This window comes from Chanos chanos, chromosome 1 (assembly GCF_902362185.1).
Source record: "Chanos chanos chromosome 1, fChaCha1.1, whole genome shotgun sequence".
NCBI classification, from domain to species: Eukaryota; Metazoa; Chordata; class Actinopteri; order Gonorynchiformes; family Chanidae; genus Chanos; species Chanos chanos.
Genome location: NC_044495.1, coordinates 42572088 through 42644176, shown reverse-complemented (window position 1 = coordinate 42644176; position 72089 = coordinate 42572088). Strand labels below are relative to the sequence as shown.

The 72089-nt window shown below is 42.0% G+C and overlaps 2 protein-coding genes across 2 annotated transcripts; one reads left to right on the top strand and one right to left on the bottom strand.

The window, feature by feature from the left end:
* The first annotated feature begins 44064 nt into the window (after positions 1–44064).
* shisal1a (shisa like 1a) lies at positions 44065–53218 on the top strand. Its single transcript, XM_030789536.1, has 3 exons — positions 44065–44131; positions 49774–49987; positions 52885–53218. The coding sequence occupies exons 1-3, from the start codon at positions 44065–44067 to the stop codon at positions 53216–53218; spliced, it is 615 nt and encodes a 204-aa protein (XP_030645396.1).
* Positions 53219–66580: 13362 nt separating this feature from the next.
* LOC115830100 (zinc finger protein 2 homolog) lies at positions 66581–70874 on the bottom strand. Its single transcript, XM_030794148.1, has 6 exons — positions 70831–70874; positions 70446–70551; positions 69781–69904; positions 68860–69583; positions 68667–68725; positions 66581–68338 (listed from the first exon to the last, which is right to left on the bottom strand). Exons 1-6 carry the CDS (start codon positions 70857–70859, stop codon positions 67188–67190), a joined length of 2193 nt encoding a protein of 730 aa, XP_030650008.1. The 5' UTR covers positions 70860–70874; the 3' UTR covers positions 66581–67187.
* Positions 70875–72089: the final 1215 nt, after the last annotated feature.

Here is a 72089-nt window from a genome sequence, read left to right as displayed (position 1 = left end):
AGAAGAGAGGTGCTCAAGCAGCTGAAGGACGAGACAGCAGGGGACATGTCAGGGTTAGGAAACTGACCGACCCCGTGGAGGAAGTGGAGATGAGAAAACGTGAGAAAATGGAAGATTCTGAGAAATTGCAGAGATGTCTGTGATGCAGAGGTAAAGACAAAGAGATGAGGGAAATGGGAAAAATAAAAATATTTGAGTTGTACTTTTGGTAAATGCTGGAACTATTTAAGAAAGAGAGAGAAGGCCATAAAGACAGAGAGGAACCTCTCCCATTGTACCAGTGGACACAAGGAGAGAAAGGTGGAGGTGGCGCTGGAAAAAAGAAGAAGGAAGAGAAAAGAGAGATTATCCTTTATTCTATCCTCGCCCAGCAATTTTCCTGTTTTACATTGTATTTGTTATGTATTCCATATTAATTTATGGAGTCATGTTGCGTATCTGTTCTCCAGAGGACCTTGGGCAAAAAATACAGTTGGCTGTAAGACACCCTTGGGAGGTGATAGAACCAATCACAGTGTTAATGTGTTAAAAAAATCCAGAAGGGGAAAAAGAAAATTAGTAATAAAAAAAAATGCAAATAAGTGATTTTTCAGCTCCCTTAAGTTTGAACAGAAGGAGAGGCAATTTCGGTGCCTTATGAAAGATTAAACACACTATATTAATCTGTGGTGTGGTATACTTGGGCCTAATTAAGATCTTTCTACCAGGTGCTTTTTGATATTTTGATTTTATTTATTAAAAAAAATCACCAGAAAGATCACTCAAGTTTCTTCCAGGCAAAAGTTTTGCCTGGCAGATAAATGGCAATAGCATGACTGTGTAGTTCTGTGACCATTCAAACACAACTTTAATTTGTAAAAACAAATCTGTCTGAGAAACTTTAAATGGAAAAAAAAAATCCATTATGCCATTTCTGAGGTAGACACCCATAATGGGTACTCAAGACACTAAAGTGGTCAAGTCCAGATGACCCCTCTCTCCCTGGCTTTGGTTTTGCACCTTGAACCTGATTACTGTTGTTGAAATTAAATGTGGAAATAATGGAAACTTCATTTTGACAAGGGCTGTTGCAATGATTCAAACCAGAATAGCTCTGGAAACAAAAATTTCTGGAAAACTTCACATGAGCAACATAGGATAAACTTTCAATGAGACACAAGCTCAGACAGACAAGCAAAGACTGAAAACTCAAATCACAGATCTGAGGGGGTTAGAGTGTCCTCTTTATGTTAAAACCGTGTTACACAGATATGACCCCTCAGTCATCTTCAAGGCAAAAGTCCTTTGATCTTATATTCAGATAAGATCAACACATAAACTGAAACTAAACCAAATATCATTAATTACCCTTGAAAAGTAATCTAAACTGTCTGTAGTGCTGTTAGCTGAGGCAGCTGTGTTCTGGTTAACGGCCTTGTCAAAAGAAATGACAACACAACAATGAGTTAGTTATGTAATTAGTACAATTAGTTAGGTTGCGTAATTAATCTGTGACATTGCATACTGGGAAACTTTCTATTCCTTTCAGCAGTGGATACTGGTCACTCCCATTGTCAGTTTTTTTAGGTTTAGTTCTGACTGTTGAGCAGGCTTTTAAAGTTTTAGATAACATCCACTCTGAGTCACTTCTCTGGGCGTTATTTTATACAGCTCTCAACATCGTTCGGATATCCTCAGTGACAGCCCACTTAGACCCTGCAGATGTAGGATCTTTTGACCGAAAACCACTAACATTCTGCCCACATTGAACTGTATAATCATTTGTGAGTTCATCTCCTAGGTTACGCTCCCTGCCTACAGCTTCACTGAACAGAACACCCTTCTTTCACCCAGTGCCGTGTCTGCTCCCACACCTCCCTGCAGATGATTTGTAGAAAGGGAACCTTTGACAGACCCCATAGCAACCCCGCTCCGACCCTTCCCCCGACAGGGAGATCACCCTGTTCCTTGACTTATGACCTGACACAAAATGCAGCGATATGACCACATCAGCTGTGGGGTACTTTAAAAACCAATAGCACCGCGTTGCTATAACAGCATCGGAAAGTGAACACTTTTTTCTTTCTTTTTTTTTTCTTGCAGCTCTTCCACACTACAGCAATTGGTCACACATAGTCTGGGTTTATGGACAGTATCTGTTCAAAGCAGCTCTTTGACTTTCTGACAGCTTCTGCTCCAGACGACTGTACTCCAGAGGACTGAACATGGAGCAATGCTTAACAAATGAGTTTTCTGCGTAGAAACCAACTGAATAATGTAAGGGAATCTCCATATTTACAGCCCCTAACACAGGAAGCACATAACGTCTCAATAATTTACTGTCATAGGACCAATTAGGATTTAAATGCAGGCAGTCATCATTCTCTGACCTGCAAAAAGTCCCTGTTGCCTTTCCATTTGGAATGTGGAGAAAGAGATGGTTGATTGTGACATATTTAATGACAGGTATACTTAGTGCAGATTAATAGTTTCAGGTATGTGTAATTCTGTATACATACATAAGATAATAAACAAAGTCTGTGTAATCAAACTTATTCATGAAGGACACAAAAGGGCAGAAACTACAGAGTCAGCAGGCCATACCCCTCCCTGTCTGTTTAACCTTGTTAATTCAGCATATAAACATATAAACTCTATTTCACGATGTCTGGATTCATCAGTTTATCAGACTAATATGTTTTGTGCTTCTAACCATTTTTCATGCTCATTCCTTTCATTTCTTTATGATCTACTTGATAACTTAAAGAGGGTAGTTCCTGAACTTAAACCAGAGGTTGAGACTACATTTTATCAGCATTATCATTCTCTCCTGATATTTGCTACTCTCTAAAGAGTGGTTTCCTCACATCAGAGACATCATTAAAAAATCTGAGGCTCTGACATCATCAAAGACTGTTGAGCTATCAAGCTTTCTTTGAGCCAGTTTGCTAACATGTACAAACAAAGCAGTACCTTGTTGACAGTTCCTAATTTGAGCATTAAAATAGTCCATGGCTAAACATGTGTCTCTAGCCAAGAACTCCACTTAGTCCGGACAAAAAGTGAAAAGTCACTTTAATTAAATGATGATGTGCACTCTCTCTCTCCCTCCCTCTCTGTCTGTCTGTCTGTCTGTCTGTCTCTTCCTCCTGTCTCTTTCTCTTGTCTCTCTCTCTCTTTCACCCAGTTCTTTCTTTCCAATGAGAATCTCTATAATTGATGTATTAGTGAAAAGGTCAAGGGGGCTGAGCTCCAGAGCGTGTAGGGTTGGAGCTCCATAAATTGCTCACTAAAAAAGAAGAAAAACGAACGCCTCCCTGCGGATATGATAATCATCCACTGGTCGAGACAAATGGCATCGCTGAGGAAAAGGTTCGGGTTACTGACGCTCTGTCAATCATCCGGAAAATAAAATTGTTATCGCCACCCCCCCCCCCCCCCCCAATAAAAAAAAAAACAGCAGCAGGAGTGAGAACAAGAGTGCGATGCTTTAAGGGATAGTTCGAAGATCATCCAATTTTTGGCGATTTTCCACACCTGAAAAGCGCCCTGGGATACTTCTTTTAGGTGTGCGGCTGTGTTATTAATGAGCTTCCAGCCTTTTTTTCTGATTTGCCTCTCACTCACCTATTTTAGGAGCCGTTTTAAAAGGGGAAATCCACCTACTGTTGACACACATCGTTTTGACATTTGCCTTTTTCATAATGAAATGATCAACGAGATTATTCTGATGCGGTATTTTAGGTGACCAATATTTTACAACATTTTCTAATTTTCACATTTTGGCATTCAGTAAATATATAAGTGTGCGATTGAACAATTTAGGGACAGTTGGTGAAATTCGTATTTCTATGTTTAAGAACTGTGAGATTCCTTTTAATATATTTGAACATTTGGAAATTCAATATCGAAAATCCATGACTGTCAATGCAAACCAGTAGGCTACATTTTTTTCTGCATGTTATAGGCTATGGAAATTACCTGCGTTTTGTGAATAAATAAATCAGTCAATCAATTAAAATGTGTGATCAAAAACTGGGTTTCTAGCAAATGCAGAGGAAGCGTAACCATAAACCCACCAGACTAAAACATTAGAATTATTCAATCCATATCCCAGCACAGTAATACTTCCCAACACAATCTCTGGTTTCTGCAGTCAAGAGCGCTATAATACACTTAGCATTGCTGTTCACGGCCTGGAATACGTTCGCTTACAAACCCATACAAGCGAGGATAGAATTGTATTGGAATAAGTATTATTGTCTAATCATGCGTATTTGAGTTTTTTCTCTTATTCAATAGTAGGCCTAACGTATGTAGTTTCATTCATGGCCTTTTGATGAGTGAATAGCTGGTATCATGACAAATAAGGATGCTGATCACTGAAAAGCGTTTTTTTATTCCTGCCGTCTGTCTGCACTCTGTTTTCTGCTGAGGTCCCGGGTGCCTTGCAGTTAGGATGGTGCTGGCGTGAATGACAGGAATCGTAGAGGCATCCCTCGTGGTTGCGGTGCTTTTAAAGTTTTAACGGTTCTGCACAGAGCCGAGGAGGAACACGCTGTTCCTTCACCGCTGCCCCCGGCCGCCCACGTCGCCTGGGGGTGGTACAGTCCCGAACGCGGACGGCGTTCTACCGCAGTTAGTTCTTCAAAAATTAAACACGATGGTGTAACTTGACAATAACATTGCCTTGCGCGAAAACCGGCTTTGTAAATAAGCCGACGTTCTTAATGACAAACTTCATTGAATTATTGAAGGAGGCGGACAGGGAATCTAAATTTAATTTGTTTGAACTGTCGAAACTGTTGAAACTGTGTACTTCTGGCGACCGAGAGACATTCAAACAGACGAAGAAACATTCAAACATTCGAAGACGTTGGCCCTTAATTGATTAACGTTTCACGTAGAGGCAAGGCGAACAGAGTAGAGTGTTTATGGCCAGCTGACAACGTTGGCAGTGGAGAAGTTACGTTTGAAACTGTTGGCCATTCACTCCACATACTTTCATAGCTTTAGGTTTTATCACACAGGGTAACCCAATAACCCTCTCCCCTCACCACTTCCACAGCTCAGAAGGTGCATTGTTTAGACATAAACAGCACCTTAACAGAAGTGGGGTTTGGGTTTTGGAAAAGAGACTGAATATTTTGTGACTGGACCTCAAGTCATCCCCCCTGCAGAAGAAAAAGTCTGTGGTAGTCTAAGGCCTGTAGCTTCTTTATTATTTCTAACTGTGTTATGAATAGAGTTATGTAACCTGCTAGCGCGAATGTAATTAGCCGGAGGAGACATGTCAAAAGTTCTTCGGTGGGGTAGTTAGTACAGCTTTATGGTGTGGGATTACCTTGGCCTGCTCTTCTCCATCTCTGCTTGCAGCCAAACAGATTGAGATGTACTTAATGTCGATAAACACGGGAAATGTAAATGTTGAAACCCGAAAGACATTCCAGTGAGCGATTCCAAACAGTGTCCCAGAGTCCTCATTGTGGAGAGGGAAGAGAGACGGGTCTATTGTTTGTCTCGTATCTCACATTGTGTATATGGCCTTGTCACAAACATTATACTCAGCTCTGTCTTTTAGCAGTCTAAGTATATCAAGCCTGGCACTCACCCTGTGCCACTCCATATACTCATCTCTCTCTCTCTCTCTCTCTGTCTTTCTCTCTAACTTTCTTTTTCTGTCAGATCTCAGGGCAGTCTGTGTTTGTTATGTTTTTCCAGACTACTTTTTTGTGGTGTACATTTTATTTGGTATGACATGTTGTTAGTTATATATATGTGTGTGTGTGTGTGTCTTATCCTCCTCCCATGGGCTCTGTGTTCTGTTTCTCATGGACAGCCATACAACCTGCCACACGCTTCCTGTCCCCTCTCTCTCTCTCTCTCTCTCTCCCCCTTTCTCTCTTTCTCCTCCTCTCTGAGGTAGTTTTGTTCTTCTCTGGCTACTCTGTCCTTTGACTGATGATGTTGGAAAAGAGAGAGGCAGACAATCTTTGTTTGCCTTTCAAACCTTTTGGGGATTCTCCTTCCTGTCCCTGCATTTAGGCAGTCTGTTTCCATTAAAATGGTAATGCTATGATATTTGGGCTGACAGTCTCATTTTACTAGTCAATTTCCTCCTTTCAAGCTAAAAGTGCTGTTATAAATCTCATTTTTCCCCTTTGACATCACAGACCAGTTTCTCACAATACATTTCCACCAAGTTCTGAACTAAACTGAAGCTCAGGTGGAGTTTTTTTCCCCATTGAGTGTATGATTTGACTTTAATCTGCCTGTCCAAACCTTAACCACAGTGTCCAGGATACAACACACCACACAATGGCGTCTTCTTCAGTGTAAGCCTGAAGGCTGACAAGATGGAGGTGCACCACTGATGCCACTCCCCATAGCCTGAGCAACACTAATATAAAACGACAAAGCTTTGGATAGTGTTTGGATAGAACTGAAATATTTTCTAGCAGTCTGTGATAATGTGAATGCTTATAAAAATGTGTTTTTAGACTGTTTTGATTGAATTAGCAGTAGCATGTTGCGTCGAATACCCATCCATTCAGTCCACTCAGATTATTCTTATTACAAGCTAATATTGCTTACACTAATTAAAGGCCTTGATTCTGACAGAGTTAGGCAGCCCTCCTCCTCTGGACTTGCTGTGTTTGTTACAACTCACACCTGTGCCCACAGTGGAACAGACTGCACCTCTAGAGGAGAATGTTTACCTAGACCAGGATCAAAGGAACAGGCTGCTCCTCCAGAGGAGAAAGGTTTACCCAGACCAGGATCAGTGGAACCTGAAGTCTAAAAGTTTAATGTTCCTCTTCATCCAGAAGTTTGAGAAACGCTGGTGGACAACGCGACAGAAAAGACAGGACGATAAGTCCTGAAAGGTTTTCCTCTGTAGGTGCCCTGATGGAAGATTATGGGGGTTGAGCCTGAATGCAGGGAATTCAATAAAAGTGACAGACTGAGCCATGCTTTGTCACTGCTGACTGTGGCTTTTAGAGTCTCCACTCCAGCTGTCACGCAAACAGAGAAGAGAGGGACTTTGCCTTTCCTCAGGGTATCCAGGGCCCCTTTTAGTGTAAGAATCCTGTGGTACTATGCTAAAACCCATTCTTTTTACCTTTTTCTCTCTCCCTCCCTTTCATTCTGCCCCTTCTGCCCATACCTCCAATTTAGATGCACTTCATTTATAAACACACTTTGTGACAAACTCAACCAAAACCTGTTGTCTGGGAGCGTCATTCCAGCTTTCGCTTTGTCCTATTTATTTATTTTCTTATTTATTAATTTTATTGATGTATTCCTCCCTTCCTTCTGAAGTTTAGACAATGCATGGGGCACACTGGGCTGCTGGACCTGTCACAGTTCTATCACTTCCAGGCCTCTTTTTACTCATAATTGCACTGTGTTTTGAAGCCAGTCAATGCTTGTCACCGTTGAGAGCCAAATAATTTGCGGCTTTTGATGAACATCGTTTCCTGTTGAGTCTGAGATGCTGATTCACGAGTATTAGAATTGGGGGGGGGGGGTGTTGCCTCAAGGCAGGGTAAATAAATTGAAATATTATCTACAGTGAGCTCACACAGAGCATTACAAACCAAGATCTATAAAGAGAATAGTCTGTGAGGGGACAGTGAAATGATAAAGAACGGAGGACTTCACACAGCTGTGAAGCAAGCAGTCTGCGCTAAGCCACTAAAGTGGGGGGAGAACAAAAAAAAAGAAAAGAAAAGCTGTATTAATCCTTTTGATCTTTCCAAGGGGGCTTTGTGTATTTTCTTTGTTACTGAAATTAATGTAGGGCACAGGGGCTGCACACTGGGGCAGATTTCTGCTCAGAGAGATTTCTAGAATATTAACATTCATGTCAGACTCTGTGGAAGCTCTGTGGATGTCAGTTTTTTTTTTTGTTTTTTTTTGGTTCTTGAAAAGGGAAAAATTTGATTGTTTCCTCAGAGTCAAACATGTTGACACAGTATGTCCTAATCATTTAAAACTGATGCACTGCAAACAAAATGACTTCCAAAAGGAAGCTGTTGTTTTTTGGGTGGAGTTCTTTTCTTTTCTTTTTCTTTTTCATTTCTTGGTTTGTTTAGTTTTGATTTTTTTAGTTATGGATCTGCAGAAGGACTGTGAATGGATTAGGCCTGAAATAAAATTTTTAGCTTTTAAACTTTTTTGGATTAGTTGAAAGATTTGACCGTTATCATAGCATAAAGACTCTCATTCAGAGTCGCATCCAAAACTGAGTTTGCCATTTACCCTGTGTCAACTGACAGTTCAGCAGTAATGTTGTACCCACAAGTAAAGTGCACTACCCATAATTCCTTCACGGCCACTCTCAAATGAGATAACCCAGTTACGTTTTGGTCGTGTCGACTCTGAGTTTCAGTTGTGTCGGTTTAGCCTTCGTTTACATAAGACCCCAGGTTCCACACACAAAAGAATGCTTTGACTGGATTATTGGATTGTGGGGCCAAATGTGAGTCACGCTTGCTGCGTGTGGTTAACGTGATCAGTGTGTGTGGCTTGACCTTTCTCTGTCTGGAATGTATTTATGAACTCTTTGGAGATCCCGTGCAAGGGGGGGGGGGGATCTGCTTCTTTAAGCTCTTAATATCTGATTCATTATTCAAATGTCTATTGGTGATGTTCCATAAACAGAATCATACAGAGTGGCATTAAATTAAACAAAACTGTGCTGGCACAAGCCATGAACCACTACAGAAAAGGGATCTGAGGAGTGTGGAGTGTGTTTTTTAAAATGCTGAAGCCCCAGCTTTCACGTTGCATGCAAGCAGCAGTCCACGCCTGTGTATATGTGTCTGTATGTGTGTATGCTGTGTGAATATGTCTGTGTGTGTATGCTGTGTATATTCGTTCATGAGTGTCTGTGTATGTGTTCACGTGTAAAGAAGGAGCATTGCTCTTGCATCACTGAAATCACATGTGACTCTAATGAAGTAAACATATGTCTGAGCTGTTTATCACACAGTGGTGTTGACAAACAACACAAATGTATTAACAGTGTTTGCTGATTTGGATATGTGACTTGGAAAATACGTGGATCTGCTGTAATTATGGTAAAAGGGTTTTTTGTCTGTCTGGTGTTGGAAATGGTTGGTTACTCTAAATGACCTTCTTTGCTGTGTGGCTCATTTTGACATCATGTCTTGTCTCTGTTTGATGGACATATGCCCCACACTCCAACAGGAGTCCAACAGGAGTACACACCATCACCTACTAAAGGACGTTACATTCCCTCTCTCAGATTGTATTTCCCAGACAATCTGAGAGACGGAACGTTTTCCTCGGGAATTACCCCTGGGAACTCCTATATTAGAAACTCCTAATCTAAAAATTATAATACTCCTTTCTGTCCTTGCTTTTTTATCTCTTATTTTGTTATTTTAATTATTTGACATCAAATATGTTGTGCAATGGACCTTTCCGCCCCATCTTATCTCTCATTCTTTTCACAGGCTGCAACAATGCAAACATGTAATTAATAAAACTATTTTTTTCCTGACCTTGTCCTAGGAGCCGCTGTCCCAAGCTTTCCCTCTTTTGTGGCCCCTGGCATTACACACACACACAAAAAAACAGGGGGAACTAGCGTAGCCCTTCAGATTTCGACTGATGTGTATTTTCATACTACAGTTACCAATGCTTACCATATGTGCCGTGAAGAGATCTGATTGGCTCCCTGGCCAGCAGGAGTCCATTCCAAACACGTCTGCATTAACTAGACAGAGAGAGAGAGAGAGAGAGAGCGTCCGCCCATCCATGAGACGCATGCCAAAAAAGGTGAGAAGCTGCCTCTGTGATTTTGACTTCTCAGAACTGTGAAGAGGAATCACTTTACACACATCAGTGCACATTCGCATACTCACATTGCTTGTGTCCTGAATACACACGTTGCTGACATCGAACTACACATCTTTGACCACAGGTTTTCCCTACTGTAACAGGCATATGGAAGAGTACAGTACAACCTTGACAAAAAAATAAACTTAAGTTATTCTAGGCTAAATGATAAGTTGTAATCAAGCTGTCTGTGTTTATTATTTAATGTCTGTATTGGAGTGATGTTATCAAGATATAATGTGTTTTTGCGCTCATTCTTGCAATTGTAAATTCAGCAAGTTAGTATGTGTCCCTCTTTGACTCACAAATTCCTGACCTCACAGTAACAAAACAGATGAACTTTGCTTTGACCTTGTAAGATTAATTTAAAAAAAATCATTCTTGCTCTTAAATGTTTTATACATCTGTAATGTTCTGAGTGGTTTATTAAGAATAGATGTGGCATTCATTCACATTTCTCATTTACTTTAACAAACTAATCACTTTGGCTATGCAAAAGTAATGAGAGTCAGCCATCCAGTTGTCACCATGATGGTTATTATGTCTTTATTGACATAATAACCATTGTTTTATAGAGGAACATAAAACATGTCTTCCCAGCTGTGCTTTGTCATTTGCGATATGTTTTTGATAATGAATATTCATTTCTTGTTTACAAATGGCTAGTTATGCCACATTTGTCAGTGTTCATATTACAAATCCTCAGAGGCTGCAATCTTGCATGCCCAGACAGATCCATGACGAGAATAGGTATTTGAGAGAGGACCTCAGCTTTGTTGTGATTGTTGTGTAGTGTTCCTGCAGCGTTTGAGGCAATAACATAATGCATGTTTGCTCCTTACAAAACAACAACAACAAAAAACTATTCAGCACTCCCTAACAGTTTGGGTCATTTGTGCTAGCATGTTGGTTATACCAGTGCAGTCAAGTGGTTTTAGTGGTTTAGCCTGAGTTGGTTGATGGGGCAAGATTCATATGTAAAATCCCAGTACATGGTTGACTGAGTCATTCTTGGAAATGTAATATATTTGTTGTCTTTAGTGGTTGAATTCTCTATTTCACCTGTTCCCCCAGTTCTCCCATTACCCAGTGACACCCCCTGGTTCTGTGGACTTGTTAGTTCTCTGAATCAGATCTCACAGCCTTTGGACTAGTGGACGCGCTCACAGCCTTTGGACTAGTGGACGCGCTCACAGCCTTTGGACTAGTGGATGCACTCACAGCCTTTGGACTAGTGGACGCGCTCACAGCCTTTGGACTAGTGGACATGCTCACAGCCTTTGGACTGGTGGATGTGCTCACAGCCTTTGGACTGGTGGACGTGCTCACAGCCTTTGGACTAGTGGACGTGCTCACAGCCTTTTGACTAGTGGACGTGCTCACAGCCTTTGGACTAGTGGACGCGCTCACAGCCTTTGGATTAGTGGATGCGCTCACAACCTTTGGACTGGTGGACATGCTCACAGCCTTTGGACTAGTGGACGCGCTCACAGCCTTTGGATTAGTGGAAGTGCTCACAGCCTTTGGACTAGTGGACGCGCTCACAGCCTTTGGACTAGTGGACATGCTCACAGCCTTTGGACTAATGGAAGTGCTCACAGCCTTTGGACTAGTGGACGCGCTCACAGCCTTTGGACTAGTGGACATGCTCACAGCCTTTGGACTAGTGGATGTGCTCACAGCCTTTGGACTAGTGGACGCGCTCACAGCCTTTGGACTAGTGGATGTGCTCACAGCCTTTGGACTAGTGGACGCGCTCACAACCTTTGGACTAGTGGACGTGCTCACAGCCTTTGGACTAGTGGACGTGCTCACAGCCTTTGGACTAGTGGACGCGCTCACAGCCTTTGGATTAGTGGATGCGCTCACAACCTTTGGACTGGTGGACATGCTCACAGCCTTTGGACTAGTGGACGCGCTCACAGCCTTTGGACTAGTGGACGTGCTCACAGCCTTTGGACTAGTGGACGCGCTCACAGCCTTTGGACTAGTGGACGCGCTCACAGCCTTTGGATTAGTGGATGCGCTCACAACCTTTGGACTGGTGGACATGCTCACAGCCTTTGGATTAGTGGATGCGCTCACAACCTTTGGACTAGTGGACGTGCTCACAGCCTTTGGACTAGTGGATGTGCTCACAGCCTTTGGACTAGTGGACGTGCTCACAGCCTTTGGACTAGTGGACGTGCTCACAGCCTTTGGACTAGTGGACGTGCTCACAGCCTTTGGACTAGTGGATGTGCTCACAGCCTTTGGACTGGTGGACGTGCTCACAGCCTTTGGACTAGTGGACGCGCTCACAGCCTTTTGACTAGTGGACGCGCTCACAGCCTTTGGACTAGTGGACGCGCTCACAGCCTTTGGACTAGTGGACGCGCTCACAGCCTTTTGACTAGTGGACGTGCTCACAGCCTTTGGACTAGTGGACGCGCTCACAGCCTTTGGACTAGTGGACGTGCTCACAGCCTTTGGACTAGTGGACGCGCTCACAGCCTTTGGACTAGTGGACATGCTCACAGCCTTTGTGACATGCCAGCGTGTCTCTTTGTGTACCTGGGTGCTGTTTGTCCTGAGTTTGGCACCAGTCGGTTGGCAGAACCTCCTCAGAGTTGTCTGGTATATGGTGTTGCCCCCTAACTCATTACCTGCTATAGATCTGCTTCAGTGCCCAATCACTGGAACAAATTATCTGACAGACCTACATCTCAAGACACCATCAATATCCAACACTGCAAATAATCTATACATGAAGACAACGTGAATAATAATAACTGTAATCTTACATGACATTGTCATTATTTTAAATGTTTATGCTATCATTGCCAACAGAATCACTGGCATAATTATTATAATGATAACCTATCGTTGTTATAATGATGATGACTGTAGACTTATTACTACAATTATCATTGTTCTTATTGCTCTGTATCATTTTCTTATATATATAACTAAAAAGTAATCACAAAAATGACAAACACCCTTAACAGTACTCACATAGCTGGTTTGTTTTTTTGTTTTTCTGTTTGTTCATTTGAATACAGTCTTTGCCTCTGGTCAGCACAATCTTAGCTGAAGCATGTCCCTTTGATCCATTCTCATTAGCCTCAGGCAACTGTCATTGAAAAAGAACAGGAAATCGCATTAAGAAAGAAAGAAAGAAAGAAAGAAAGAAAGAAAGAAGAGAGAAAAGGATGAACCCCACAGCGTCAGGAAGAAATCAATTACAAAGATCAATTAAAAGTTAAGCTAGTTTCTTAAAATAGGAGCAATCTTTGCTCTTCATTTTCAGACACATTGCATCAGAAGGTCAAGCAATTTCTGTCTAATAACGAATTAGCATGCTAATGATTCCCTCTAGGCCTTGTCCAGAGACTCCCGCACTCAGTCACAGGTTAGAGGTGACGGGACAATGCTGTGCACGTGGAGGGGAGCTTTGGAAATAATATTATCAACTCACTAAGAGTTTTGATTGGGTTGCAGTTTTCTAAATGTTAAGGCAGTCAAGGCTGAGGCACAGTCAATAGGCCCTCTCCATAGAAAAGTCTTACAACATCTTACAGCTAGCAGAGTTTCCAGGCCAGAAGTTAATTCAGTTCTCTACAGTTACATCAAATGCAATTTGATGACGAACTTTAAGGCTTCTTAGTTTTAGAAACAGACGATTGTAAAGTTTAAGTCTTTTTTTTTCGTAATGAGATGCCTGGGCCTGGCTCAAAGCACAATTAGTGGTTAGTTAGGGTGCTGTTTTTGTTAAAGTAAATGAAAAAGTTTCAGACTTTCAGGCTGAACAACTGAAACCATAACCATTGTTCATTAATTGCCTGAAAATGTCTGTGTATTTCCAAAACTAAGTTCAGTAATAACTGTCATGCATTTTCTCTGTTCTGTGCACTGTACCCTCAGAATGAAAGACAGGAAATCATCTGAAATTTACCCATTTTCTAAAACACTGCTGCAGTCTGAGCCCACACAAAGACCTTAGTATCCCCCAATCTTTATCCATCTTATTTCATATCAGCTCTGACTGTTAGTGCCAGAACATAGAAAGAAATATGGAAAAAAGAATCTCTTTTTATGTATCTTATCCTGTAATTTAACGGTCGCTTTTGAACATACTTTTTTTTTAAAAAAATAATTGAAATTCTCATTTTCTGGAAGCCAAAATAGACCTCGGTTCCAGTGCTATTTTGGTGGCATCCACTGGGGTTTGCTTGACAAGGCCTGCCCAAACGTGGCTTCGCTAATTATATGCTTTCGCTTTGTCACAGCGCTGAACAGAGACCTATTGTCATGCCGACGAGCCATTGTCCAGACCTGGTTGCTTGCGGATACGGTGGGCATGACGACACATCCCCCGTTATCTCTGAATACAGGCCCTGCCCTATTGACGTGTTTCTTTCCCTGGCCAGGTGGGCCGTGTTTTTCATCGCCATGACAGCAGGTATTGTGTGGTTGTCATGGAGACGAGCGTTGAGAGGACAGACAGGCTGGGTGAATAGCTTGGGGCGTTGTCTTTACGACTTTAACGTGTGTCATTAATACTCTATCACAGGCTGACCAGGAAGCCCCTGTCCAGGTTCCCTCAGAAATAAAGATATGATTGATATCTGTGGCTCTTTTCATAACAGCTTCAAACATTCATTCTACTTGGCCTTGAACTCTGAAAGTTGGCCAGAGTGTCTACTTTATGCTAGCGTGGTTTGGTTTGGTTTGGTATCTGACCAACTCACATAATTATCAAATCAATTTATGGTCGAGCTGTCTCCAAAACAAATGGTTTTACATACAGTGCCGGCGTTTTTAGTGGCTTCAAGAAACGGGATTAGGTCTCATACAAGTAATCAAACAGTGTAGTTATGGAAAGTTTTTCACAAGCAGCATACCTGTGCTCCATGTTACAGTCTGTATATTTCATGTGTTTTCCCTGCACTGGCTCATTAAGTATCATTAAAGTCACTCCAGTCCTGTTTGGCTCCCAACGAAACAACTTCTTCTACTCTTCAGAAATAAATAATAAATAAAAATAAGACATGAAGGAGATCTTCCAGACAGATAATGCATTGGTTATTTTCTCGGATGGCAGTGGATGAGAGGATATCACCTCTCCTTACCGTCTACTTGACATTTCTTTCGTCTTTCTTTCCAAAGGCTCTTCTCCACTTGCGTTAGCATAATGGATGCCTTTTAAAGTTTCCATTTGAATCAAGGGCAAAGCATCAGTTGCACTAAGAAAAATAGCCAGCTTCAATGTATGTATGTGAGAGAGAGAGAGAGCATCTCTGTATCTCTTTCAGACAGTAACGCGAGGAAGGAAATGCGGACAGCATGAGGTAAATAAAGACCCACCTCTGTCCGCGGACGCAGCAGGTGACAGAAGCCCAGGTGAAGGCTGTCTCTAAAAATTCGCCCTGAAATCCACTCAGCTTTCCAATCTCTTCTAAATCTCACCTGGCAAATAGCCTCTTTATAATGAGACAATCTGCAAGCCATCAAGGTCAGACATTCCCCCAGAAGACACACACACACATACACACTCACAGACAGACGAAATATCTCCCATAATCCCGCTCTTATCAAGATGTTTCTTTGTAAAGGAGCCAGACGCATAAAAAATCCATTTTTTTATCTCTGCGTTTTCTGTGCTCAGAGGACTGCACTACCTGTGTCTATAATGTTAGCCTGAGATTATCCTAATCACCGTCTGGAAATGTTTTTGGATGGAACCTGAATTTGAAAATAAATATCTCTCCTTTCATGTAAATGCCAAGCAAAACAAAAGGTGAAGAGATTGTTTTTAATACCCCTCCAGCTGAAATGATGTCTGAGCAGATGCATCCAGACTGCAGTCTTTCTGCTCTACTCAGAGAGCACAGCACGCACAGGCTGTTACAGAACCAACAGGAGAATGACAACCTCACTCAGCTGGCTTTATGTCATATTACATACACAGTCCAGACATAAACTGGTGTGTGTGTGTGTGTGTGTGTGTGTGAGAGAGAGAGAGAGAGAAAAAGGGAGGTCATCACTGTTTGTGCGTGTGTGTGTGTATCTGCGTATGTATATGTTTCTACACTAATGCATCAGAGATGTGAGTGGGAAACCTCATCTTCTTCTTTTTCTGTTTTCTGATTCACTCTCTGCCCTGGGAGCAAATACACTCAGTTGAAGCTGCAGTCAGACTTCTGGCTACCAGGGAAGGTTCAGTGACGGAATAACTGTGGGGTCACAACACACTTTCTCTCTACAGACATACAGTATTTTGTCTTCCAAGAATTCATATAAATTTGGTTTATTTGTCAACACTCTTGGAAATAACCAGTCCTTAGAGAATAGCTTGAGCTCTTATCAACATATGATATACAAAAAAAAAAAGGGGGGGGTCATCATAAGGTCGTAAAGTATTTTCTAAACAGAGTTTATGAAATTGAATGTTAAGGTCCAAAAGAGGAACATTCCAAGTCTTAAATGGGTTACTCATAAACACAACACTGGATTTTTCTCGTTTTCAGAACAAGGCGTTTAGATGAGCCAAGGTCGTTTCCAGGTTAACGCTGGGATAACCTGTAAACATGAAGTAAAAATGCAGTAAACATGCAGTAAACATGCATTAATGGCCACAGATACATCATGGTTACTACATTAGCAGCCCTGCAAATTCTTCCCAGAGGTCTTAAACCCTATCCATCCTTCTTATATCCCCTTTACAGTTCATTGACGATCGTTACTTACACACTTAAATCAAAAGAAAAGGGGAGAAAAAACAGAGGCCAAATTCCATTTGCTACTGCGGCAGAGATCAAGAGAAAGGGCTTTAAATGAATCTCAGTTTCTGAGAGGGAGTGACAGGACGTGCCTTGGCATGCGAGTCCAGTAATAAGAAGACGGGATATGTTTACCAAAGGCGCATATTTCACACTAATATAACAACAACAACAACAACAAAAAAAACCCTTTATGTGTTTATTCATAGCACATGCTGAAATGATTGCTGAACCAAGGTCACTGCATACCTTGCGTTTTCAGTTGCCTGTGATGTTAATGCTGTCCATTGGGTTGGCTTAACTGACTTCCTCTGACTGTCAGTAAATGTGAATACATGTATGGTCAGCTCACTTATGTTATTTTCATATGTTATGTTATCTTATGTTATGTTATGTTACGTTATATTATTTTTATATGCGCAAGCAAAATAAGACTCATTTCTATCAAAAAGGTTTGTGTTAATTAGGACTTGGATCACGTTACCTGAGAGCCTGACAATCCACTTCACATCTCATTACATAATAACGGATTTAAGAAAAAACGGCAAGAGACAGAAAGAGTGATTCCAACGTCAAGAGGTATCAGGCTACCAACGGCAAGCGGTAGTCATGGAAACAGGTCAAAGATAACAAAGGAAGAAAAGGACTGCTAATGGTTTCTCTATTAATACTTTACTACTGATAAGTGTCTGGAAATCATGTCAAATGGATCTCCTCACCAATACCATGTAGATGTAGTTTTAGACAGGAAGCCAGCTCCTTCAAAATATCAATTTAACTGCGTTCCTTTTCTTACCGCTCGTATCAGAGACTGAGTAGCTCTTCACAAGACAGCCTTGCTTTAAAATAAAACCAGTTCATGCAAAGAGTTTTCTGTTATTTCTACTCAAACTTCACTGTCTGATTAGTTAAGTAGTCCTATTGAATTCAGCAGAGAAGGCCCAAAAAAAAGTCTTTAAAATTCTCCCAACACTTCTTGCCTTCATAAGAAAGTCTGACATGTCTCTATGGGAACAGTAATATAAAACAAAAGAAAAAAAAACAACAACTAACAAACAGAGATAAAAACAGTCCCAAATGTATCAGTAATGGCTTCAAAGCAGTTGTCATTACTGAGGTGATGCCAGATGTTCCAAACTATTTTCATTCTCAGTTGTGTAATTTTTTTTTTTTTTTGGGGGCATTTTTCAGTCATCCCAGTCACTGTTCTGCTCCATGTTCTGTCAGTAATAAGCAGAAGTTAGAGATGAGTTCTACAGTGAGAGAACACTGTGGCTCTGTCCGGACTGTCACGACCAAAGGGCAGCTTCCACGTGTTGCCCTTTTCCTTCTTTTTTTTCCCTTCTCTTTTGGGAACATAAAAACTCCTAGAGACCCCCTTTTTCCATTCTCTCTCTCTCTCTCTCTCTCTCTCTCCCTCACACACACACTAGGTAACAGTCTCTATGGCACACACTGCCATTTTGTTGAAGGCATTTATTGCCTCAGTGTTCAAACTCCTCATCGTCCAGTGAGACAGACTGTGACCTATCTGTAAATGCAGTTTACGGGTCAGTGATACAAGCCCCAGTGACAAAAGCAGAAACCCTGCCAATCCACCTGAATAGCATCCACTGGCAGTCTGAAGCCAGAGGGGAGAGCTGGAGGAAAGACACCATATGTGAGACTGGACGAGTCTTTGTCTGGACCTTTCAGTCTTCAGAAGCGTCATGTTGTGCCCACCGGAACCTCTTTTCTCCAGGCTAAAAAGTAAGTCCAGCGATAATGAAAGGTGAGGGGGGGGGGGTGGTTGGGAGAGGGGGGGAGAAAACAGGGTGTCATTTCCATATGTTGCATATTTATGATGAGGTTCGGGCCTGTGGGGTTGATTACAGCTCTCTGAAGCACTGTAATTTCACTCAGGGGTGTGTGTGTGTGTGTGTATGTGTTCACACCTGATGTGCAGGGAGTAAACTACACACACACACACAGACCTTAATCAAACAGTTAATTACGGGTCGATGAACATGACATGATGATGATAATGACAAAGACGGAAAAACTACTCTCATCTCTGTTCTCTTATTAATCATCTCGTTCTCTCCTCTGTCACCCCACTTTCTCTCTCTCTCTCTCTCTCTCTCTCTCTCTCTCTCTCTCTCTCTCTCTCTCTCTCTCTTTCCCTCTCTCTTGCTCTCTCTCTCTCAATATTGGCATCTCTCAATCTCTCAGTGAAGCAGTGATTAAAACGTTCAGTTTGACAGTGACAGTGGTCTGAGGATGTAAGAGGAGCAGTTTGATAATGAGGGGGAAGGGGGCTTTAATTGTTTGGATGGCATGGGGATACGTTGCTCTCTTTGATCAGAGGTGAGAGGAGAGGAGGGCAACTCTGTGTTGATAGCTGAGATGTGAGTGTTGAGCCAAATGATACAGGAGAAAAAACAGTGAATTCTGTCAGAAGCACATTAATTAGCTAAATTTGACCTGGTCAAGATTTCAGACTGGAAGCAGCACCAGTAGAATGAACAACAGAATGAAAATAAATATAAATGAACATAAATGAACTCAGCTTGTACTTGGGTGAGTTTTCAATCTGTTAGTTGAGTTAAATTAGCTTTGATCTCTCTCTCTCTCTCTCTCTCTCTCTCTCTCTGTCTTTCTCTCTTTCTCAGGTTTGTTATTGCTGTGTCATGTTAGTGTCCATTTGGGAATGATTTGTCTGGAGTGTAAACAGAAAAAGCCTGAAAAGTCATTCCTGTATTAGCCACATTGTCCCCAGTCCTCTGATTTCTTATGAAGTTGCAAGAATTAATTCAACAAAATCTGGATAGTGCTATTTGCCTGTGAGTGAAAACATATTATTTGATGATCAAATCCAAAATCATTTGACTGAAATTTTCTCACCTGACTCACATGCATTTTTCATCAGATAGTCCAGTTTGGTAATGTAATCTTCAATGGAAGCTTAGGAGAGGGGAAAAAATAGGTTTTATAGTATTAAAAAAACAGCGTTTCTCACAGTTTTCAAATAGCTTTGTTTCTAACACTAAAGCGCAGCAAATGGTGTTTAACGAGAAAGATGGCCAGATTGTCCAGAATCATCATTAATTGGAGAAAGAAGAAAATTCATTTGCAGGAATTCCTCTCAGTTTGCCTTGTGCTCCTTCTGTGGGCGCCGCAGTCAGGTTTCCATGGAAACACGTATGTCTCATCATCCCGACTGGAAGAGAAAGAGAAATGTGAGCGGGCAGGTTGTAACTGATGGATTGAGATACCCAAAGCGCTGTTCTCCCTACATTAAACCTGATATATGGAGTTTGACAAAGATGTCAACTGAACTTGAAAAAAATACAGATGACTTCCCTCTGAGTGATGTAGTTCCTGAAAAAAACAAACAAACAAACAAACAAACAAAAAAACAATTCCACAAACCTTGCTGTCCAATGTTGTGGGTATCAGTGTATGTTATCACAACTGTGCCCTAAACTACAAACTAGTTAGCTCAAAAGCATGACGAACCTTAGAAAAAACCTAACAAACAAAAAAAAATGACCCAGAATATGTGTTTAATGCAGATTAATTGATTAAATGATTAATAATTTAGTGTTTTTTCTTCTGATTACTTCAGTATTTGTTTTTCAAAAGCAGTTGCATAGTATTGTGTCTGGAAATGGCCATAAAATTTCCGAAAAAATCAAATTTTCTTCATTTGTTTTTTTGTTTTATGTTTTTGCTATTTGTTTTTTTTTTTTTAGTTGATCGGTAAGGGCCTGAGTTCCTTTGAACTTTTGTCTTTCTCTCAGCTCACTCACTGGATAGATGGATGGATGGATGGATGGATTTAAGGGGAAAATCATTTTGTAGGTACCCGGTGACTTTAGATCTGTGTCTGGCTTTGTGAGGGACTGTTTTCTTTTCATTTTGGTGTTTGTGTATTTATGTGGAATAAACGCACTGACACAATCTGTTACACTGTATTTATTATAATATAGTTAAAAGTATCCTAACATTTCTTTTCTATTCTCTCAGCTTTCATTCATATTAACCATGTCTATTAAACTGTTGTTATTAATGCACCTGTTTTCCAAATGCTGTCATCACAAACAAACAAAGAATTACATTTTTGATCAAATATTTTTTTGCATTCTTCAAAATTTTCCAAAGAATGTTCCCATATAAATCCTGGGACTGTGAACAGATGAATGTATGTCACCATGGAAAATGAGAGAGCTGTCACCTTAACAGCGTCGGGCTCCTGTCGGCGTTCCCGTGGAGGCCTCACACACACATACACAGGAGGAGAGAACCATGGGAATCCCAAACCTGTGTGACCTTGTGGAGACACCTCTCCTCAGACCCTGCCTGGGCAGGCGCTATGAGAGACCCAGCTCATGTGGTATGGAAATAATTACAGGAGACAGCTTCAGATCCTCCTGGATATTTCTCCAGTCGCCGTAACAGATATGTATGGGGACTAAAAATACCCGTGCTCATTGGTTTGGCCTTTATGGTTTCCGTGACATGGTTTCTGTCAAATAAAAAGACAACATTAAAACCTCTTTCCTGTCGGTCTCCCCCATCCAAAGGAAGCACTGACTCTCCACAAGGCCGTGATAAAGCTAAACTCTACCATAGTACCAGAATAAATTGATTTCCTTCCCAAAATAGACGAATTCCTTTCCCATTCATTGTAGACTTTTTTTTTCTTCCCTTTTTTTATTGGCCTGTTGTGGCATCACTGTCCTCTTACACTGATGAGGGGCTGATCACAGTGAATGGTATTCTGTGGTATGAAACTTACCTTCAGTCCAGCTTGATGTTGGTGGCTGTGAGGGGAAATTACTGGTTGAGTTAAGGGTGTACAATCTGTGCAATGCAAGTCTTGAAACATTTTAAAACTGGATCCATAAGACCAGTAAGAACTCAACTAAAACTAATTGGACGCTATCTGTTGTTTAAGTGACTCAGAGGACTGATGGTATCAGCCATTAAAACACCAAAAAGTGGAATCGTATCAAAATTATCTATGCTGACGGTCAATAAAAATGTAATCAATCAGTCAACAAATCAATGATTTGTGGTTGCAGCAGAACTAATCCATAGATCAATCACAGGTCATGATGTTGTTGTTTTGGTTTTTTTTTGTAGAGGAGGAGGAAAAAATAAAAGAGGAGAGGGGAAAACATCAGCCTTTGGCAAAGTGGGGTTGTTGTTGTTCAGAAAGCTGTTCTCAGGAAACCAGACGCACCATGGCAACAGGGACTGGCTGGCGATGGCACCTGCCGTCTTCAAACGTTTCCTTCTTTTAATAACGACATCAAAGTGTGATTGTGCACTCGTTCTAATTACACGGCACTTTCGCCGTGGTGAACCCTGGCCTCGTGGTGCATTGATCTAAAAGCTACAGCTTGGAATAATCACACCAGGTAGCATGAATAGTGGCAATTACTCCAGCTTTGGGTTAATGAAAGTCCTTAGGAAAGGAAGAGAAGAAAAGGAAAAAAAGCCCAGGTACACAAAGCATCCCCTAAGATAGAGAGAAAATATTTAAATAGTGGCATGTACCTCGGTAGTAACATATATCTCCTGTGGTTGATCTGGGCTTGAGATGTTTCAAATGTAAATTCCACACTGTCGGACTAAAAACCAGATCCCTCTCAAAATGGAACCTGAAAACATGACTGCCAATTAAAGCAGATTATCTTTGAATCCTAAGGGTTTTTATCTTCTCGTGTACTTTACATGCCGAGGACTATAACAGAATGCTATATTCAATGTGCAGACATGCTAATAACTGGGGACATTTTCACATTAAAGTTAGTAAAATTTGTGGGGAGAGGGGTATCCTTTGAGTAGACAATTTTCATTTTTGGGTGTATATGGAAAGAAGCTGGAGCAAAGCTTCTTGAATTTCATCTTTCGTTTTTTAACCACTGTGCTGTTACTTTAGCATATCAGATTTTTACATTGACATTATCGCTTCTCCTCTTCTAATGGAGTCAATCAAACGAAACCAAGAGTGTAGTGGTAAAAACAGGTCAAGTTTTGTTCCTTTGTCTGACGCGTGTTATAATCAAAATAAAGATGCGTTATTGTTGTTCTTTTGTTTAATTTATTTGAAAAATAGAATGAACATAAACCTGCAAAAATAAACTTAAAGTCCAATCAAGAGTTTCACTGTTTCTGTTAGGGTTTTGCCAACACGGTCAAAGACCGTTTCCGCTCATGTCTTCTGCCCGGCCCGTGTCACCGCACCATCTTAAATAAGTTTTATTCCCGCTCCTGTAGTGGGAACGACTAATGAAATAATAAATGTACACTAAACAATAAACAATAAAAGCAAGATAAACTCCAATACAGTTTCAACTTAAATGTAAAATAGAATAAATAAATGTCATAATATTAAATAGGGGTAATGGCTCCTACAAAGAGTATCATTCCATTCCTGAGATTATTTCACCTAATTTTGGTGACCTGAATGTAATCTGGATTAGAGTGTTCACACGGGCTCTGATCCTTATACACCAGCGTGATACAGCCTTTTCAGGTCGCGACCCTTTTACCTGCATGTGTTAGCGTCTGCAGGTTGTGACCCACAGTGCTTAGGGGTTATGACCCTTATTCCTGAAGCAATCTCATTTTCTTGATCTACTTTAGTTATTTTTACAGACAGACACTAAAAGATACATGGTAAAATAAACAACTAACTGTACAACTGTGACCACATCAGAAAACGAGTGTCTGGGCCTGGTATATGAAATGAATCAAACCGATTCCTAATGTTAGGTTTTTAAAATGTAATGTTTTGAGCCAAGAATAGAACGATGAAAAAACAGGAAAGAAAAACAAAAAGAGCTGGATGTAACGTTGCCAGTAAAGTGGAAGAACATATGGAGATGTTCCTGTATATACCCCCCATACAGAGAGTGAGGGAGGCGTGCTGGCCCCTCTGAGTTTACACACACACGTCTAACCGAATCTTTAGGGGTTTTCTGTGCTGTTGAGTTTACACACACACGTCTAACCGAATCTTTAGGGGTTTTCTGTGCTGTTGAGTATACACACAGACGTCTAACCGAATCTTTAGGGGTTTTCTGTGCTGTTGAGTTTACACACACACGTCTAACCGAATCTTTAGGGGTTTTCTGTGCTGTTGAGTATACACACAGACGTCTAACCGAATCTTTAGGGGTTTTCTGTGCTGTTGAGTTTACACACAGACGTCTAACCGAATCTTTAGTGGTTTTCTGTGCTGTTGAGTATACACACAGACGTCTAACCGAATCTTTAGGGGTTTTCTGTGCTGTTGATTTACACACAGATGTCTAACCGAATCTTTGGGGGTTTTCTGTGCTGTTGAGTATACACACAGACGTCTAACCAAATCTTTAGGGGTTTTCTGTGCTGTTGAGTTTACACACAGACATCTAACCGAATCTTTAGGGGTTTTCTGTGCTGTTGAGTATACACACAGACGTCTAACCGAATCTTTAGGGGTTTTCTGTGCTGTTGAGTATACACACAGATGTCTAACCGAATCTTTGGGGGTTTTCTGTGCTGTTGAGTATACACACAGACGTCTAACCGAATCTTTGGGGGTTTTCTGTGCTGTTGAGTATACACACAGACGTCTAACCGAATCTTTAGGGGTTTTCTGTGCTGTTGAGTATACACACAGACGTCTAACCGAATTTTTAGGGGTTTGCTGTGCTGCTGAGTATACACACAGACGTCTAACCGAATCTTTAGGGGTTTTCTGTGCTGTTGAGTATATACACAGACGTCTAACCGAATCTTTAGGGGTTTTCTGTGCTGTTGAGTAGACACATACATTTAACCGAATCTTTAGGGGTTTGCTGTGCTGTGTGCTGTGCCCAGAGTCCCACTTTTGCCTAACAACACCAATAATTCACAGTTTATCCCTAGGTGACCCTGCCTCTCAAACGCAACAGTTCACATACAGCCGGGCCATGCAGCGGAGGAAAACAGTTAACATATAGCTGGGCCATACAGCAGAGGAGAACAGTTAACATATAGCTGGGCCATGCAGCGGAGGGAAACAGTTAACATATAGCTGGGCCATACAGCAGAGGAGAACAGTTAACATATAGCCGGGCCATACAGCAGAGGAGAACAGTTAACATATAGCTGGGCCATACAGCAGAGGAGAACAGTTTTCATATAGCTGAGCCATACAGTGGAGGAGAACAGTTAGCATACAGCTGAGCCATACAGCGGAGGAGAACAGTTAGCATACAGCTGAGCCATACAGCGGAGGAGAACAGTTAGCATACAGCTGAGCCATACAGCGGAGGAGAGGGTATGAGAGACACGGTGCTCAGATCTGTTTGGATGATAAATGCACATAAAAGAAACTCTCTCAGTAGGCACTTAAAAATCTGAATAGATCTGATTACAGATTACTGCAAAGAGAGATGAACTGCTGGTGTCTTTCGCAAACACACACAAACACGAGCACATACACACACACGCACACGAGAGAGAAAAGGTTAAAAGTTTAAATTTTATGACACAAATGTTTAAGTATAGCGTCCTTTCCCCCCTTGGTACAAATGAAAGTGGCTCTCATTAAACATTTGGCAACACTAACAGGCACGTAGACTTAATTACGTTGAATGTGTAAGCATACGTTGTCAAACAGAGCACAGATCCTGCCCCGAGCTTTATGACTGCTAATCGCTAGAATTAAGCACCTTTTTAGAGCTAATTGCTGTTGGTAAATATTACCTCATATGTGTGTAAACGATGATGTTTTTATGACATTGAGAAGCAATTTAGGGCATTAAATCTAGGCCATTATTTAATCCAAAGTCATTTAAGTGCTAGACCGAGCGTGCTGAACTCTTTCTTTGTTTTGTTACAATAGCTGGACCAAAGGAAAAATCAGTCAACTTGGTCAAGAGGGGACTGTCATCACATTACTTAGAAGAGACAAAAAACCTGGAAAAAGTCTGTTTTCTGTTCTGTTTCTGTTCTTCTCTCCTGATCTTTTCTGTCTACTTTTCTCCTTAGTGATTTTCTGAGCCTTTTTGTAACATTTCTGAGTATTTTTTGGACGCCCTTTAATTCAGTGGAGAACATACGGTGATTTCTGATGCATCAGTTACACAGAGGTTTCCGCCCAGGTTGTGAGTCGTGAAGCCTGCCGTTGTGCTCTGTTTGAGTGACAGAAAGAGAGAGAGAGAGAGAGAGAGAGAGTGAAACAGAGACAGCACTCTTTGTACATTGTGGTGGATTTTGAGCCAAAATGGCTCCACGTTCTGTCTCTGTGTTACTGGGTTACCGCGCAAACACATAACAAACAGCCTGGCTTTATCTGGCTGGGCAAAGCATTTGCTCATCGCCATTCTCATGGTTTATTTAGCAAACACATCAGTGGAATCTGAAAGCATGAATAATTTATACTGGTATTGTTAAAAAAAAAAGCCCATATCAATTATGGATTTAAAATGAACAAATAACGTAACATTGATAACTACGGTAAATAAGGAATAAGGAAATACAAAAAAAAAAAAATCCTAAGGGATTTAGATGAAGAAAAGATATGAAATTGAGGAGTGATTTCCTGTCCATTGTTTTGAATAAGGTGATGAATAGCTTCTCTCTCTCTCTCTCTCTCTCTCTCTCTCTCTCAGTTTGGACTGTGTATTTTCCAGTAGAGATAAATAACTCTGAATAACACACACTTTGGGCCAGTTCTCTATGGGTTTCCTCTGTGCTGGCCCAGGGTGGATGAGCAGAGACTGTGACAGGAACAGAAGAGTGAAGAGTGAAGAGTGACCAACCCATAATTAGCATGTGCTCGACGACCAGAGGCGGGCTCGACACTGTTCCCAAACAAGCTTAGCGGTGAGATTGGCGGTGAGATTTGTGGGAAGTGTCTGCCACCTTAGGCTGTGTTGCTCCTGACCTTATCTGCATTTTCTCTTATCTTTTCATGCATCAAAATCACACTCTCTCTCTCTGTCCCCAAACAGACCAGAGTCATTTCCATACACACATACTGTCCTATGAGTCACTCTGCTTCTGCTGTCTTCTCTCTCTCTCTCTCTCTCTCTAAATATATATATATATATATATATATATATATATATATATATATACACACACATACATACATACATACACACACGTGTGTGTGTCTCTCTCTCTTTCCTTCTCTCTTTTTCTCAAATATTATCTCCACTCCTACTCTCACCCCTGTTATAGCCCCTTTTTACCCTCTCTTTTCGCCCCTGCCTCCCAACTGTTACCCTCTCTCTCTCTCTCTCTCTCTCTCTCTCTCTCTCTCTCTACTTTTCTCTCTGGTGACAACTGATAAAAAACAGCTCTGGCGACAGGAAGGGGTTTGCTAAGCTGTATTTCACCTGATGACAAACCAAACTTTGGCAAAGGAAACTTAATCCATCCGCGCTCTCTCTCTCTCTCTCTCTCTCTCTCTCTCTCTCTCTCACACTCTCTTTTTCTATGTTGCCATGCATTTGTACCGTCTGTTCATAATACAATACCATGCTGATCAGGGACCTTATTACTGAGCTCCACTGTGCAACAGGAGATCACTCCTTCATTAAATAATGATACTTTACAGCGTTTGTGTGTGTGTGTATGTATGTGAATGTTTTCAATGTACTTTTCTTCATATCTAACTTATTGCAATAATTGCAGACAAGTTAGTTTGTGAAGCATTGATTGGGATAAAGAAAGAAAGAGAGGAGTGACATATTTTGGTCAGGATATAAATGTTAAAGATATAAATGTTGTGGTAATGTTTAGACAGTGTGTAGTTTATTTTGACCAGGACCATAAGTGTAAGTCAATGAATGAGTCGACACTGTTACTGGCATGTTGGAGTCTGGTCACTGTGATGGTGCTAGCTGTCAGGACCTATTAACTTACAGCAGGGGACATGATGTGTGGCCACTGTCTCCGCCACATTCTCCACTGACAGCAGCTAAATTATTCTCGTTCATTTGTGTGTGTGTGTGTGTGTGTGTATGTGTGTGTGTGTGTTTGAGTGAGTGAGACAGAGAGAGAGAGAGAGAGAGCTTGCTGTATCCACCAATACTGTGGCAGGAATCTCGCCTGTCAGTTATTGCTATGTGTGATATGATGTGGTGAGTGTGTGAGTATTACGATATTGGAGGGGTACAGTCCAGTAGGAAAAACAGAGTTATAACACAGAGTGATAATAAAAGGACATTCCGGACCATGAAGGCTGTTGTGAGTCTTACAGGAAAATGGTATCAGACCGTAATTATGAGAAGGACAAATGACTGAAGAGGGTCCAGATCATGAACTGAGTCCTACTGCATGTGATACACTGACTGTTTCATTTGGCTACAGTATGAATGTCTATTCAGCAGCTTATGGAGTTTGTTATATACGTTTTAACTTTCATACATTATGGGTACATATGTAATATGGTATACTTAGAAATAGTGTTAGTAAAGTGAAAATGGCATGATTAGTAATAGTGTTAGCAAAGTAAATATGGTACAATTAGTCATAGTGTTAGTAAAGTGAAAATGGTACAATTAGTCATAGTGTTAGTAAAGTGAGTATGATATCATTAGTAATAATGTTAGTAAAGTGTATATGGTATATTAGTAATAGTGTTAGTAAAGTGAATATGGTGTATTAATAATAGTGTAAGTTAAGTGAATATGATATAATTAGTAATAGTGTTAGTAAAGTAAATATGGCATATACGGAATAATATTATTAAGGTAAATGTTGTGTATTAGTAAAGTGAATATGGTAATAATGTTAGTAAAGTGAATATGGCATATTAGTAGTAATTCTACTAAAGTGAATATGGTATATTAGTAACAGTGTTTGTAAAGTGAATATGGTATAATTAGTAATAGTGTTAGCAAAATAAATATGGTACATAAGTAATAATGTTGGTAAAGGGAATATGGTATAATTAGTAACAGTGTTTGTAGGTTTGTAGGGGACATCAGATAACATCTCACTCTTTGCTGTTTTTCTATTTGCTGTTCTCCCTTGTGTTCTCACTGCCCTGAGCCATAATGTACAGCCAATATAAGTCAAACACTGGACAGTGAATACACACAACAAAAACTGCAGGGAGGGAGGTGTGGGTGTGTGTGTGTGTGTCTGTGTGTGTGTGTATGTGTGTTTGTCCATCTGACTGCAGAGCAATGCCATAATGCAGTTGTTCTGCCCCAGGTACTGTACGCAGCATTGCACCATACACCAAATTCTACAAACAGCTCTGTATCTGTGTGTGTTGTTGTTGTTGTTGTTGTTGTTGTTGTTGTTATTAATCCTTTCCCTTCTGACTAACCTTTTCTAAAATAAACACACTTTGACAGGCTTATTTTTCTTGTGTCCAGTAAAAACGGGAAACTCATACCTCCCACTGACTTATGCTGCATTACAACTCAAGTTCTGAGTGATTTATGTTTACTGAAGCAATAACAAAAGCTTCATATCTGTCATGTTTCCAGCTCCCTCACATTTGTCTGTGTAAAACTCAGTAAGAACTCAAATTCACTGACATCCACACTGAACCATTTCATTTCACTTGCTAAAGGCTATTGATTATAAGCAGAAGACACACAGGCACACACTCACACACACACACACTCACATGCGCGTGCACACACACTCACACACGCACATATGCGTGCAGACACACACACACACACACACACACGTGCACAGACAGACAGACAGACAGACACACGCACTTCTTCAAGTCTGACACAGTCTTAGACACTGACAGGCTGTATAGTCTATATGTGTGTGTGTGTGGCTGTGTGTCTGTGTGTGCGTGTGCGTGTGCGTGTGTGTGAAGATGCTGCTGATTTTTTCCCAGACAGTGGAGCTACCTTTGATGAGATCCGTGTAAAGTCTTGTGTTTGGGAGAGACACCCCACTGGCTCCTGAGCGTGCTTGGCCAACAAAATGAAGTGCTGCGATTCAGACAATTACAAAGAGATCCTCTCTCTCTCTCTCTCTCTCTCTCTCTCTCTCTCTCTCTCTCTCTCTCTTTCTAACACAGATTCTCCTACACACCCCCTCATTCTGTCATTGTTTATTTCTTTCTCTTTAAACAACCATGTAAAACAGAGTTTTAATGCAGATGTGTTTATGAACTGACAATATTGGGTGACATCATTTGTGTACACTGGCATGTTCTATGTAAACAACAATGGCAGTCAATGTTTTTGTGACAGATGTCCTCACCAATCATTGACAGACAGCGACTTAGGGGAAAAAAGCCCATAGAGCTCTCAGAGTCTCTAAAAAACACATTCTTCTGATTTATTTCTGAATGAAATTGAAGGCATCACTCATCAGATTCAAATGAAGAACTGAATTTGTATCGAAACCCAAAGAAATGTTTCTTGTCCTTTTCTCCTTTATTTCTTTCTAATTGTTGTCCCTTTAGGTTTTTTCCTCGCTTTCTCTCCATTTTTTGGTGTTCTGTAAATTACACACTGTTCACGTTACAGTTTCCCCCACCATGGATGGGCAGACAATGTCCAAAAGGCCATTTGCCATAAGAGGCTTTGCCTGTGTGACTTCCCTCACAATTTACAGGAGCCAATGTCATTTTGGATAGACCAGCACCCACAGGAAGACTGGAGAACCCCTCCCCAACCACTACCACCACCACAAACCCCTCTCCACACTGCCACACTGATAAACACTGTAGATGTTCCTCAGGAGAACCCCCACTTCCTGTCAGCAGAGCTGGTGACCACTGGAGACATTTTTGTCGTTGGATATAAACCCGAAAGCTTTTGTGTGATGCTGTGTCTATGTGTGACATCACTTTTCTAATGCAGAAATATTTCAGTCGCTGTAACATCAGGCATCACAGTGCAGCAGATCGTAGGATGGTGATGCTTTGCATAGTCGGAGTTCACTGAATGTACTCTGTAGAACGTGAAGCATGTCTCATAGGACCCACAGGTGGCATTTGGTTAATTATCATGAGGTGAATGTTTAAGGGTATCTTTCCATTTCATACTGTCAATAGTTTAAACACATGTCAGAGGGAAATGGGGTGGATCCCTTACCACACGCTGCCTGTTTGTCTGCCAGCCAAACATCAGCACCTTTTCACAGTTTTTCCAAACATGCTCTCATGGACGAGGGTAAATATTTATTAATACAAACGTTGTTTTTCATGTCTTGGAGTTTGCTATCTGAGATTATGACTACAATTAACAGCTACGCTCAGAGCGAGTCTTGCAACAGTCTCTACCTGTGACTGAGTCCTCATTGATATCAGACAAAAGCTGCATGGTGTCTGCAAACCTGAACAGTGTCAAACAGCAGCACAGACCTGGGATTGCCAAACGTGTTACCACAGCTCACAGCACTATGTGTGTTTAAATCTGTTTCTCCTCCTTCACACCCCTGATTCAGCCTGTCAGCTCATTATCAAACCCCTGATTCAGCCCATCAGCTCTCTATCAAACCCCTGATTCAGCCCATCAGCTCACTATCAAACCTCTGATTCGGCCCTTCAACACATTATCAAACCCTTGATTCAGCCCGTCAGCTCATTATCAAACCCCTGATTTACCTGAATCAGGGGTGTTATAGCAAAGAGACACCTGAATGATCAGAGCAGTGCTTCTCCAGGAGTGGGACTGGAGACTCTCACATAAGACTATATTCTGTGCCAGTCTCCTGGTTCTGGTTCTGGTTCTGGTTCTGTTTATGTAGTCCAGACCACCTGCAGTACATAAAGAAAACCCACTAACCTCGACCCCCAGGAGAATCCTGTTTCCTGGGTGTATCTTTGTCATTGACCTCCTCATCTCTGTTCCGGGGAAGGGAGACCCATCCGTCATCGATGGGAATGTGAACAGACCCTCATGGGCCTTTGCTCCATCACGTTCGGCAGATAAATGACCTCCTCTGTAAACTGGAGCGAGAGTACATTCACCTATCAGCAAATATCTTAATGAATTCTTCTGTTGTTCCTGTCTACTCTCATTCCTGGCTTCTTTTATTCCTGTCTTCTCTTATTCCTGTCTGTCTACTCTCATTCCTGTCTGTCTTCTCTCATTCCTGTCTGCCTACGCTCATTCCTGTCTTACCTCCCAGTCCCCTGGTTGAGCTCTCACTCTTACTTACCAGACTGTTACAATTCAAACATTTTCTTTATTTTCTATTGGTTCATTTCATCGTGTGTATTGCCTTTGTCTGTATTGTCTGTATGTGTGCCCTTCTCTTACTCAATTACACTATTACTATTACTGCTAGTTCTACTAATAATATATGAGTTAGTAATATTTCACCTGTGTCTCCTTGTATCTGTTATGTTACAACCAAGCTGTAAATTTTAAAAGGAGCGACAGATCTTCATTATTATAAATTTAAATCTCTGTTCCAAAGGACATAATTTGTCCATTTAAAAGAACTATTAATAGTTATGTGAATAATTATTTTAGGTCAATTAATCCAGATATGAATTAATCAACATCAGTAATAATTAACCAGTATCCCCTGCAGCACTCATGAGGAAAATGGCAGCTTGTGTGTAAAATGGTGCCTGGAAACACTGTGTGTGTATGTGTGTGCGTGTATGTGCGTGTGTGCACGTACATGTGCATGTGTGTTATTAATTTTCTTACATTTCTTTTTGTGCTTTGCAGCTCAGCCATCACCATCTCTGAGGTATTCAAACACACATGTAACCATGTGATCCACATATTCTCTCATGCTATAAAAGAAACTCAGTTTCAGTGAATCTTTAATACTATAGAAGAGTCATGGTTTCAGTGAATCTTTCTGTAGATGTATAGACATAGATACACAACCACTGTCTCATGTAGACACTACTTCAGATGAGCATTACCTTTAGAAAGTATTATTTCAGCAAGCCAGAGGAAATGTTCTTGTTAAAACACAAGACTAGGGGCATACGCTTCTCCTCAGTATTGTTACAGAAAAGGTAGCGAAAAGAATTTGGGGGGTGGGGGGGGGGGGTGGGTGGTATAGTATGTTCTGATTCTAACTTGAGTAATGAGAATGACCTGTGTGTGTGTGTGTGTTTGTAATGGGGAGGCACAGGCAGAGAGAGTATGAAAGAGGGGGAGAGAGATGCAGAGAGGGAGAGAGAGAGATAATGTGTGTGTGAGAGTGATAAGGAGTTAGAGAGACTATGAGACAGAGTGAGAGAGAGAGAGAGAGAGAGAAAGAGAGTGAGAGCGAGAAAGCAAAAGCGTGTGCATGTGTGTGTGTGTTAGAGAGAAAGAGAGAGAGAGAGAGGAGGGAGTGAGTTTGATTGAGCTCCTGCCAGCTGTCAGGATCCTCAAACCCAGCACATTGCTCATTAGTGTGGCAACTACTGACCTTGTGCCTTCTGTAAACACACACACACACACACACACCCGCACCCGCCCACTCACAGCCACACACACGCGCATGCACAGCAGCGTTGCCACTCGCTGTCTTACTCTCTCCCTCATCGCTCACTCACTCAGTATCGCTTTGTCTCTCTCTCTCTCTCTCTCTCTCTCTCTCTCTCTCTCTCTCTCTCTCTCTCGCACACACGCATACCCTAAGTATAGTTGAGGAGACAGTGGGGAAAGCAGGAGACTACTGCTCCTCTCTCTGTCTCTCTCTCTCTGTCTTGTTCTGATGAATGTGCTTTGACTTGGCAGTGTGGATGCAGTGTGATGCTGTTAGCATGCACTCTGGGCTATAAGTGGAGCGGAAACAACATGCAGCATCAGGGGGAATAACGGCTTTAAACAACAGAAAAAGGATTCGTTACCTCCATCTCCAGTCCACAGAGAGGTAAGTTCACCCAGCTTCTCCTCCTTCTTTTTCTTCTTTTTTTAAATAAACATCCTCCTCTCTCTTTTGTCGGTTACTGAGACCAGGTGCCTGAAGTTTACAGGAAACTGTTGACGGCTTTCTGCGAGTGACATACAGTTTAGACTGTCACTGCTATTTCTCAGATGGTAAATGCATGACACGCTGCCTTGTGTCAAACCCTGATGGGTTTTTCGTTCTTTCCAAAAGTTTGCTTCATGCACTTTGCTGTTAGAGATTTAACAGTCAGGGCTAGGTGCTGAAAAATATATCTGTGCATTTAACTGACATTTTACCAGTCATTATTGGAGAGACATTGTGTAGACTGAGGAGAAACATTTTGCAGAAGGGTTGTGTGTATCTGTGTGTGTATGTGTGTGTCCATGTGTGTGTGTGTGTGTGTGTGTGTATGTGTGTGTTTGTCTGTATCTGGAATCACTCAGCTGCTTACGAACTTCTAATGAGGGTCTCCCCCGACCATTCAACTCTTCAGGCTGAGGAATATGTGAGTGAACGTGTGTGTGTGTGTGTGTGTGTCTCACAGGAGGGGTTTAGCAGCTCACTAACAGCTAATTGGATCCCCCAACCAACCGTTAGACATCAGGCGTTGTGTGTGTGTTTGTGTGTGTGTGTGCGTGTGTGTGTGTCTAACAACACATGTGGCTGAAAGTGGTTTTTTTTTTTTTTTTCGGGGGATGCCTTTTTTTTTATGGTAATGCACCTCGGTTGAGCTTCAGCATTTGTGTACATCTGTGTGTGTGTGTGTGTGTGTGTGCGTGCGTGCGTGTGTGTGTCAGAGTGCATGTGTGTGCCTACAGCTGCAGATCGGTAAGCATTCTGTTCAGAAAGCCTGAAAAGATCGCCCGTGCATTGTTCAAAGGCATCATCGGGATAGATTTTAAAAGAGGTGTTAACTGTGCTGCTTACAGATGCTCCCTGCTGAAAAAGAGAGACCACACAGATGCTTAGAGCAAAACCCAAAATGTAACCACAAATACATTTCCCTGTTTACTTCCGCTATACCATGTGTCGTACAGTAGAAACTGTTGCACAGGAGAAAACGACCCCAGAAAGGGTTTTTTTTGTGTCTTTCACCCAACACCAGGTGTCTTGGAGCTGCCATTGGCAAATATGCTGACGGCCTGTTTTTTTTTTTTCTTTAACAATCGAACCGTAAAGATGCTCTTCCCGAGAACTGTCATGTAAAAAGTTCAGACAGTTTGCCCTAGCTTGGACCACATCTTTTCATTTTTTTTTTCCTCTCCTGGAGCAGAGACAGATGTCTTTATCCACAACCAGCATTCACAAATGACATCGTTATCTCTCCTCATTCTGGGCACTTTTATGCTAACCCTTCAATAAAATTTCACATGAATCTAATCAGTGCAAAGCACTAATACACTTTATAAACAAGCATATTGTTTTATAGCACGACATAAAATGTTTTATGGGTGTCTTCCAGCAGCCTCCAGACGGGGCATAATGTTCAGATGAGAGAGTACCGTTAAAGGTGGTCTCAGAGTAAAGCTTCGTACGGGATCATTCGTGCCTGTAAAAGACCTGGCCCTGTGGAGGACAGGGGGGAAACATTTTTTGGGGAGACTGGACAGACTCTGAGGGATTTTAAAGAATCTGTATGGAGTGCCAAACATTGGCTTGTAAACACAGTTTTTGATTAGTGGTTCCAGAAATGCATGGCAGATTTGTCTTTTTTTTTTTTGACAGAAAGGCTAAAACTTTTACCCCAGTAGAAATCAGTGATAGGTCTTAGTGGTCACTGTAAATCAAATATCCAGACTATTGATTTGTCACAAATGTGAATGACGTTCTTATGCGTCAAACCTGAAGAGCTGATGCAATTTCTCCTTAATCCTTTATATCACTGATATGACACTCAAAAACCCATTAAAAAAATGGAGGAGGGGGGTTTCCACAGGATACATTTTTAATGCTCCGTGGAGAGCGGAAAAATTTGAAATGGCAGGGGGGCAGAGAGGCTGAGCATGCCCAGTGGGAGGCACTCCAGGCTGGGTGGAGAGAGAGCGAGGCATCGTCAAGCCTGGTTCTGTCCCTGTGGGCTTGTTAAATACCCTCTGATCAAAGCACACTAAAAGGACATGGAGAAGAGAATATCTGTTGTCTGAAGTATCAGTCAGGAATTTTAAATGACAAGCCACCTGAAAGTAAATAACTAACTAACTAACTAAATAAATAAATAAATAAATAAAAATTTTAAATGAATGTGCAAATATTTTTCTACCTCAGACCTCGGGTGCATCCCAAGAGTCTCTTGCTTAGGAAGGTTCCTAACTGAGTGAAATGATCCGGAAGTATCTTTGTGGCAGCCATGATAAGAGCTGGTCGAATTCTTTAAAAACTAAGCAAAGGTGCTTCATTGCTTCCTTTCCTATCTCCTTTAGCATAGGGTACACTGGACCAAGGAGATAATTTCGTCCCACAATTCTTTGCGGCAGCAACAGACGCACCATTCGGCCATTCACGAAAACAACCGATTGTGTGAATGTAACACTAACCGCTGGACAGTGTCAAGCATATCCTTGACGCGACACAGAGATTATCTGAAGGAAAGTTTTCTCATTCAATGATTTGCTGATCCTATGCAAGTAAAATAAAAAAATAAAAGTAACATGATAAAGTGATGGTTTCGGTCAAAAGACGTATATGCTCTCCAAAAGATGACAGTTTCTGACAATTTCTGACTATAAAAGGGCTGCTTGTGCAAACAGCATCTTGCTCATGCATTCTTACTTAAAATCTTAACAGAAAGCAGTTAAAATTCACTATACGAACTTAAATAATTTACTAACAATTTCCCAACTATTTCTGATTAAAAGTAAGTCTTGGTACTAAAGTACAAGCATTAGTAATTGCAAAACAAATTAAAGGGAAATGAGACATTTACAGCCAGATGTTTTTAATTCAACATGTTTGAAGCTTAAGAATGATGATATGTAAAACAGTAGATTTGTAGGCCTAACATGTTATGCCTATCTTGCATAAATTTAACAATTATTTTCATACAATCATACTGGGGTTCATGTCGATAAATATGAGTGGACAGGATTGACTGGTAGCCTATAGGCTATGCCTTTTTTGTTTCAATTCCAACTTTGGTAATGAAGCAACATTTTTCACTGGGTTGTCAACGCCTATATAGCCTGCATGAAAAAAACACGGTAAGAACGCACGGGGCGAAGTATCTAACATGCGCTTTTAGTAGTCCATCCTCAGAACACTGTGGTTTCACCACAGCAGATCTACGTCATTAATATCTGCCATCGCATGATTACACAGCCTAGTGTAAGTGCAGTCGGATTCTCCTAAAACCTCGGATGGCTTTTCCTAAGTCCTTTTGAATTCTCCTTCCCACCTTTCCTTATCCCCATGATGTTTTCCATCGAGGTCAAGGAAAAGTGGTTAGGAAAGGACTTATGATGTCATTTTTTTGACTATTCGGATGCACCCCTCACTTGGTGGAGGAGAATGTTCTGGAAAAATGTTCCCTTGGAAATGAGGTCCAAATATAGGTTCCTAATCTTGGGTTTGACATGTCATCTCTCTTTGGTGAGAAAATACATTGATGATGGGGGGAGAAAAAGCAGGAATTGATGTGAATCTACTTCAGCCACTGTGGGGGGTACAGACTCTGTACAGAGAGAGAGAGAGAGGGAGGGAGAGCAAACGTTTCTCCTGGCTTAAAAAGAAATAAGGCTTTTCTTGACTTTATTTTATCTGAAGTGTTCATACTTGTCTGCTTTCTGTACATAAAATCTTTGTTTTCTTTTGCATGACATGTCCCTTATTCTGCTCACCCTCACATACTAACCACACACGTCTACACAGTGTAAATAGTAATTGGTCTTTGACAATTTATACATCGCATTTTTATAAAGACTTTTGGAGAACCCGTATTTTGAAATGTACTTTATGCACCTGAACCTTTTTAGGCTCAGAGGCATTCCCAAGACTGAAAAAAATATGTTTTATTTCTTCGTCAGAGTGACACAATCTGATGTAGAGTAAAAAGTACAATACATCAGGTTACCACAATGCATCTGTTCTCAGACTGTCATGGAGCCATATGTACCTAAAGCAAGAATGTAATATCATTTTAATGAGTGCAATGCAAATACACAAATAATAATCCAATTTGATTTGAAGTTTAAGATCAAAAGTCTGTACAGTTTTGAAGAAGTCTCTACTCAGTAATGGCTCACTGAAGAAAGCTGACGGATGCATTCCTGACCAATGGGCAGTAAGCGGTTCCTTAAGGAACAGGCTTTCATTGATAAAGGAAGAATGATAGATTCAGATCAATGCTGTTGTGGAGCTCTCTTTCTCTCTCTCTCTCCTTGGGCCACAGAGGCTTGTCAGCACTTAAAAGCCTCATTCACTTACAGAGAATCCTTCAGGTGGTCTCTCTCTCTCTCTCTCTCTCTCTCTCTCTCTCTCTGTCTCTCATTTTCACTTTATCATTCTAACATTTACAAGCAAGGCTGACAGCATCTACAGTGGGAGCGGGTAAACAAATCCACACACAATTAGGCCATAAAAATACATTAATGAGACCACAACAGGGAGAGAGACAGAGACAGAGACAGAGCGAGCATGAGAAAGAGGGAGAAAGATAATTTGTTTTAAACCAGTCCATTCCAAGACAAATGCTCTATCAGTGCCTTGCACTTCTCTTATTCGGTGTTGGAAAAAGAGATTTTAATAACACATTCATCTCATATAAGACCATCTATGAAACAAAGGAGTCTTAACAATGTGTGTCTATCTCTGTCCAAAATAGCTCTAGTTAAGCTGGAACCTCATACCTGTTACAAACTATATAGAACTGCAAACTAGAGTATGTTACAAATAGTAGAACTGCAAACAAAAGAAAAAAAAAAAAAGAACTGCAAAAAAAAAAAAATTTTTAAAAAGCATGCTTTAGAGTTTCATGTTTGTTTCTATGTTAATTTTGAGAATAAGAGTGATACAGAGCATTGTTGCGTTTGATTTGTGAGTGTGTGTATATTCATGCTGATTTAACCCATGTTCTGCTCCTTAAAGAGGAATCTTCTTTGGTTCTCCTGTTCTTACTTCCCTTCAAATAGCCTGCTTGGTCTGGTTTGTTTGACTGCGTTTCCAGTCATTTGTTTGATTCTGAAGTACTGCTGTGTGAGCTGTGTGAATTTTGTGAAGGCTATGGCAAACCAGACGTTTGAATATGATGTCGTATGAAAGCTGCTTTATCCCAGAGAGCTCCGATGTTTCCCCTGCATTAGCATTAGAAAGCCAAAACAGTAACCTTTCCATTTTAAATTATAACACAAGCAATTCTGACCAGTCCCCACATAGCACTGTGATAAACAACGTATTTCTTTGCCCAGGGCAGTCTTCAACACGGGGCCAAGGTTTTTCTGGGGTTAGCCTTTCACTGGAAACAGGGCTAACCCGTGTGTCAACTCTGACCTAACCTCAAAATTTTGCAACATTCTTGATGTAGCCCCCCCCCCCACCCCCCAAAGTCAACAGACAAACCGAGCTCTAGGGCAACATTAACTCTTGGCTAACAGCGGAGTTCTGGGGGATGAGGAGAGATCGTTTTTTAATAACAGTCATTGCCTTTTTTCTGTCTTATGTACTGTTGCGAATTGTTGTTTGAAGCTTAGATATTTCTCTGTCTCACTTGAATAGCTTTACTGAACACAGAAAAGCTGAGCGAGGGTGAGAAAGGAGTAATTGAAATTCAGAAATGCTTTTGCATTTGCCTTCCGGCAGTATCGAATTTAAACAGTCTGCTCATGCAGAGTATGTGGGCCACTCTGTTCTCTGGTACAACCGTTATCTGTCTTCTCAACACGTCTTCAAGTTCAGCCACAAACTTATACATTTCTGATTTAAAACTCCAGAATGAAACTGCTGAAAAAACAAGACAATGATGGTAACATATGCTCTTATTTCCATTACTCATTAATCAGTACACTCCTGTTTAATTACTTTAATTAATCATGCGTGCCCTTCCTCGCTCTTCAATTTAAATTTCCCCTAAATCTCCTCTCCCTGCCGTGTTCTCTGCTCTTTGTGAGGACAGTGAAGAGGTTCATATTCAAAGCTTCGTGACTTTTGCTCTAAAACAGCTGATTTTGCTCTTCTTCCTCTGTACCTTCAGTTTGCTCTTGATTTTTTACCTGGGAAATAAATGCACTTGTCAGCCAATCAGTGACATACACAGATAAGCAGAAAGTAGAATCAGACTGACTTTGGCCAGAACTGAACAGTCCTACCGGAAACTTCCCTCACAACCCCTGTCACATATGACATGTCAGATTAATTATATATTGGTTTGGAGAGGAACATGGTTTGGAGAGGGGCTTTTGTACACTCACCGTTTGTTATTTTGAGGTCTATACAACTGGTTAACAGCTACAAAAAGTCAAGATACATTATGATAATTCACTGAGTGAATATGGTGAAATGCCCTCAAGCAGAAGTAGTCTGCTTAATAAAATAAAATAAATTAAAAGCCATCATTCTGATGAGTTGTACCATCTTCTTTTACCAAGCACATCAAAATCATTAAGTTCTTCATATTTGCCAATAAAAAAATCAGAAAAAAGGAAAGTTCCAGAGACTAAGAAAAATTATGTTTACACTTTACTGGCCATATAAATCTGACTCAGAGAAAAAGTATGTGAAGAAAGTTAATAAAGTTTAATATATTTAAATAAAATTAGGGCAAATAAATTATTAATAGTAAAGCCTGTTTGTACACTTGAATGAGACTCTGATTCAGAGATACTTACTTCTTTTGGGGTGTGTGTGTGTGTGTGTGTGTGTGTGTGTGCGTCGGACAGATCCTCTGCTTTCTGAGGAACTTCAGGGATAAGAGCCTTTTCCCGCTGAACAGAATGTACAGCCATATTCCTGTCAAGTAACATGTTCTAATAAATAAAGCATTCTGGTAAAGAACCAGTCTGGTACAAGGCCAGTCTGACATAAAGCGAGAGAGATTAAGTTTTGGGTTGTCCAAATCCACAAGCCACTACTATACCACTATGACACCACTAATCACCCATTGACAGTGTGGTCCCACCCACCAGGCCTCTCAGAAAATAATCACCTCATTATAATTCCTTAATTATATGACATTGCGCCTACTCAGAAATGTTGTGTAATGTTTTATTGGTCAGGCAAACATACACGATGGTTCCTAGTCTGTGGTTGTTTGTATTTGTGAGTTTGTTTGTGCTTGTAGATGTGTTAGCTACTCGTCCATTTGTTTGTGTGTGTGTGTGCGTGCGTGCGTGTGTGTGTGCATGAGTGTGTGCGTCTGTGTGTGTGGATGAATATAAATACTGAATCACAAAGAGATGCAGAAGTCTGCATTATTGCATAGCCTTCCGATAAATAGCTCAACATTGTGCCGTCGGAGTTTTACAGCGTCTCTCCGGTGAAGTGGCCTGGTCTGTCACATGCTCCGGCGTGAGGGAAGAGAGATGGGCTTTTACTGAAGGTTAGCCTTGAGACAAGACAGTATTTTTTCCTGCATTGGTAAACACAACCTTGGGCTTTGGCCAAGAAGGTCCTTCTGTTTGGAGCTTTTAGAGGACTGTTTCCATTCTCTGTTGTGTGCTACTCTAACATGCTACTGTGTTTAATTTAGTGGTGCAGATGTCTGACCCTGAATGTTTAGTTTTATATCATTGTTCCATAACATTTTTTTTGTTGTTTCTTTTGAATGGTATTCTACCTCTTGTTCTCTCTTATTGAGTGATATTAAGACTGGGTTTCCATCATCCTATCATTCATGAGACACGACAGATAAAAATCCACATCTCTTTCATCTCGCAGGTCTCTCCTGACCTCTCTCTCTCTCTTTGTCTCTCTCTGCTTCTCTCTTTCACATACTGTCTTACACTCTAGACTAATACCTAGAGTGTTTTCTCAAACTGCTTCTCCTCTGCTTGCAGTGCCACTCTAAGCACAAACACACAAAACAGAGAGAAATGGGTATGGCTTTCAGGTGTTGGCTTTCATGTTGTCATAGACAAAAGACATCATCTCATTTTCTCAACTCAGGAGAGATGCAAATTAATGGACTGGTATTTAAAAAAAAGAAAGAAAGAAAGAAAGAAAACTCCCTGCCTTATCTCATCAGGTTTCCAAGGTAACGACCAGAGCCTCTCCGTCTGTGTAGGACAGTATTGCTTGCCTTGTGTTGATGGTGATGGTGGTGGTAGTGGTTGAGGGGGGGGTGTTCTGTTTTGTTTTCTGTTTTCTGTTTTATCATATAAAAGCAAAAACATTACTCTTCATCGCTAATGCTTGCTTTTTCCAACAGATGGTAGACCTACCTGTGGACTATAATGATGCTTGAATAGGGCTCTCTAGTGTTGTTTTCCTTGATGTTGGCATAATGAACAGTGGGAGATAGCTTATTTATTTATCTACTGACTTACTTGTTTTCTTTCCTCCGAACTTGAGCCTCGCTTTTAATTTCGCTTACTTCCAGTCTGACAACATTTGCGCTTGAAAGTGACATTAATAACGGTGCAGCTGAAGGTGAAATGAGCTGTTTAAGGGAACACTTTCAGTGCAGGCTAGTACAGTCACTTGGTAGTTTTGTTCCTGCTGATTACGGTTGTTGTTGACAGGAGTGTGTTTTGTCTCAGTGTGTGTTTGTGCCACCAGCGACAAGGCACGTTCACGACTACCACCGTTATGCTGCAACATGGAAAACCCAGAGGGATACGGTGGTTTGGCAACGTGATATGTTAGGATGGACAGCCAACACCACGCGCTCAAGCTGTTAATGTCGCTGTAAACCAAATACAGACTGGCTGACTGCTGCGTAAACAGAGAGAGAGAGAGAGAGAGAGAGACAGACAGAGAGTGAGAGAGTGAAAAGTCCCTTGTGAAAATGCTTTATGTAGCATAATAAAAAAAATAGCTTTTTTGTTTCATGACAGTTTTTTTCTTTTTTTAGTGGACAAAATACTGTAAATCTGTCACATTTTATTCTGTTTATACCCAGCTTCAGGTTCTGTGGTCCTGACCTGGTGAGACCATCTGTTCAACCTGGTAACACTCTTATGTTAACCTTTGCACTCCTTTAACTGTAGACCAGTCAAAAGACACACGACTCTGGAGAAATGACAAACTTCTAACCTACATTGTTCTTATCCTATTTATTCACGGTGTGTGTTTTTCATGCATCTGTGCCTAATCCCCTGATACTTCACAATGTGGGTGTGTTACTGTGGATAAGTTCTGCTTCAGCGATGCGTTCGTTTATTACGGAAATTCTCTGATTCCGCGGTGCTAATGTGGTAGGTGTACATTCTGTGGAAGTGTATTTGAACAACGTGTGATATGTAGCGACGACGGTGGTGTGTTGCTAGGCACTGAGTGGACCTCAGTCAGTTAAAAGGAGCTTTGTTTTTGTGTCGGTAGGCTACAGGATTAGGGATCTTCCCTGTGTTTCTTACAGAATGTTCCAGAGAGAGTAAGAGGACCTATGGTGATGTATTTTTAATGGATTTTCTCACTTGTACTGGAGAGCTTCTCTCTGTAGCAGCTTCTTGGATGGAGGAAGAGACTCAAATGGAGAAGCTCATTTAAATCCACAGATGAGTGCTCTCTTTAGGCAGCCCAGAGAAGCCGTTCTCCATTGAAATATAGAGCATGACTAGCCTTGGTGGGTAGAGGTCTAGGAAATGTGAAGAGTAGATAGATTTCTGACATACTCTGAATGATCTCTCATCAGTGAATAATGATGCATCATTCTCTCTCTCTCTCTCTCTCTCTCTCTCTCACTCTGAAGAGTGGAGACGTATAGATCAACGTTGGATCAGTATTTTTCACAGGGTTACGACATGAAAGAATAAACTGGTTAATCAGAGAATGACTCTGAGAATGACAATAACAACTGATGCTTTATTGGTGCTACATTAATATGACTGCATTATGACGTCAGTGGTTCATAGATAACAGAGGCGTTTGCACTGTGAGATGTTGCGATGATTTGCTGTCATATGACGCATTTTACATTAGCTGAGATTTCCCTCCTCTGTGCATGCAGTTCGTCATGCACAATCACACAGGGCCCCAGGTGCCTCAAACAGGTGCTTCCATGAAGGAGGGCTATCCCTGACCTCTGACCTCTGTTTTAAACATACCATAGACAAGCTTCTTGCAGCTTCATTCCTGGACATGACAGAAATGTTTACATTATGCCTTAGAATGCAATGCCTTGTTTTTTTTTTGTTTTTTTTTTAAAGAAGTTTTAAAAAAAAGTTCTAAAACAGTCTCATAGCATGCTTTGAGTTCATGTTTAAACATTTCCATGTTTGTTTTACTGTTCTAATGTGTGATTTCCAGTATGTGGATTTTTTTTGGAACCAGTGGGGTTATTCTGGATCCATGTCTGTGGATTAAGCATTACAAAAACAGTCCTCTTCAGACCCTGACCAACAGGACTTCGGGACCGGGACTTTAACGACCATGTATGTATGTGTGTTTTCCTTCACAGAGACAGGGTACCATGTATGGTCGTCATTGTGTGTTGCGTTAAAGGAGACCCGTCAAAGCTGTCTCACACTCTCTGCCTCTTCCCATTCATGAGGACGGAGAGATGATCATGCCCGGCCGCTGGTCCTTCAACGTCCTGGCGGTCCTTTTCCTCCTGCTGTCCACCGCAGGTAAGTCTTTCTTACCATGTACCAGTTCGGATTTACTTCAGTCTGATTTCACACTGAAGCATCCAGGGACACTTTCACTCTGATTCACGCTGTAATATAGATTCACTCTATGGTATCATAATTTAGTTTTGCCTTGAATCACTCCAGTCTAGTTTTAGGTGAATTACTTTCATGTAGCGCCAATGTTTATCAATCGAAAATTTCCATAGTATAGTTTTACATTGTATCACCTTAATCTATTTTAAAACTGAAAAGGTCTTAATCTAGTTTTACCCTGAATGACTTTACTCCTGTAATGCACTGAAATTGATTCAGTCTAGTTTAACACTGAATCTTTCTGCTCTGCTTTCATTCTACAACAGAGCAATCTGCTTTGATACACATTGCACTCTGAAATGGTTTAGTTTTACCCTCCACAGCTTTGCTCTCTATGGCAACAGTTCATCAGTATATGATTCTGAACATGGTTTGAATTCTAGTGACTTCATGGAGAGCAAAATGTGCTCAGAATATTGAGCTTCATTCTACCGAAGGAGCCAATTCATTTTAAATTCTTTTACAGCTATGGCTTCACTGCTCTGTCTCACAGTGGGGTGGGTTTTTTTTTATTTGTTTGGTATTTTTTCTAAACTTTTAGCTGCCCTAATGGTCATTGGTATCTTGCCCTTGTTCATTCATGTACACACTATGGAGAGCTCAGTGACAGAGTGGTGTGTGAAATAAGTAGTATTTGAAAATAAACATTAAATCTCTTCTCAGCTTTGGGACTATTTTGTTCAGTGTGTATATCAATGCATATTTTAGAGTCACATCAGATCACACAAGAATCATAACTGAATATGCAAGAATCAGACGAGGATATGTTAGAAAGTCTAGTGTGTCTATGGTGCCCGGCATTTTGAAAGTTTCCAGATGCTTTGGTTCGGAGCTTGACTACCCCGGTGCAGATGTAATGACTGGAATGGCCTTGCAGAGATGAATACGAGACAAGTAAGAAGCTTTAGATTACAAACAATGAGCTGCTTCGAGGCAATCCCCTGTAAGAGTACACTGCAGGACACTCTGGAACAGCAATGACTGGCAGGGCTGAATCCAAGCTCTACCGGCATAAGGAAAACAATGAGAGAACTGCTAGTGAATAAGGATCACTTATGGGAATGATGCTTTGTCTGGGGTTTCCTGTCAGCTGTTCATTTCCATCATCTTGCGCTGACAGGTCAAAACTATTGGGTAAAAGAGATGAATGGAGAAGAGAGGTAAAACAGAGAGAGGACGGAGAGGTGATGTGAAGAGAAAGAGAGAGGGATGAGAGGAAAGGAGAGTAAAGGAGAGGACAGAAAAAAGGCAAACAAAAAAGCTCCTCTGTTGAACCACCTGAAAAACGTCCAGTGTAAGATCTGATATGAAAGTTGATTCAGCTGTGTTGGTTCATCTCAGGTTTATTTTCCAAATGATTATTGAGGGAAAAAAGTATATAATTCTTCAAAAACTCAGAAAGGTCACGAAGTATGCATCCATCCCTCGCTCCTCAAGTTTTTGTTGTCCTTCAGCGAAAGGCAGACATGTTAATTTCGACACAGACAGATGCGATTACTACAAAGTCATTTCAGGACAGGGTTGATTCAAAACATCTGTGTTCATTTAACTTCTCTTAAACCAAATGATCTCTCAGAACCGTCACATGCACGATTATTATAAGCACATAACAGTTTGCCATCATAATAAAAAAACCTCATTATTGTACGAAAAAAAAACCCAAAAAAAACTATAACTGGTTGAACTGTCTGCCCAAAACACACACTGAGCCCTCAAACTTCTCCAAACTTCTCATTTTTGATGCGTTTCAGCCAATGCGGCCAGTCAAAAGCCCTCTATGTGTCTGGTTCTCCAAAATTCTTTCAAACACACCTCCTTGGCCTGCTGCCTGATTCCCCTTAGCATTTTCTGTCTGTACCATCTCTGTGTGAGGAGGCTGTGGAGAACGGGTGAACAGCTGGAGCTAGGGAAGCGAGTCGGTTCCCAGTCGGTTGCCAGCACAGACTTAAGTGGCCGAAATGCTTCAGCGTCACCCTGGATTACTGCATTACTCTTCCAGAGCTAAGAGCGAAATTTGCCCCAGGTCCTCTGCCCGTTGCCAACATCTATCCACTAATCTGGCAGCTGTTGGACAAGAGGTACTTCAAAAGAGGAAGCAAAGAAAGAAAGAAAGAAGAAATGTAAGACAGGTGTCTCCTCCTTCTTCGTTTGTGTTTAGTCTGCGTTTAAAGAAGTACCTGCAGACGCTCGGTCTAGCTTTACCACCAAATTAAAGCACATGAGTGCCGTCCAAGCTGCCTGCCCGTCGGCCTACCATTATCCCTAAACCTTACAAAGGTGTTAATGCAGCGTTGCAGAAATCAAACCATTTCCACGGCCCCGCTGCTGCTGTCCAGGTGTTTTTCATTTCAGGCTTCTGGCGTTTTCTTTCTTTTTTCTTCTTTTCTTCCTTCCAAATATGGGAGAGCTGTATTATTGCTTGACTCCGGGCCTATTTGGTTGATTCATACATAGACCCCTCGCTGCCAAATAACTTCCCATGCAATTTAGAGGCTTTTTATGAGGTCAGAGGTGGTCTTTGAGGGGTTGTTGGTCCCTTCTCTGTCAGTTCTGATCCATTCCAGCCTTTATCGGCCTTTGTGTGTGCCCATGCACGCTGGTAATTGGGCTCTTTTAGGATCATTAATGAGGGGTCAAATGCGGTAAACATTAAGCTGTTTCCTTTACTGTATCATTTTCCATCTCTGGCATTTAAAGTCTGAGTCAGCTCTGATTTGAAGGTAATTAACATCAGTAATGATGTGTGTTGTTTGTTTGTTTGTTTGTTTTTTCTTTTCACCAACTGCAAAAACTTTGTCAGAGTTTTGATAATGTCCAAGTGGTTGTCACACAGTAAAGTTTCCACTGTGTATGCTCACTTACTGCTGGCATTTATCAGGGACAAATTAGAGCACGCACACACACACACACACACACACACACACACTGAGTGACACACACACACGCACACAGAGTGACAGGCAGGGTGACACGCGCACATACACACACAAATACACACACTCAGAGGTCAGTGTTTGACTGTTAGCATTAACACAACCACAGCAGCAATCATTAACCACTGAACACAACCCCATCATATTAACCAATGAACACAACCCCATCACATTAACTACTGAACACAACCCCATCACGTTAATACAACCCCATCACATTACACATTGAACACAACCTCATCACATTAACTACTGAACACAACCCCATCGCTTTAACTACTGAACACAACCCCATCATATTAACTACTGATCACAACCCCATCACTTTAACTACTGAACACAACCCCATCATATTAACCAATGAACACAACCCCATCACATTAACTACTGAACACAACCCCATCATATTAACACAACCCCATCACATTAACTACTGAATACAACCCCATCACATTAACACAACCCCATCACATTACCTACTGAACACAACCCCATCACATTAACACAACCCCATCACATTACCTACTGAACACAACCCCATCACATTAACACAACCCCATCACATTACCTTCTGAACACAATCCCATCACATTAACACAACCCCATCACATTAACTACTGAACACAACCCCATCACAGTAACTAATGAATACAACCCCATCACATTAACTGATGAATACAACCCCATCACATTAACTGATGAATACACACCCATAACATTAACACAAACCCATAAAATTAGTTAATGAACACAAACCCATAACATTAACTGACACACACTTTCCCATAGAGGGTCATAGACTCAATTGAGAGGAAGTTAAGCTGGTCAATTTGTATTACAATAAGCTTCGTCTGTGACACCAAGATAAGAAAACAAGATGGTTTTAGACATTAAAACACAATGACCGCATCTCCCAACCCCTCAGCAACCATTACTGAGTTAGAGCACAATTAAATTATGAATTGAAAAAGAATAAAATAAATAAATTGAACACAAGAAAAGAGAGGGAAGTCAGGAATTTCCCCTCTGTTTTTGGAACGCTAACCCGGGAAGAGGGGGGGGGGGGCAAAGAAGAAGGACATCCAAGTGTCAAATCCCTTTATCTGCGTCTTACTCCCCAAAGCCCTCATCTATATGCAAATGCAAACGATGGAATGAATATCGTTTTGGCTTTTTTTTTTTTTTGATTATTCTTCCACTGCCACATAGCCATCACTGTTTTTTTTTTCTTTTTGGAAATGAACAGCTGGGACTGCAAGGTGATTTTGTGGCCAAGTCTAATGAAGTGAACCGAGTGTTTTAGAGCTGCTCTGATTTTTTTTATTTTTTTTGGGGGGGGGGGGGGGGGGGGATTATAATGCCAAGGTGGAAGTCTGCCCCGTCCGAACTTTTCACATTTCTCACAGCCTTCAAGCTCCACCGACTTAATTATGTGACCAATTACAAATGTCAAAAGTATTTTTATGGTCACTTGGTCTGTCAGCTTATTCTCCTCGTGCTCTGTCAGAGGTTAGGATATGCTGTGTCATTTTTCATATGTACTACCACACTGTCTGTCATCACATCGTCACTGGTGTTCTGTTTGTATTTAGCAGACTACTTTTTTTACAGACACTGACAGAGGAATACAAACAATGCTAAGTACAGATGAATTTTCTTTTACTTACCTACTATGAAAATGCTTGTGAATTAATTGTTAGGAGTGAACAATGTTGCATTACTTTCTGTCCTTGTTTCCCTCCCCCCCCTCTCTCTCTCCCTCCCCCTTTCTTACTCCTTCTCTTTCTTTTTTGCCACTCTTTCTTTTCCGTCTCTCTCCCAAATAAACTCAGTGTTCCACTGGCCAGGAAGGTTTGATTTGAGCATTTTGTCAGAATAAAACAGCACAAAATTGAACAATACACTTTGTCCTGGGTGTATGCTGAGAAACAGGGCGTTGGGAGTGAATGTGCAGTTGAGTTTTGATCTGGTACAATAAAATTCAATTCAATCAATCAATGAACAAGAAACAGTCTTGTTCACAGCAGTCATTGTTATAAAGAGACATCTGGCTCAGTTATTTAAATGAACCATCAAGTCCACGACTATTTGAATCAGGAGGGGTTCAGGGTTCTAACAACAAGTCTTCCAGAGAAGCGAGTCTTCACATGTCATACACTGTTAGCATGGCACATCACAGAATAGTATAAAAAAAAGGGCATTATTGTATGATTAAATCCTTTTGGTGTGTTTGTTGTAGAGTTTTTTTAATCTTTTCTTTTTTTTCATAATGTGCAGTTTTACTTCTTGACCTCTGTGCCCCCAAAACCGTCCGGCATATTTTATCCATTTTATTACCATTACATCTGATTTACCTTGTCAGTCACCAGGGGTAGCTGAGGTTAATGGGTATCAGGTGTACTGGCGTCTGCCTCAAAGAAATATGTGAAATGGTTCAGGTTTCCCAAGATCCTCACAGTGTTTTCCATTCTTCCCTACTTGAGTAATGTTTTTTTTTTCTGCGTTTTGTTTTGTTTTTCTTGAATGGAAAGACCTAGCTTGTGCAGTATGTGGTTTCATCCTCCCCTCTGTCTCTTTTTGACCTTCAGTCGATCAATCCTTTTCTCTTTGCAGCTCTCTCAGCGCATTTCCGTGTGTGTGAGCCCTACTCCGACCACAAGGGGCGCTACCACTTTGGTTTCCACTGCCCACGGCTCTCTGACAACAAGACCTACATGTTCTGCTGTCACCATAACAACACAGCGTTCAAGTACTGCTGTAATGACACTGAGTTCCAGAAGGTCATGCAGGTCAACCTCACCACCAGCGCTGATGGGTTTGCACATAAGTGAGTTTCTCTCAGTACTTTCCTGATTAACCACCCTATACAAAATATATGCACTCAAATACAGAAAGTTATATATACATGTGCAAAAAGTGGATCACCGTCTAGAGTTCAGGGCCTTTATGTTTCTCCAGTGCCTCTCAGTGTGATTTTTTTTGAGTAGCTAGCTTTCATTTTTGCCCTTCTTCAGAGGAAGTTGGTGGGAAAAAAAAACCCAGACAAAGTCCAGACAAGTGAGAGGTTGTGTGAGGCGAGCAAGGTTTATTGGTCTGTTTTGGCTTGATTAAGTTTATATTTTGGCTTGATTTAGTTTACATTTTGGTTCTGTTTAGTTTACATCAATGTTTGGCTTGGCTTGGTTTGATTTGGTTTAGGTTTGGTTTAGACTGATATTAACTTGGTTTGGTTTGGTTCAGAGCGATGTTTGACTTGTTTTGGTTTGGTTTGGTTTGGTTTGGCTTAGACTGATGTTTGACTTGGTTTGGTTTGTTGTGGTTTGGCTGGGATAAGGAAAAACTGGTATCATGAAGAAACAAAGATGAAACAAAATCAGTGAGTGAACTATTGTGGCCTACTTTGCAAAACTGATTCCCAGCTTTCTGTGTGTAAGGGGGGTTGTTTTGTTTAAGTCAAGCCTGCAGGCAGAAGGAAATGTCTCCTGAGTAAGGGGGGTTGTTTTGTTTAAGTCAAGCCTGCAGACAGAAGGAAATGTCTCCTGTGATGGGACACATGTTGTGGACCCATCAACATTGAGAGAATAGTTGAGCAGGTTTTCTGAACTCATGAAAGGAGAAAAATCAAAATTTTATAAACAGAGTTCTGCCAGCAGAGCATAGAGAAGTAGCATCCTGAAATGCCTAAGTCTGACTATGTCGGACATGTGACCGTTCCCCTTTCAACCACGTACCACCGAGCTTACAGCAACCTGGGTATGCGGAGTCCAGCATATTTTCCTACTGAGTGCAGAAAAGTGACATGGTCCAACTGTCACCACCCCCTCCCGCACGCACACATGCACACACACACACACACACACACACACACACACACTGCCACTGGGGGCTGAGGAGGAGTGGGCAGACCCAGAGATGGTTTTCTGATTGCATATCTTCATGACTTTGTTTATCCCTGAAGCGGACTGGGGGGGGGGGACGACTCACACGGACATGTTCTCAGTGTTTGTGTTTGGTGGTGAATGTGATTGTGTCTGACATCAAACGGGCACGCACACTTAAACCAACACCATGGCATGGTGTTGGTTTAAGGACCTTACAAATATATACACACACATACAAAGATACACACACGCAGACAACAGACACACCTGCACACACACAATTGCGCGCGCGCACACACACACACACTCACACACTAAGGTGTCTTTTAATCAGCTTTCTTTTTTTATTTTGAAAAAAAAAAAAACTTTGCTTGCCCGTTTCAAATCCCTCTTAATCAGATCAGCTGTGCCAGAACACTCTGTAAGTGTCAAAAACATCACAAAAGATAAGTTGTTTTCTTCTCTCTCTCTCTCTCTCTCTCTCTCTCTTTCTCTCTCTCTATGTGTGTGTGTGTGTGTGTGTGTGTGTGTGTGTGTGTGTGTGTGTGTGTGTGCGTGCGCGCGTGCGTGCGTGAGTGTGAGTGTGTCTGTATGTTTACGTGTGTGTGTATGTGTATCTTTGTGCTCTGTTGAGCTGAGTATATGATTGCTTCCTTCTCCACTCATCACGATGTTTGATAAAACGTCACCAATGAAAACTTGTCATAAGTGCCTGGTCTCTTCTTGACGTGTAGCCCATCTGTAGCCCATTATTATGACATAGCCTACATGCTGTGTATGAGTGGCTTCATGCCCTGCTCCAATAATTACAATAGGACAGAGGGTGGCCAACCCGAGTCCTGCGTTCAGGCTTTTCCCCACAGTTGAGTCAGTCAATCAAGCCCCTACAGAGTTCCACAACAGTGAAACCAGGTTTGTTACCTCAGGACTAAAACACAGTCCTCCAGGACCAGGGCTGATCAGATGGTGAGCCTACTGGAGCAAAGCAATTTAGACACAGAGCAGCGTTATTACCACAACGCAGGAGGTTTGGGATTTACCTATACTTTCAGTCTCTCTCTTCTTGCCAGTATCTCTACTGCAGTACTTTACAGTCAAAGCATATTGGATATGTGACAATAGGACAGTGTCTGAAGCTACTAAAGTTTGACGGGAGGATATCGTAAAAATGATTTTTCACCATGTAAACATTATTAGAGGGTTATGTGTGATCACGATAAGACTGTGATTGAAAGAGTGTAAAGAGTTGACTGGCTTTGCCTGTGTAAACATTAAACTGGCAGAACAGTGGTGACCCAGAAACACATCAATATTCACGTACCACGGGCAGCAAACGTGCACTCCACGCAGGCATGACCTTGTCTTCGCTTATCAGGACTGGTTTGAACATCCTGGGCATCCTTGGTGTCTCAGAGCAGGCCGACCAACTGTGTGTCCTGCAGCCCATCTCACCAAAACCCCTACGCCATGACTTACTGCCACAACGCTCTCTTTATTTTCACACTTTTCTTCTCTCTCTCTCCCTGTTTCTCTCTCTCTCTCTCTCTCTCTCTCGCTCTCTCTCCCCCATCTGTCTCTCTCTCTCTCTCTGTCTGTCTCTCTCTCTGGTAGAGAACAGTAAAGGTGGTGACGGTAGGGACAGAACTTGTCATTCTGCATATTCAACACAAAGCTCCTCTTGTTTCAAGCCCAGTCAATCCCAGAAACAATTTATGGAAAATGGAGACAATTTACTGAAATAACAGAACTAAAGGTTAATTTATCTGTCAAGGTCTTTCCGGTACCCACTTAACTTCTTTCATTTCTCTCTCTCTCTTTTTCTCCGTCTATCCCTTCGTTCCAGTAACTACACGGCTCTGGTTGGTGTGTGGGTGTACGGCTTCTTCGTGATGGTGTTGTTGGCCCTGGACTTCCTCTACTACTCAGCCATGAATTACGAGCTGTGTCGTGTGTACCTGGAGCGGTGGGGGCTGGGTGGCCGTTGGCTGAAACAGGCCAGGAGTCAGTGGCACAGCGTGGCCCAGGAAGGAGAGCAGGCGTCTGGGCCGAGTGTGGGCCACAACCTCCCTTCCCAGCGACAGCAGCACCATCACCCACTCCATCACCCCAGACACAGTCTGAGAGGAGAGACCCAAAGCCCCACACTCATGGCCTTCCAGACCTCCACCGCCTGGTGAGTCCCTCAGTCTCGCACCAATGGATGGAAACCAGGTGGAGGAATCTTTCCACATAACGTAGCTTATGCTACATCGTTTGAGATTTTTTAATGGTCACTTTTGAACAGTTTAATATGAGGGTTACATTTTTTTTCTCTCTTTTCTTTTAACTTGTAGCTTTGACACCTGTCTCTGCGTATTGTGATGTGTTTTTATGATCCTCAGACACTCTGTCTATCTCTCTATCAACAGTTTTATGTTAGCTTTAGGCAAAACAACACAAGCTAACCTTTCAGAACTGGGACTGTAGTGAAGGGAGGGACTGAGATGCTTAGCAACAGCTTAGCAACGACTGCGGACAGGCATTTGGTACGAGTGCCAATCGGTTAATTTTTCCAAAAAGCAAACCTTCAGCAAAAAATATGAAAATAACAGTGGAACATTGCCACTTTTTTGCAAATCTTAGCTGTTATCCTCCTGTGTAATTTTCTTGGCAGTCGGGGCAGAACCAAGCATGTGAGTTATGGGGGTAATTAGTTAAAGAGACTGGTTATGAGGGGTAATTAGTTAAAGAGACTGGTTATGAGGGGTAATTGGTTATAGAGACTGGTTATGAGGGGTAATTGGTTATAGAGACTGGTTATGAGGGGTAATTGGTTAAAGAGACTGCTTATGAGGTGTAATTAGTTAAAGAGACTGGTTATGGGGTGTATTTATTTAAAGAGACTGGTTACAAGGTATAATTCTGCTTTGGGGTACAGATGGGGTGGGGGGGGTGGGGGGTGATATAAGAACTACACAGGGCTCTTTCGCCATTAATCTAACACTTTGGGATTTGGCATGCGATCAGTCTGTCTGTGCCCTTTGCATGTTTTCATTCACTCTTGGCAGACTGTTCACACCACAGGACTTGTGGTTCCTAATTCAGGCCTGGAGATCCACTATCTGGTCCTTTTCATTCCTGCTGAGTTCTGTGAATGTCATGTCCATGCATCATCCCAATAACGGCAATGTAAACATGACGGTGTCTTTTAGGAAAGAGGTCGCCATTGATCGTTGTTCTTAAACTGCTCCATTTAGATACAGAATAATGACATTCTTCATCAATTCTCCTCCAACCTCCTACTCCACATATATACACCCTCTATCCATTTGTCCTCTCCTCTACCTTCTTCATCCATCCTGTCCTCCACCCTCTCTATACACTCACCCTACGCTCTGCACTGTTCATATATCCTTTCCCCTGCCCAGTTCCTCCCATCCTCGCCCCCCAACCTCTCCATCCATTTATCCCACACCTCTACTGCCTGTATACTTCCTCACTGGGAGAGAGCCCAGGGCGATGGAGAGCTCTTGTGAAGCAGGCCTGTGGAATCTAGCGTGTAACACGCTGGCTATCCAGGTGAAAACCTGTGAAGAGGCTGCTGTGATCAGGCTATCGATAAAACAAGAGTGCAGGAGTCTGGTGTCCAGACTGCAAACATGACAGTAAATGAAAGGCAGCTTTTATTTAGTTTTAAACAGATGAATTTACATAAATAAATAAACGAATAAATAAATAAATAAATAAATTTCACCACCCAAAGCCTGATTTTTTTATTCTGTTTGTCATGAGATCTGTTCAGCCACACTGTTTATAAACCATTATTACATCAGTGTGGTACTGAGCACATTTTAGCTGCACCTTTTTCTCTCTATCTGTACAATCTGAACTGAACTGATTTTGGCCCTACTGTCTTCTTCAGCTGCTCTCTTGGCCTGTTGGTGGTTTTTCTTCTTATAGGAAACACTAGATTTTGACTCATTATTGCTCTTCTCGGGGGCTCCTCTGGTTTATTCTATTGCAAAGCCTTGGACAGTATGGTAGTTTGGCGTCCTCAAAGAAAAAAAAGAAAAAACGCCCGCGGGAAAAAAATGCGTGGCCAACACTGGCCTCACACCAAATATGCCTCCGCTTAATATCGCATCATAAATTCCTCTGCCCTGCGTTACGTAAGATCAATCCATCTGTTCCTGATAACACACCATCTCTCTCCCAATTGCCTTTTGATGAAAGTGAGTAGTATGTGTGTGTGTGTGCGTGTGTGTGTTTGTATTTTTTTAATATATTTTTATACTCGTGGTCGTATGGTGCAGTTGCTCCTTTTTTGCTGCTCTGTCTCTTCCATCTGTCCACTGTGAACAGATGTAGATTGAGCAGAGGGTTCACCACTTGGGCGAGAAAAATAAAAATAAAAGCCTGAACCATACGCCACGCTGCTACGCAAAGGATACCATACGCTAAACGTTTTTTGGTCTGTTTTATGACCAAAAGACTTGCCACAGCATGAAGTCTACACATGCTACACATTAGCCAAAATGGTCTCTGACCTTTAGGTTTGACATAATCTTATTGTACCAGTTTAAAATGCCAAAGACCTTCCATAGGGTTCAGAGAGATCGTGAAGTCGTGATATATAGATATCATTGCATAAATAGCTATTTATAATGGTTTCCTCTTTTAGAAATGGCTAAAACGGTGCCAGTCCATCTGTGTCTGTGCATATGCAATGCATGGTTTCTGTTGGAGGCGGTACCTGGAGTGCTGGGAATGATTCGATTCAAATAACTCTGCTTGCTTTTCCAAACTACACAACCCTGGGGAAGATTTGTCCTTCCCTCCAGGGTCCTGTCTGCTTCTCTGTTACACACAGCCAGAGGGCTCCATTTTGGGCAGGCTTTTGCATTTGTTCTGTTTTTTTTTTTTTTTAAGTTTCCTTAGGGGGGCAAACCTGGTCCAGTTTAATTTGGCTCCCACAAAATTAGGATGTTTTATCTGTTCACTGTCTGCCATTCTTTACAAAGGTTACAACCAAACCTTTAAGGGGTGTAACTGCCACCCATGTCCCCACAACTGAAGTTTTCCAGACGTTCCCTTCGGAAAACTATGGCTGAATGCAGGAGATGTTAGTATAAACACACAGGAGAGCCTGATTTACTGAGGGTTTGTCTCTGGTTCTGAGCGCGCATAACTGTGAACATAAATTAAAAAAAAAAAAAATCCACTGTTCTGCCCTTTTCCTGTAGAAGAGTCAGTTGCTGTGGATGGAAATGGCAAAATAAGTGATGAAACCAGGAAAAAAGGGTGGTGTCAAGCAAATAGATGGAATTTTTTCAGTTTTACACTTACCGTGATTTACATATCATGTCTTAGGTTTTACTGTCCTTTGAAACATCTGCGTGGGTGCGCTTTGCATCAGCTCTGCTTCTCTCGTATGGTATAAAGTTCTCGCTTGATAAACATTCATGACCTCATGTCTTCCTTTATCATCACTTCATGATTAATCTGTCACCATTACCAACCATTCTGACTCACCCCAAAAAAAACCCACATACTTAGAATATAATATTATATACACAGCGTGCTGTATTACTCTAGCAAGGGCCTCAGTCATGGAGACTGGTTTCCCAGTGCTGTATTCATATCTGTAATGCGTATAATTAACTTAAATAGTTGATATTACGTCTGTTCCAGGTGGTATGAGGGTAGCCCAGTGTGACACTGTATCCTGACTGAAGAGAAACATTAAATTCACTCAGGTAATTGTTATTTAAATACGCTGTCACCAGGGACAGCGACAGAAAGTGGGTGTGCAAATCCTCTTGTATCTCCGTTGACTTTTAATTAGTGGAGACTAATCTTAAAATGCCAAATTCCGGAGCAGATGGGGTGAACAGAAGAAGAGAAATCATGTGGGTTCCAAAAAAAAAAAAAAGACAGAGCGCAGACTTGCTGTCATGTGTACGTTGGAATCGGAATGGAAAGATCTGGAACGTGAGGCCTCTAGTGAAAGAACCCTTGACATTTTCATTCTCTTGAGGGAAAAGCTCTCCGAGATGTCTTTCAGTAACAGAGACCTTCTTTCCCTGGCAAGCATCTGTTCCTGGAGCAGCCCTGTGCATTGCTTAAAAGCACTCTGTTCAAGTATGTATGAGCCACAGGCTGTCTCCTGGCAGCCCGTTCCAAAGTAGGGCAGAACCTAGCCACCATAAACCCACCAAACCCCAGACCGGGCACCTGCGCCAGTGCTGTCCAAGTCTGGCATCCCGAAAGTCCGCCCATGTCAGTGTGTGCAAAGGTTTTGCCCTGATCCCCTAGACTTCATTCATCATCATTACAAAGCCAGAGCATTTGCTACTTTAATTGTATGTACTTTTTTAATTTATTTTTTCCTATTAAAGTGTCTGTTTTTGTCTCAGAGGGAAAGCATTCGTGGGAGATGGAACCATGCTACACTTAATTACTTCTGAGGAGCTGACTTTTCAGCTGAACATTAGTTTTCGGTTCACCATTAAAAAAACACAGCGGTTGAGTGCAAGTTGTTTGTTTTATCCCGAGTACGTAGAACTCGAAGAACTCTGGATAAAGACACGGATCCTAGCAACCAATGGGAGCAAATTTGGATAACCATGTATCAAAGAGCTGAAGCTGTTTCTAAACAGGGAGTCCTAAGTAAACACAAATGTGATGCTAATGGGGGATATTAATGACTCTCAGCCTTGCTGAGCATGCTCTGTCACCGTGGCTGTAGGTCTGAGGACATGTTGGGGCTGGTTTGTGCCTCCCATTGTGCTCCTGTTCTAATCTGAATGACATCCAATCACATACACGGAGTTAATTAACACAGCGCTCCAACAGCGAACCAGAATTGGGTGGATGGAGGGGGGTGAGAGGTGGGAGGTGGCTGTAAGACCCCTCTGCTTTTATTCACCGCCCATCACTCTAGCCAGTTATTGACAGCAAGGGGTGTGTCTAAGATATCAAGATACTGTAAAGGTGCAGAATAGAGACATCAGTCCCCCGCACAGATTTCTATAATTCGTCAAGAGGGGCCTGTCTGAGCAAAGACTCGTCTAAATGATATTTCGATGACTGAAATCAAACTTCCCTCACCAAACACTCTAAATGCTGGTTTTAGTGATGATGGCTTCATTGCCATGGAAGAGGAGATTGATCATGTCTGTAATAGGTCTTTTATGCTGCTGTGTCTGTGCACAGCTCTTGTATGGAAAAATGACATGCGGTAGAGAAACAGAGTGAAGGTCGGTGGGTGTTTTAGAGGTTATGGCATTGAGTCAACATTCAAAGCATCGTAATTTGACACCTGAGTATGACAGATCCTGACCGTACACAGGGGAATGGCTGAGAGAGGTTTTCCACTCTCTGCTGACAGCTCTTATGCCCCGAAGCAAAGTACTTCACCTCAAGATTACTCTCGTAGCATGCACCCTCTCTGTTGTTCCCTCTCTCTCTCCAAAAACATCTTTATGTAACCTTAACCCTAACCCTGACCTTGGAAAAGCGAGTCAGAGAAATGCACAGACTCAGGAGACATTGGCTTTCTCTATACAGAACCACAGAGTGACAGCGACAGAATGATAAGAGCCCACAGAAATGATCGGATACTAAATGCAGGTGCTGTTACAAGAGGACCACTCTGACTTCTGTCTGTACAGACTGGAATATACCAGCAGATAAAGAGGGTAACTGAGGGGAAATGTGAAAAATGTATAGTCATTTTGGTCTTTTTTCTTCTTGTCTTTACAGAGATACTTCGTGGACCAGAAGGTTAGGTTGAACCGAGAGAGGGGAGGGGGAAGCTGATTGGACAGTTACTGTGGCCAATGAGGATAACCCCTTGAGGTTGAGGGACTCCTCATCAAAAACTCTAAGTCACCCCACCCCTACCCCCTGTGACGTAGAGTCCGACCTTCTCCCCCAACCAGAGCCTTAGTCACCACAACACCCACCGACGCTGGTCCTGTACCCCTAACCAACCACCTCTGGACGGGCACACACGGGGATGGAACTAACCTCCATGCGCGACTGGGGAACATGTACGTGTGAACAACTCCTTGTCCAGCTCCTGGAGCTGAGACTGGTTCAGCACTTTTAAGAAGTGCGAACAGGACCTTCTGGCTTCAAAACGTCTCCGTGGTATCTTTGTCTCGTTTTTCGCTGCTGACAGATCGGCTCGTACAGATAAGTAGCAGTAGGATTATGTATGAACGGTTTGTGACGGTTTCTGTGTCGACGTGAAAGTAGAAAAAACAACAACAGCACATTTTCAGAGAACGAATCCTCAGAGTTGGAGGGAGACTTTGGAAAGACCAAGAGGGAGAGGCTGTTCTGTCACAATCGCTCATCGTTTGAATTGATCTCCGTAAGGAACCCTTGGACAAAAGCAGGCAGATACATTTGGGTTCTGGGTCTTTTGATTTAACGTGTTCCCTTTGGTTTCCCTCTCTCAGTGTGAGAAGACCAAATGGGCTTAGCTTAGAGTTTCGGTTGAGGTTCTGGATCCCCTGCACTAACAGTAGCTTTTGTTTGAACGGATCCGCAAGCGCACACTAATGATCCTGCAATACGTTGAAACATCAAACACTATAACGCTACTACTGAAAATGTAACTCTGAATATCGTTTTAAAGCAAAGCAATATGTAACAGAAATTAGGAAAAAGGAATGGAAATAAGGAAAAACAAACAAAACAAACAAAAAAGAAATACTCATTGATTTGTTCCTTTTTCGTCAACACAAATTTTGAGTAATTGAGACTGGTAATTATGAAAAGTTGAAGAAATTGGTAGTGAGTTACTGATTGTTGACTTCTTTATCTGCCTACCTTAAAGGGTATGTTTGTGGACAGCTTTTGTACTGTTTCAGTGAATCAGAATGTGTGCTGAATTCGGGTCAGTAATTAGGATAAGTAGGCCGTAAACATTCATCTGCAATAATGCACAACATTGTGTTGAACTTCATTGTGATATGGAAGATCTTTGTGATTCTGTTTACCTGTGAAAGGTGAAACTAATAGTTCTTTTTTCCCTCCCTTTTTTCAGAGAAAAGGGGCACAAACATCAAAACCCAAACTCTCTCTTTCTCTTATACGTGCACTCACTCACACACACGAAAAACACACACACAATGTGCTATAATATTTTGTCATAGTCTAAGTTGCCTTACGGTGGATTGTTTTTTCGTGCACCTAGCGCTCTGTTGCATAGTAATGGTGAGTACAGTCCAAGTGTTAGCACGCCTGCTAACTCTCTGTGTTAATCTGGCTGAACAGAATGTTGAGATGGGAGGGGTGGGGGTGATGGGGTTGATGGGGGTGGACGGGAGCGGCCTGGCATTGTCAAAAATATTGCACTTGGTTAACTTTTTACTGTCACAAAAAACTGGGAAAAATAAAAGTCTATCTTTTGCAGTGTGTTTGGTGTCTGTGAGTCTCTCTCTCTTTCTCTCTCACACTCGCTCTCTCTCTCCCTCTCTCTCTCTCTCTGTTCTGTGAACATTTATTTTGAATTTCACATCCTAGAGTTTGATATTTTCTCATTCTTCCTGGTTAATTAAACTTTCAGAAGAACGCTGTAGCTTTGTTCAACTCCTTGCTATTCATCTTGTCAGTGATTGGTCCAAATTGGTCAGGTTATATCTGGAGCACGCATTGACTCCATCCTGATGTCAGGCCAGACTGAGTGACTCAGAGTCTGTGTTCCCTCTCCCTGTTCTCTTCTCCATGTAACCTGTGTCTGGCCCCAGCTGAGGGACGACCTAGCTCTCCGCCACCTGAGAGAATGTTATTCTGAGCTTTTTTTTCCCCTTGTCGCCATTAGAGAAAAGAGAAATCACCTGATCCCTCCCGATGTTTTCCCCTCTCTGCGAGGAGCCTCAGGTGGGCGCAGATGCAGGTAGTGTTCGCTGTGCTAATTGGGGAACCAGGTCTAGAGGGGTTTTTTTTGTCTCCTCCAGAAGAACCAGTGAAGCTCAAATGAGTCTGTATTGGTCTACCTGTCTGTCTGTTTCCAAAGACCCTCGTGACATCTCAGTGGTTTAAGCACATGCTGTGCTTGTCAAAGTGTGCGTGTGTGTGTGTTTGTCACGCAGACCAGTCACATCATTAAAGCCTCAGGGTTTGACAGGGGAGTGAAAGAGAGATGGAGCGGTGAGGAGGGAGGGGTGACCTTCGGGTTTACACAGATGTGAAAGCGAACAGATCCTGGTTTAGCGAGCAGGTTTGGAGATCAGAAAAATCTAACAAACCTGTGACACTGCTTGCGATTGGTTGGTGGTATTATTACAGACCAATAAGCGCTTGTCTTATTAGTTGTACTGATGCATTTTTATGTTGATCTATATTTCGTTTGATAAGGTTCTACCAAGCAGGTGGCCACACCTTTTTTATTTTTAATTTGTTGGGTTTGCTAAAGCTGTGAAGCACAGAGCAAATACCAATTTTAAAAGAAGACCAGAGGAGAACAAACAAACTGGGAGGGGGTAAATGATTGTTTTTGCATGTAGACGGATCACCACCATTTATCACCACAGAGACGCCTGGCCCCTGTTCCGGCTGCGTCTACTTCAGATCGCCGCGGCAACAAATCACCATGACGGTGTTAATCTATTAAAGCTCTATTATTATCCCTTGCCGTTACTCCTCCTGTCAGGAGTGAAGCATAAAGCTATTCTTTGGGTGGCATTAAGTTAGAACGAAACAGATTAGCTCACTGGGACTTGGGAAGATGTATTTACATATGCAGCGGTGAAGTATATCCAGATGCATCCAGGGGCTCTCAGAACAGGGCCGTCTTAATGTTATACCATGGGCCAGACTCTAAAATTAGACCCTGTGTGTCTGTATTGACTGAACAACACTTATTCCGTTATGACCCCTCAGTGTGTATGTGTGTGTGTGTTTATTATTTTTGTAGTTCTCCTCTCTTCTGTTCTTTAATGGGCTCGCTTTCTTTTTTGACACAGACTGTACATAAGCCCTGTTTCCTGAAATAGCCGGGCTTTAAAATGTTTTCCCCACAGACAGCTGTTTAGACATCCATTCGCTCAAATCCGCTTCGTTTGACATTAGTTTGACTCGATACTTTTGATCTCACTGATCTAAATTTTTGTGTACTTTGTGAAATATTCTCCAAGTTTTATTTGATCAGATTGTCTTGGTCTTTTTCCTCTTCTTTTTTTCATAGATGAAAGAAAATGGGTTCAGTGTCTCGGGGGACAAGAGTCTTATCTGTCTTCTATAAATGGGCTGCTTGACCCTGGAACGGACGCCTGTATCAAGCCGCTATTAGCAATCTTTTTTCATTAAACGAGTAGGCGTTTGTTGTCTGGCAACCTTCCTAACTGATTGCAGGGACAACCGGTCCAACATAGCTGACTGACCTCTGTCAACGGATGCTTTGACAAGTCAGCACACGTCACACATGAGGTGACAGGTCAGTTTTTATTTTAATTAATATAGCATGGATTCAGACACGGGCCAAATGCTGTCCAGACACGAGGATTCTTGTGAGAGTGTCTGATTATTTGGGTTTATGATGTGTCTTCATTTGTATGAGGAGTGAGAAATCTTGTCTTTGAGGAACAGGTCATAAGTAATCCTGACTTGTCTCCGCTTCCTCTTTTTTTCTTTTGCTTGCATCACATTATTCTTGTGTGTCTTAAAAGCTCCACTTTTCCTCACTTTCAGAGTGACAACAGATCTCTGCTGGACAACAAACCATGGCCCTGTAAGCCAAATTGCTCTTGATAACTGTTAAAAAGTCCATTGGGATCTTCAGAACTATTCTCCCTTCCTCTCATCCCCTCCACGCTCCTCACCTCTCTTCTCCTCTCCTCTTTTCTCCCCTGTGCTCTCCTCCCTCACTAACACCAAATTGGGGAATTACTGCACATCAGCCTGATGCAGGAGAGCAGATCACCTGAAAGCCCTCAATTTTCCAGCTACAGAAACATTTCCAGTGATGGTTACCCAGCATGCCACACAGACAGACTATTCATTCTGTACTGAGCTGTAACGTAATAGCCGTGCGAAGAACAGGTCGCTCTGAGCTTCCCCTAGCCCCCTCAGGATTATTCCAGAAGACAGCAAAATGCAATGATACAGCTAAGCAGGCAACAGCCAACTTGATCAAGTCTAGATATGTATCATTAATGCAGTTTTTTTTTTCTTGTTTTGACAGAGGTACAATGACTCATATTGGAGTTTATCAGTGCAGGATGGTCATCGACCACAGGCAAACCTGAGCAGCTCCAGCACGTATGTTTGTAATCTTGTCTTGGACTTAGTCAAAATGCAAACTGTGCAAAGAAGTTTATAAAAAATAAGAAATTTTCTTCAACCATTCCTCACTTACACTTTACCATTCACACGCATCTGCTCATTCTCACTGTTTGACCAGGGCCTCTGACTGAACAGTTTAGCAGACTGTTGATATGAGTCAGCATGTGAGTTTGAAAGAGAGGGCACTGTCTCAAGGTGCTCATGAAGGGGTTTAGGTCAGAAAGACCCTGAATGTTCTACTGAAGCTCACACACTGATGTTAAAACCACAAACAGTATTTTATGACAATGATATTTTCATTTTTTTAAACACTCTTGCACAGATAGTGTAAGTTTCATGCTAAATTTCCTTTTAAGACATTGGAAGCATCTGAAGCGTTTTTGGGCTGAGTTTCTCTTCAAGGAAACATCAGAAAGGTGCTGCAGGTGAAAATTGGCCGAATGTGTGTTTCTCCAGAGAAGAAAAAAAAAGAGAGAGTTGAAACATGCTCTGGTGTATCTCTGTCTAAGTTATGACAGCATACATGAGCTAATGCTTATGTCGGACACATCAGGGGCACAGCGTGGCCCTCCTGTACTTAAGTTCTTTTATATGTGTGTGTGTGTGTGTGTGTGTGTGTAACAGAGCCAATTAAAATCCACTGCACGCTCTGAAACCCTTAACTGTGGGAGTCCCTGTTTCCTATTTCAAAAAAACTTCTGTAATTAAAATGAACCTCCAGTTTTCTGAGTGTGAATTTTAATTATCTATCTGTGAAATCATCCCTGCAAGCAAAAACTGCAGAATTTCATTTACGTGTTGTATTTATTAAGAAGATAAACGAAACCCATTTTGTAATGTGTGTGATGGGTATAAACTCCTGAATTCACCTTCTACCTGCTCTGAAAGCCACACACTGCCTCAGCACTGGAAACAACCTCACTGCCAGACCAGAAGTATTTTAGTGCCTTCGGACCATCCAGATTTGTTGTTAACATGACAGAGACCAGGAAATAAATCCATTTAAGTGTACTGAGGCGGATCTTAAGCAGTCAAACTTATAGAATATCTATTTGACCAAGGTCTCTCTCTTCCTCTCTCTCCATTCCCGTCTCCCGCTCAGTTACACGCAGCGAAGTGCCGTTGCCAAGCACCCAGGCAGGATCACTCCCTACCACCGAGTCTGTCTGAGATTTGTCATTTGATTGGTCCTGGAATCATTTTATTTCATTTGAACCTCACGGTGTGCAGCGGGAAAAAACGGAAAGCCAAGAATAATAAAACTCATTCTAATTCATTTCCCTTGGTGCGCGATACTCGCTGAAGAGGATAAAGTGGGTTTTCGTCACAGAACCTCTTCTTGAATGTTCATGACCCCCGAAAGAATATCCTCAAACGAGGCAACAGTCTTTCCTTACAACCGCTATTCGAAAACGAAATCCCATTGTCTAAATTAATAGTCGTCAGGGCTTGGTTTTCTTTTCTTTTTGGGTGGGGGCTAGGACTAAAGGCATGGTGAAGAGGTTTATTTGTGATTAAGATGCAAGCAGAGCACAAAGATCTGTGTACACGTTTTCCAGCCCTTGTGAGGTAGGCCATGTCTGGTTCTCCTTACTTTTGATCAATAGCCTTGGAGAAAGACCTTTATAAAAATACAACACCGATTTACTACTGAAAATTTAATGACAAAGAACCCATATATAGGCTACACATACCTCACCAAAATACACTATTAATCTTACAGTTGTCTGCTACACGCCATAAAAGAGCAGATTTGCATTGAACTGAGGCACTGGATCCTGTTGAATGGCCTACCTGTGACTGTTTTGACAAATGAAGTAATTTGTTTTTTTTATTTGTTTTGTTACTCTCTGGAAACATTCGGCAAAAGTAGCGCGGCACACATAAAGAGCAGGCACCCCACTCGTTACTCAGGGACAACCGCATTTCTCAGCCAAATAAAAGACTTAATTCAGTCCAACTGTCACAGACAAACTGACGAAGGCCGTACATTGTCGTATGCCAAATGAACGGAAATAAAAAAATGTCTGCATGCTTTTACAAAAAATAAGTCATTTTTAACTTCATTCTTTTGACATCATTGCTTAGAATGTCGTGCTTTTGAACACAGCATATGAGCAGTGGGGAAAGAAAGAAAGAAAGAAAGAAAGAAAGAAAAAGGAAACGGCAGCACCAAGTAGGATCAGTATATTGAACTATCAATGTCACGTCAGTTTCACATTCAAACATACAGAATGTCATCTCACAGCAGAGGAACCATCGAGCTGTTCTGTTCATTTCAACCGCGCCGCTGGAGTCCGTAGCCGAGACACGCACTGGGTCGAAACGGCGGTCACCGCCGCGGCTCCCAGGGCCACCTGCCCTCTCCACCTTTATGTCGTTCGACGTCTCCATTGATCTTTTGCGAAAAGGCCCGTGAAAAGGAAGCTAGTTTTAAAAAGCTTTTCACCAAACACATGAGAGTTGTACGCTTTTCCAAAGTCCATTAAGGAAAAAAGAAAAAACTTCACAGTCCTTGACTTCTTTTTCTCGGGTCACGAAAGGCGGCCAAAAAAAAAAAAAAAGAGGAGGATGCAGAGAAAGAAATCTGCTAGTTGTGCATGAAAAAGCAGTTACCATGGTAACATCACACATGCAAAGCTTGCTTGCACACCAGCTACAAGTTAAGGAATATTGACAGCACCATATGTAAGCAGTAACTGAATTACAGCACTTCTGTTTTAACTGTCTCCGAATGAATGAGCTCTTCAGCAGCAAAGATTTGAATCCTTGGTCAATGAAAAAACTGTCCTTGAACTGTCAAACTTCAGGAAACAGCAAAAGGTACTGGTTTTCCTCAAAGTTCTTTGGCACTGTACTTTTAGGTCTGTTTGTGGTGTCTGCAAGTCTACATGAGCAAATCTGCAAGACAAGACATGTAAAATGCAGGTGGAGGAGAGGTCAGGCAGCTGAGGAAAAATAAACCTGTTCTTATTTTGAGATGGAGTGAACAGGACTGCCCCCCAGCGTCCAAATACCACAATACATTGTCAAAATGGCTGCAGCCAGACTACAGCTTGTTTCTGCAAACATTTTGTCATCAGGGGTTGATTTTTTATTTATTCATTCATTTTTACTGAATCCACATGTGTGCAATCTGCCAACTGGAGACCACTGAGGCTCACTGATATGAAAACCATTTAGACTTCAAGGTCAGGTTATAAGTCTGTTATAAAGATGTTTCAGGAGACCTGTACGGATTTCTGTAAAGTCACTGTCCATAGACTGGTGTCCACTCAAAACCAGCACAGCCAGAGATAACTTGCACAAAACACAAAGAACAATTAAGTCAACAGTACACTATGCAAGCAACCACTACAATCCACCTTGGTATACAGACAGTGTTTATTCTCACATGCTTTTGCTCTCAGGTTTGTAAAATGTATTTCGCAAATAAGGCACGCAGCGGAAAACAGAATTCCAAAAACATTCTGAGCGAAAGAGGTGACTTTTGTTCACGTGGTTTCATATGACCGATTTTTTCATGATATGTGAAGTAGTGCAATGAAAAGACAGGGTTAATTCACAGTTTATCTGAGAGAAAAGTTGGACATAATCAACAAACACATAAAGTCTGTAGACGAGTGAGCCCCAAAAAGCACCACGTTTTGGTCATGTTTATGGGGGAAAAAATCCTTATTTCTTGCACTTTTCCACAGAGAATGCTTTGATCACTACTGTTGGCTTGATCAGAGTCCGTTTAGTGGTTCAAAGAATCGAGCCAACGCATGATTTAGCTTATCTTCGACTCTATCACTGATAACTGCAGATAAATGTGTGTGTTTACCATGGTAAACATCAATCTAAGCAGCCTCGTTGTTCTCTCAGGTGTTAGTTTCTCTTTCCTAAATGCGTCTGTTGGTGTGTTTTCAGATGGTAAGACTGTCTGAATGCCTTTCCACACTCAGTGCACTGGTATGGTCTCTCCCCGGTGTGAATCTGCTTGTGTCTCTTCAGTCGTGTGGAACTGAAGAAACTCTTCCCGCACTGCGGGCACGTGTAGGGTCGCACGCCCGTGTGGTATCGCAGGTGCAGTTGCAGATAGCAGGCCTGCGTGAAGCTCTTGTCACAATGCTGGCACTGGAATGGTTTGTGGCCCGTGTGAAAGCGCTGGTGCTTCAGAAGCTCGGCGAAAGAGAAGAAGCTTTTGCCGCAGTCGGAGCAGAGGAACGGCCTCTCCCCCGTGTGGGTGAGCTCGTGCCGCGTCAAACTGGCCTTGTACGTGAACGTTTTGTCACACTTAGTGCAGCTGAAGATCTTCTCTTTGGTGTGTCCTGATAGGTGTTTCAGGAGTGTCCTCTCTCTCTTGAAGCTCTTGCCACAGTGGGAGCAAAGGTACGGTTTCTCGTCGGAGTGGGTTTTCTCGTGCTGCGACAGTGTCCCGGGATAGAGGAAGCCCTTCCCACACTGCGAGCAGCGGAAAGGCCTCTCCTGAGAGTGGGTGCGCTGGTGCGCCAGCAGGGCCCCCCTGTAGGTGTAGGCTTTCCCGCAAGTGCAACGGTACGGTCTATCCGGCTTGTGTGTGAGGAGGTGTCGGTTGAGGTTGGACACGCAGGTGAAGGTCCATTCACATTCCGTGCATTTATACGGTCGCTCCTCTGTGTGGACCAGCTGGTGACGGAGCAGGGCCGACTGACAGCTGTAGCGTTTGCCGCATTCCCCACATTGCTGCTCTTTCCCTTCCGGGTGCGTCTTGTGGTGCGCGGCCCTCGCGCCTAGCGTGCCGAAGCTCTCTCCGCAGTAGAGGCAGTCAAACTTGCGGTGAGAGGCGTGCGTATGTTGGTGTCTGGCAAGCGCCTGAGAGTGTGCGAAGCTCTTTTTGCACTGCGGACACTGGAAAGGCCGCTCCCCGGTGTGGGTGCGCTGGTGAGCCTTTAGCAAGGAGGCAAAGCGGTAGCTCTTTCTGCACTCCAGGCAAGCGTGGGGCAATGTGGGACCAATTAGAGGAGGAGGTTTCAGCGCTCCCTCTCTCCCGTCTCCTCCTGTAGAGTGAACATTTGTCATGAGTTTTTTTTTTTTTTTGAAGGAACTCCTCTTGAGCATGGAAGAACATAAACTGAGAACATGAGAAAACCACAGCAAATCTCGCTGGAAAAGATTGGGCAGGAGAGAACAGCTGTTAAGACTAACTGAATTTTGTCCGTAGACCAAACAGAGTTTTAGTGCCACTGGAGACTGTTTTGTTGAATGATTACAGATCAGAAACCTTAAGCTTCAAGGGGGAAAACAGTTGAAACGACTACACTACACTTTCAATACACTTCATGTAAGCAGTTTGTTCTCAAAGAGAATATCAAATATATTTCTCACCTGTGTTACGGTCGTTTGACAGGACACTGAGAGATTCCACTGAGTCGTCTGTGCTGTCCCTGTGAACGAACGAGTGTACATAAAAAAACTTATCATCCTTTATGTCTGTACACTGTGCACATGAGAAAACTACAGCATTTTTGACAGAGACTGCTCTGATCTACAGTGCTCTATTCGACAATGTGTCCTTTACCTGTCATTTTGTGTTATGAGATTTGGTTCCACAGGCTTAGCTGACTTTTCTCCTAAGACTCTCTTTGGGGTAACAGCTTTTCTTTTCTGCTTCTGGAGATTCACCAGCCTTATCTTCCAGGTCTTCTTCGGTGTCCGTTCAGACCGCCGCATTCCCTGGGGGACAGGAGAGACCGTGTGGTGTCTGGTGTGGCATTCTGGTAAAGATCCTGGAGTTTCTCCTTCTGGATTGCGAGCCCTTTCCTCAGGACAGAGCACCCCAAAGATTTTTTGATTAACATTAGAATTTGCTGAGTCCATGGAATTGAGTCCCATCTTGCTCTGAAACATGTTTAATGTTTCTCCCTCCACCTCATCAGTCCATCTGCTGTCGTTCTGAAGCTTCACTGCTGTTTCTTCTCCATTTCTCCCCGACCTCTCGTCCTTTTGCTCAGTCCCAACTTCTTCTACCATGATGCTTCTTTCACCACTCAACACGCTGTTTTCAGACGCTCCTGCGTAGACGGTCTCCTCTCTGTCCTGACATGTTGCTAGTTCTATTTCTGCACACTCTGAAACCACCACTGCTTCCTCTCCGGTGTTCTCCACTGTGCAGGCAGAGTTTAGCAAACCAACAGGGTCCTGTGTTTGGGTTGAACGGCCATCACTTTTAGTGTGTTCACCATTACTCTCACTTTTACCGCAGAGAAAGGAGAAGATACAGTCGCCTGTAGACAAGACTGGAGCTGAGAGAGAGAGAGGGGTAATAAAAATAAGACCTTTATACCATTAATAAAAATATCACTCAAGAGAAGTGTGCCATGTTTTACAATATAAAAGTTATGTAAAGCTATGAAATAGGCTGTCTTCATGGTATACATGTCCATCTCCACAGAAGGTAAACTGAGGGAGAGAATTTACAGTTTGGGGTGGATTCATTTACCCTGAGTGTCAAAATGTCCCAGGCACTTGTGATGCTTGAGTAGAGACCTGAGATGCTCGGAGTGATGGACACACTGTGCGCAGTCCTCTGCCACCGACGCCTCTGAGCCCAGCCAGGATGTAGTCTACACCACAGGAAAACACAAAGACAGAAATGTACGCTCTTCATATTACATATATATTCATAATTTCATTATTACTGAGTAAAACTCTCGGCTGAAGGACCTCACAGCACAGGAGCTGAGGATTTCCTGGTACTTTCAAATTGGTGGGATATGCAGCTACAGAATGCAATTACATTTATGCTACAGGATGGAAAAGGTGTAAACAGCGAGAGGAGAGAAGTCTGTGGTCTTAAATACAAACAGCTGGTGCACAGTGCTCGACTTTCCTTCTGACCAGCATTGAACGTGCCATTACAGACACTCACTGGGTTTTGTCTGCATTTTGTCGTTTCACTGCCACGTCAGTTTGTTAAGAACATGAGGCCCCAACTAAACTATACAAAGTTCATTTCTTTTAAAACTTATTTTACTGCAGGCCAAAGTTCGTTTTCTTCTGAGGGAAACTCGGTTCCGACTTAAGAGCACCAGCCTGCCTTTCCCTCCTGTGTGAAAACGGAGAGAAACACGGACAAGTGTTTGACCAAAAGTCGTCATGATCCACCTGGAGTAAATCCGGGGCAGGTAAGAGGCTCTCCAGTCTGGTGAGAAAGACCCACAGGAGCAGACGTAGAGCGCCGTCATAGTCTGCACCAAACTCGACGGGAAACCTGCGCTGAAGACACAGAGAAAAATGAGTTTTCTCAAACTTCCCTGACTGACGTGGAACAAAGTGCAATTCTTTCTCTGTCATGATGACTAACCGATTACAATACAGCACAAAAAAACGCTATTATCATTTTTACACTAAGCATTAATGTGCTGACACAGCTATAAAGCAGTATGAGCCAGTGAGTGTGCCTGAGGGGGAAAAATGAAAAGAACATTTATTCACGATCGCAGGGACATGGCAGGCAGATGCGCAGTGAGCGGTGTTAGCGATGTCTGACCTGAAAGAAGTTCTCTCTCTCATCCGCATCTTTCAGCAACATCTGGACCAGCTCCACAAAACTTGCAGTGGACTCTTCCACCTCTGCACTGCTCTCCTGTAGAGACAGTATGCATAAGAGTTTTCCTCTGATGCCATGAAAGACAGATACCAGAGCACACAAGTTTGCTTTTACAGAGAGGGGAAAACATAGCCTGGTTGAACTAGATTCATTTTCATCTTAATATTTATAATCTGTCTGTGTCATTCTGGGTGTGTGAAAGAAAGACAGTTGCAGCATGGGTCTATCTTACTTACATCCTTGTGAGGTGGTGTTAGCTGTTGGATGCTGTTCAGATGAAGCTGAATGGTTTGAGTATCCACTGGGTTTTCCCTGTGGAAGAACTCCACAATCAGCTGCAACAGAGGAGGTAAAACTGTGTGTACAGTCAACACTAGATTACAGCCAAGTCAAACGGTATGTGTCACAAGTCAACATGAATTTGAGCATAAAAACCTTATTAAATCTTTACAAAGGCACTCTGAAATATTTTATGAAAAAATGTAAAATGATTCGAGGAGACAGTTTAGGTATCTTTACTTTATAAAGACAACTCAGTGAACAACAGGTTGCTTCCCAAACTTCATTTTACTTTTTTTTTCCATTGTAAAGTGTCGTCTTAAAGATGCATTTGATACATTTTTTGATAGCTCTTGATTTTCAGAGCACAATATATCGGAAAAAGCCTATACACGTAATTTTCTCCCACTCGCGTATCATTACTTTGCTTTAACTCACCCTCGCTCGGAGGCCAAGGATGAGCTGAGCAGTCTGTCTGTAACAGAGCAGCTCTGGAATCGTCTCTGTAACTATGGAGACGAAATCCGCCAGTATCCCGTATTGCATTACGTCCCGCTGTTGTGCCACCTGCCACATGAACGCAGATATCAGGCGTATCGGTGGAACCAGTAGCCGAAGTGAAGGGAGAGACAGGTTACTTCTATCTGTAACAAAATTGAGACGGAGTTTTCTGACGGCGTAAAGAGAGCTGCTAGGACCAATTGGGCCTCTTGACAAGGTTACTACAAGGTAGTACACAAAATTGCTGTCTCGACAATTTACGAAAACATAACATGTTATTCTTTCATGTCACAACTGAAGTTAGAAACAGTCCTGACATGCAGTGACAGATTTCCTCTCATCTTAAAACAATATGAATTTACGGTGAACGGGTTATGTACTTCAGTAAGCTAGCTAGCAAACTCGCAACTCTCTCTGGA

Excerpts from the sequence above, each read along its gene's own strand:
- shisal1a (XM_030789536.1), top strand. The coding sequence starts at position 44,065 with ATGATCATGCCCGGCCGCTGGTCCTTCAACGTCCTGGCGGTCCTTTTC. Across the intron at positions 44,132-49,773 it reads CCTCCTGCTGTCCACCGCAG|CTCTCTCAGCGCATTTCCGT; the intron begins GTAAGTCTTTCT and ends TTCTCTTTGCAG. Across the intron at positions 49,988-52,884 it reads GCTGATGGGTTTGCACATAA|TAACTACACGGCTCTGGTTG; the intron begins GTGAGTTTCTCT and ends CCTTCGTTCCAG.
- LOC115830100 (XM_030794148.1), bottom strand. The coding sequence starts at position 70,859 with ATGCGGATGAGAGAGAGAACTTCTTTCAG. Across the intron at positions 70,552-70,830 it reads AGAGAGAGAACTTCTTTCAG|GTTTCCCGTCGAGTTTGGTG; the intron begins GTCAGACATCGC and ends TCTTCAGCGCAG. Across the intron at positions 69,905-70,445 it reads CTGCCCCGGATTTACTCCAG|ACTACATCCTGGCTGGGCTC; the intron begins GTGGATCATGAC and ends CCTGTGGTGTAG.